This window comes from Humulus lupulus, chromosome X, assembly GCF_963169125.1.
Source record: "Humulus lupulus chromosome X, drHumLupu1.1, whole genome shotgun sequence".
NCBI lineage: Eukaryota > Viridiplantae > Streptophyta > Magnoliopsida > Rosales > Cannabaceae > Humulus > Humulus lupulus.
The window spans coordinates 134,974,107-135,046,195 of record NC_084802.1 but is presented as its reverse complement, the minus strand read 5'-3'; the positions used below and the strand labels follow the sequence as shown (position 1 = coordinate 135,046,195).

At 39.1% G+C, this 72,089-nt stretch overlaps 1 protein-coding gene, 1 long non-coding RNA gene and 1 other non-coding gene across 5 annotated transcripts; 2 read left to right on the top strand and 1 right to left on the bottom strand.

Moving 5' to 3' along the window:
* The first annotated feature begins 26,935 nt into the window (after positions 1–26,935).
* On the top strand, positions 26,936–37,862 carry LOC133803787 (uncharacterized). Of its 3 annotated transcripts, XR_009878150.1 has the most exons (8): positions 26,936–27,092; positions 27,173–27,261; positions 30,503–30,590; positions 31,184–31,266; positions 36,395–37,203; positions 37,293–37,499; positions 37,607–37,688; positions 37,774–37,862. XR_009878150.1 is itself a non-coding variant. In XM_062241905.1 (6 exons), exon 5 carries the CDS (start codon positions 36,412–36,414, stop codon positions 37,201–37,203), a length of 792 nt encoding a protein of 263 aa, XP_062097889.1. In that variant the 5' UTR covers positions 26,936–27,092; positions 27,173–27,261; positions 30,503–30,590; positions 31,184–31,266; positions 36,395–36,411; the 3' UTR covers positions 37,293–37,553. The 3 variants fall into 3 exon arrangements, 1 of the variants encoding a protein (XP_062097889.1); XR_009878149.1 differs by lacking the exon at positions 37,774–37,862 and having other exon boundaries at positions 36,395–37,499; XM_062241905.1 differs by lacking the exons at positions 37,607–37,688; positions 37,774–37,862 and having other exon boundaries at positions 37,293–37,553.
* Positions 37,863–37,977: 115 nt separating this feature from the next.
* Positions 37,978–39,094, top strand: LOC133803788 (uncharacterized). The gene is made up of 4 exons (XR_009878151.1): positions 37,978–38,210; positions 38,284–38,358; positions 38,450–38,729; positions 38,925–39,094. It is a non-coding gene; the product is annotated as an uncharacterized LOC133803788 (long non-coding RNA).
* Positions 39,095–66,354: 27,260 nt separating this feature from the next.
* On the bottom strand, positions 66,355–66,460 carry LOC133807774 (small nucleolar RNA R71). Its single transcript, XR_009879668.1, has one exon. It is a non-coding gene; the product is annotated as a small nucleolar RNA R71 (small nucleolar RNA).
* Positions 66,461–72,089: the final 5,629 nt, after the last annotated feature.

Sequence of the window (72,089 nt, the reverse complement as noted above, 5' to 3'; positions counted from 1 at the left end):
CAAAGTGGCACCTGCCTTAATGTGAAACCGCGACCAGGCGCTGTAGGCTCCACCTGGCAGGTTGGCCCTCTGGTCGATGGAAGGTCTGACCAGGGTCACCTCTATCAGTTTATACTTATTTAAGTAGTTGGCGATCATCTGCATCGTCACTCTACTCTGGGGAACAACATGCCACTCGACATCCGGTTGAGCAGCGTGTCGAGGACGGGCATGCCTTTGTACATTGGCATCAGGAACATTTTCACCTCGACCACTGGTCGAGGGGGCATCAGTAGTAGGCTGGTATTAGGAGTTTGGGATTTTCCTTTTTTGAGCTTTTATTTTTGTTCGAGCCATTCTTTGGGTTGGAACTGGAGAAGGGTTTGGGCCAGGGCGAGAGAAAAGGATATCTGGTATCAGAGTAGAGGGATTTTCTTCACCTTCAAGCAGCTGAGCTAGGAGGTCATCTTCAATGGATCTTTCTCCTCCCCAAGGGTCTTGCATATGAACTGCAAACAAACAAAGGAGGAGATAAGACACATAGCCTGCGGAGTTATGTGGGAGATTGGGATAACGTTGCTCGTGTCTATTGACCAGCAGCATCCTACCCATACACTAATTTTTGTGCTAGCAGTTTGAAAAACGGATCAAAAAGGAAATAAAATGTTTTCTGAAAAGGAACTTTTTCAACTCCTAAAGGGCAGGAAAAAACCCAGTTTTTTCAACTAGCTTAAAGATTGAATTTTTACGTCGATCTTACGCCCTAAACCTATGATCCTTACTATCGAACTAGCTCCTAACTTATATAAAACAGAAATACACTCTCTTACCAAGCATCAGATGGTTTACACAAAAATCCTCATAATTTCTACTCAAGAACGCAGGAAATCGCAGAGCACAGTAACAGCACGCATGGCATAATGAAGAGTTTAAAAGACGAAGTGATTACCTGGGCTAAGATGGAGATTCAGAAAAATAAAAATTTTGAGTCGGAAGGATCTTCGGCAGGACATCTGAATGATTTCGAAATTATGGGCTCTGAAGCAAATTTCTTGAAGTTCTTGATTGGAATGGTGAGTAAAGAATTATAAGAAAGATAAAGAGGTTACTTAAAGAGGTTGAAGTATGGCAAAAAGTGGCAATCATGACTTTCCCATTTTCGAAAATGGGGGAGTGTATAAGCCGTTGAATTGATTTCTTGAAAACCGAAAAGGCTTGATTAGACATAATTATGTTACGGTTTTCAAAAACGCACGAGGATTCTGACAGATTTCGTGGGGCATATGAACGGTTGTTTCCCTAAAGTTTCTTTATTGCTGGTCGCACTAAACAAACTTGGGGGGCAAATGTTATCTAAAAAACAGGCATGGATGACATGGCAAACATTTAATACACGTGGCTGACATCTGGCAGAAGTCTTGTTCGACCATCGACCAGAGAGATGTTTATGGCGCAACACTCAATCTTTATATACGACCAGCCTGGTCGTATACTCGCTATATTTGGAGAAAATCTTATGCAGTTATAATCATATCCGAAATTATCTCCCATGATTTCCTGAGTATCCGATTATTTAGGAAAGAATATCTGTAACAAATTAATGTAATCTTCCTTGAGCCTATAAATAGAGAAAGATAGCTCAAGGAAGGGACTTTTGGCTTTCCAATTATCTGAGATTAGAGTTTTACAAGTGTATTAGAGCTATCACATTCGATATACTGTTTTGTTCTTCAGAGGTTTGTGAAACTCATTGAACCCTAGTTCTTTGATCACTCCTTTGAATCTTATATCAATAATAGCTCAAGTGGACGTAGGTTATTACCAGATTCTGGGGCCGAACCACTATAAATTCCTATGTGTTTTATTGTTTTTGTCATTATTCTCATCTCAACATTTCTGTCGACATCAAGCAATTTTGACTCCGTGTCAGTTGACCAAAATCAGGGTCAACAGAAATTAATTAAGGACTTGGGATATTAAATCAATCTAAATCAGTTTGAGATAAATAAAATATGATTTTTACCATTTTAATAAATTAAGGGTCCAATTGTCCTTCTTTTAAAAAATACTATAAAAAGAGGTTTTAAGCTATCGTTTAAACTTGGTAAAAATAGAAGGTTATGCTAAAAAGAATCTTTATAAAAAAAATGGTAAACTTTTCAAAAAAAATAATAATTAAGAGGCAAAAAGGAGTATTTTTTAATTATAAAAGAAAATGGTGAATTCCTAAAAGATGGAAAAATTATGGTATTTTTCTAAAAAGAGATTTTTGCTAACTCTTTTGATTCTAAACAAGAGTACATAATTATCAAATAAAATAGTGTCTTCATGAAGAAATATTAAATCACACAGTATGGAGAGCATGTTACTTTGAGGCCTATTCCTACGATAATTTAAAGACCAAAACAAAAATCTGACCTTTATACATTATGAAATGTGTAGGAGACTACTGTATAGAGTCTATAAGTATTGATTGAGTGCAACTATTATAGAATATTAGCTATAAGTATATGTCATAGTTTAATCTGAGTACATTGTATTAATTACATTAACTGCCAAGGGGAAAACAAATAGTGACATTAAGGATGGAAGCTAAGGAATCCAGGTAAGTTAGCCTTTCCCTTTCTTGGCTATAACATGAATATACTAGTGTGTGCTTGTAGTAGAAGATTACACTAGTTTTGTTTGGATCATTAAGACCAGGGTATGCTTGATACCCACCGTTGACGCAATTTTTCGCCAATAGTGAATTAAGAAAATAGCAAGGTTGAGTTAGTGCTTGATGATAAACCGAAATAATAAAATAACTCTCAGGAACACTGATATTTTTACGTGGTTCAGTGGTTAAAATTCACCTAGTCCACGAGTCTATATTATTACTGATTTTCTCTCTCTATTATGATAGAGTTTCGGTATTACAGAATCATTCCCCCTTTTTCCTGTCCAATATTCTCAGTATTTATAGAGAAATTCCTTGGACAGGTTTCGGTAACCGCGTGAGTCAATCATGGATTTACATATTTAATACATTTAATATGAAATATGTAACGTCCTACGTTTTTGGGTACCTTTAAACGACTCGGGTCGGAATTTTTCCCCCGGGTTAAGAATATTATTTTAAATAATATTATATTTTTTTTGTAAGTATTCCATGAGTTATTGCTAGCCAAAATATGAATTTTGTGATTTTAAAAGTCAAGATAAGACTTTCGGTCCTGGACCGACACAAAAACCCTGATCGGGTAAAAATCTCGAAAAATAAAACGAAAAATCCTGGCAATTATATTTTGGGCATAAAATATATTCATAAAAGTTAAAGTTTGGTCAAAAATAATAAACCTAAAAGAAAATGGAAATTTTAAGGCATTTTGTGGTAAATGCCTAATTTTGCCGAAATAGGGAATTTTATTCCATGAATGGACCTTAGGTTAAATTTTATTATGTGATTAATTAAATTAAATGTGAGAGACATTAAATTTAATTAATTAATGTTAGGTTTGGTGATTAAAACTTAATAAGAGTGAAAAAAAAAGGTGTCAAAAGCCAATTTGGACTTTTCTTCTTATGAAACCTTTATTAACATTTATAAAAAAAATAAAAAAATTTAATGATCACATATATGGCAAAGGGTGGCCGGCCATGTGCTATTTTAGAGTGGTGTGAACCCAATTTTATAAAGTTTAACTCCCATTTAATTAAAAAGTCAAGTGGGCAAGTGGGTAGAAAAGCACTCAAGTGTTTTGTGATATTTTGAAGAGTTGTGTGAGCCATTCTAACCCCCAAATCCGACCACTCTCCCTCCCTCATTCACTCTCATCTGATTTTTGAAGACTCTCTCAAGTGTTCTCTCCATTTTCAACCCCAAGAACACCAAAGAAACTTGGAAGCTAAGTCTTGGTCTAGGAAGGGTTTTCCCTAAGGTAAAGTGTCATTAATCTAGACTTTTGTCAAGTTTTAATCATAGAGTTTCAAATAGCTAATTACCTATGTTGTTGGGGGAAGTTAGTTAGGGTTTTTGAAAGGTTTTGGAGGAGCCAAAGCTAATAGGAAGGTCCAAACCTTAAGCAAGAACACCAAAGAGGTAAAAAGTTTACTTTTGATGATTTTGTTGTAGGGTTTTTAGTTTTAAGCATTATTTTGTATATTTAATGCTTAAAGTTTCTTGTTGGAGATGTAATAAGGTTATGGTAGTTGTTTAATAATTTTTATGATGCATGTGTATTGATTTTTGAAAATGGGAACCAAAACCCCCAAGGGTTTTGTAGGATACCCTAAAACAAAACATGTTTTGAGCTGTGACTTCCAAGGGGTCAAGCAGCCACTATATATTGTTTTTGTAAAATTTAATTGTACTGTGACGTTGTTGAGATTGAGTACATAAAATTGAGCTTTTGAAACACTAAAAAATGTTTAGAAATGAGTAAGTTATGCTATTTCAAAGTTTAGGTAAAAAACTGTTTTTTCGTATTCTTATTTTCGGAACCAAGTTTGGACAGCCACTGTATAGGGAAAATGAACCCAGTTTTTTCTAAAATTTTGTGGACATATTTCTGGCATAACCTATTATTCCACTGTAAAATTTGGTAAGAAAATATTGAATGGTTTGAAAGTTATTAACTGTCAAAGTTTGAAAAAAATAAGGACTTGAAAATAAGGTCATTTTTACCTCATTGTTGGAAAATGATTTCACCAAATAAATGCTCATTTTGACCTAAGATTTTACAAAGACCTAAATGACATAACAAAAATGGAATTGGGAAATTTTGGTAACAATTGGGTAAGTAAATTTCAAGTTATGAACTAATGAAGTATGTAGTTAAAAATGTGAAAAATAGGCTTTTCACACTTAGTGTAAAAATGAGATTTTGGAACATAAGGTAAAAAGTAAAATTTTGCTTATTTCAAGATATAAATTGGTAAGTCTTGAAATTATATTTTCACTAAAATTACCCATTTGAGTTTAAATGAATTATTTTTATTAAAGAGTTTTTATTCTTTCTAAAAATAAGAGATTTAATTATTAATAGTTAATAAATTAAAAGAGGGTTTAAAACCCTATATTTTGAGAAAATAATTAAATGAATTATTTTTCTAGTAAGTAAAAATTGATTAATTACTTTTGGAAAATTAATTAGTCAAGATGAGAAATTTATAACGGTTTTCCTAATTAAGACAAATTAGGCAATTTTCTTAAATCGGTTTTTAGATATTAAAACCTTAAGAAAACTAAAAGGAAAATTTAAAGAGTTTATTTTCTTTAAAAATAATTAAGGAATTTATTTGTATTTTCTGGATATAATACCGGCTAAAATCTTACATATTTTAACCGACTAGTTGAAAGTGCGGGTTAATAGCGATATCTTGAAAGAATAAGATTTTTAGCGGGTTGTGGGGAAATACCATTGTGATACCCGAGCCTAGGTATCGAGACCTTAGGATAGGTCTCCCCGAGACTTAGGGTTTAGTCTCGAATATTTTGTATGACTTTCCTTAATAGGTTTAAAACCAAATAAGGATTATAAATCATTACAAATTACTTTTATTAAAATGACCAAACTGCCCAAAATAATAATAATGAATTATGAGTGCCATAATTAATCCGAGTATACTGTATGGATAACTACAATATTGGCTAAGCATAACTGGACTGAACGTTGGAGGGTGAAAACCTGCTGAGCGCTAAGGACTCCAAGTAAGTCAACTTATATTGTATGGCTGCAACATGAAATGATTATTGTCTTGTATGCTAGTATAGGGATACATGCATATATATAGGCTATCATAGAAAATTGCTTAGAGACGTTAGTCTAATGAGTGTTGATTTAGAAAATATGAATGGTAGAAGTCCGTCATATCCTAGACGGTTGATCCCCGTCACACTGCTTGATTTTATTTATGTCCGGTTCATTACCGCGACGAGTGGTCATGAGATGAGGATAAGCTGGTTGAACCTAGGGGCGCCAAGATAAATGGGACCTAGGGGCCCTCATGCTTACTTAATCATTGGATGGTTAGAATCCGAGCAAGTGCTCTGATAAGTTATTCCTGGATAGCAGCCGTGAATATTGGCCATTCAGTGAGAGTGCCTAGAGATACTAGGGGTTGCCAAGATTGAGTGAGGCTGAACACCCTAGGGGCAACTGCTCACCAGCACCACTGATTAACTTAGAAGTCTCCGTAAAACCGTGTAAATTGGATTACACTCTTGAATAAGTAGTGATGCCCTAGGTAACACGATAGTTACCCTTGATGAGAATATTTTTTGGCTAGATCTTAGTGTGGAGACTCGGTTCTCTTTTACAGATTAGCAATTATGTTGGAGGGCGCGTTACGCCTGAATTGTTGGAAATTGTCGAGCGTTGGTCTCGAATTATATGGTGATATAATATATCTGCTTGCTCTGGGATTTTCTGAGTGCAGGGATATAATTGTTGATAAGATATAGTTGTGATATAATATATCTGCTTGTTCTGGGATTTTCTGAGTGCAAGATTTTTTATCTAGTTATGAATTAATTTATCAATGGTTATCAGGCATGACCAGAAGTTTGCCAGGATGCTTTAGCATTCTTGAAATTGATTGTGTAGGATCCGGATGGGTCCGGAACCCTAATTCTCTATATGCTTGTTTGAAAGTTGATCTTACTAAGCGTTTTCGCTTACCTAGTTGTTTCATGTTGTAGGTAAGTGCAAGGGCAAGGCAGAGCAGTGAGCGCTGGAGTCTTCCTTGCAAATGTACATGTGGACCGACCTTTTGGGAAGCCGTTTTATTTTTGGAAATGTTGTGTAATTTTCCTAAACTAGGCTCACTCTACTCTTTGTAAAATATGTTGTAACTAAATGTTAAGTATGGCCATACGACTTTTTAAAAAGTTTTTTTTTTATACGGGTTTTTGAGACATTTTGTTAAATGAAAACATTTATATTTCTGCATTATCGAGTTTTGAAAATCCGGGTCGTTACAAAATATTCCCATTTATACTAGGATATGATCAGATCATGAAATAAATAGTCTCCTAATATCTGGGACATTAAATATCACAGGTTGCCCATAAACGATCATATACAATATCAAGGTTTTTGGGGATCCGCGGACACGCCATATCTCCAAATTACCACGAGATGGATATACCGTCGAGCTCGTACTGTGGAGGCCATGCCTTATAAATATTATAAGCTTGCCCTTGTCAACTTATGCATCCCTAGCTCGGACAATCATCATGAAAACCGTGCTGTCTACGTGGAGAATACATGGAATCCCAGGCTATTTCTTCCATGCATTCATTTTCCAACTGTACACGATCCGAGTGAAAGACTCATGCTGAAATTAGGATACACATTTGCCCCCCAAGTCCCTGCTCGTGGTTTATGACGTCGCCTTCTAACCTAAACATAGGGACTTTTAGACTTCTATTGCAATAAACCATGCCTGCCCACTACTCGAGTAGTGGACACGTGGAACACTACAATTGGCGCATGTTCGGGTTTCGAGGACTGCAATAATTGTCTTGTCAACTTGTTGCCGCCGTTTTTTCCTTTGAAACATAGCTCTTGGATCTTGTACTGACCAAATTGGATGGCTCAGATTGATCTATGTCATTTACGTATAAATAGGATAGACAATTTCCACAGTTCACCACCTTTTATTCGAAATCTTTCTTCATCTTCTCTTTTCTGCGTTTTCAAACCCTTTTTCTTTCTTAAAGAAAAACCCAAAAACCATCTGTTACAAAAAATCTCTGAAACCCAGTTACTCAATTACTCAGGAGTCTTCACCGCATAACGAACTCCTCCCTTTCCCATAGGTAAGGATCTTATTAAGTCAATTCCCCATACTACAAATGGCCACGGGGATGAGATCATTGTTAGCTCGACTGGAGTAGCTCAGGCGACTGTGGTGAAGCGCTGGCATTTGTCGCATTTGTGAACATAGGAGATGGAATCTTTTGTTAAAGTGGGCCAAAAATAACCCTGCCTTAATATTTTTAAAGCTAGGTTTTGCCCCCCAGCATGATCTCCACAAAAGCCTTCATGCACCTCTTGCATAATGGTTTTAGCCTCCTTAGGCAGAACACACCATAGAAGAGGTAGTGAATGACCACGTCAGTATAATGTTCCATCCACTATCACATACCTCGGAGCTTGATAGAGTATTTTTCTCGCGTCCTTACTTTCCTCAGGTAACCTTCCTGTTGTAAGATATTCCACTATGGGGGTCATCCAGGTCGGCCTAGTGTCAATCATCTCGACCTCTACCATTTTTTCTGCCACGCTGGGACTCTCCGAGAATTCCACTGGTACTACATTCAAAGTCTCAGCTTCCTTGGTGGTGGCAAGCCTTGCCAAAGGGTTAGCATTAGAGTTCTGCTCACGAGGGATCTGTTCAACAGTATTGTATTCAAATTCTAATAGCCTTCTGTTGATGCCGTTTTTCGTCAACAGATAAAAGAAGAGAGCACGTAAACAATTAAAGACAATAGCTAAAACAAACAAACGAATCAGACACACGGTTTTTACGTGGTTCAGCAGTTAAATCTGCCTAGTCCACGAGTCTCTGTTATTAATCTCAAGATTATCTCTGAACAATTCTTTAGCATGAATTCTCCAGAGTTTTCTCTCAAGGATCAGAATTTCGGCCCTTTACAATGGTGCATGACTTCTCTATTTATAGAGAAGGATCCAGAATACTATCCCACATATTTTGGGTAGTTACTCTTTTGTGAATAAAAATAAATGGCCTTAAATGCCAATAATCAGATATAAAAGGAAACGTTCCCCAAAGATCAGGAAACGCATAACTGACTAAATAATATCCCACGATTCTTGGGGATTTACATCAATAAATGAGGATTACATCCCATATTTACAATACTTGTAGATATTCAAGGTGATCATAGCGTATCTCCAAGGCTTCAGCGTCCCAGGTTTCACGTCATTGTGCGAGCCACTGACATCTCCCGAGCTAACATTTCTTTCGAGATGGCATATCGAGCTCGAGATCCCTGCTCCGAAGTTGTTCCTGAAGATGAGGGGCTCTCAGAGCTATCTTTCGAGATCGAAATCATTTCGAGGTCACTACACTCGAGGTCATGTATCATACTTTGCAGGCTCGACTTACAATCGTAGAACGTTCCCTAACCCTCACGAGACCATTTTAATGCGAACTCAGCTTTCGAGGTCATATTTACTATGGCTCGAAATCTGGGTATAACATTTTGCCCCCTCAAAAGTATTTGTTCGAGTCCTAAGAAAAGGAAACTTTTGAACTACTTTTTCTGGGAACCATACCGTCACACTCTTAAAAACGGACACGTGTCAGATGGGTATTGCTCACTTTAGGTACTTGAGTACCTTGGGAACATGCCCACGATCGTTCGTCTGACAGCTTTTCGGCGCCATCCTATCATTGACTCCCCTCCATTCGATCTGTTGAGGATTTTGATCAACGCTCCTGATTAATTCAGTTTTCCCACCTATTTATACAAGACCCCCTCTTCGTCTCCTTCACATTTGCTCATAACAAACCAGAAAAAAGAAAAACACTCCCTAAACCTCTTACCACAGTTTATGCTCATTGCATGTTTTCTAGGCCGAAGAAACAAAAGAATCCTGGTTTGTACGAGTCAGTGAGTTCTTTCATGCAACCTCTTCTCCACTCGACGATTTCACTGCACTCCCCATCACTGTGTAAGTACGCCATTTTTGTTGTTCCTTTTATACTGTGCTTGCTGTGTGTGTTAGTTTACGTTCTTAGCATGATGCGATAGGAGGGTTTGAACCGATAGGTTTTTAGGCTTTCTGAATTTTCACTCTGGAAGTTCGTCTCTGGTTTATATCCAGATTCGACGTTTGAATGTGGTTTCAACTTTCTGGGTTTTGATTCAACTTTCTGGGTTTTGATTCAACTTTCTGGGTTTTGAAAATTTTAGGCTATGTTTCTTGTACACCAAGTTTTCGGGAAAAAACCCTTATTCTTGACAATTACACGAAACCCGAAAAAGCCCTTTCCTGGCTAACCGCCACCTTTCTTTCCCTTGAACTTCGGGATTTTCAAAAAATCATCCACATTCTTTTTCTTCCCTGTGGAACACGCGCTCTGACGCCTTAGTGAGGGTCTAAATTCTTAGTTTCTTGTCCTTAAATCTCCGAGCTCATTCTGTCGAGCTCGTGATCCTTGCATGCATGGCCCTCACCATTTTTTCTTTCTCGTTAGATGTCACAAAATTCGGAAAGACGGTGGGGGTCACTACGAGCAATTCCTTACGAGCCCAAATCTCCGAGCCCGGAATCGATCTTTGCCCGGAACCAGCGTCGGATTAAAGAATACGAGATCGCACGGGAGCAAGAAGACATTCGAGCCCACTATCGTCGTCAGATAGACGAGGTCATCGAAAAGAAGAGAAGGGTTCTTCGAGAAGCCATCTATCCGGAGCCTAACCCAGGACCTAGGCCAGTTCCCCTCGACCCTGCGTTAAAAGTCACAGTAGCATACCACCCGGGGGAACTCTAGTTTTCCTTAATGGCGGAGCCTTCATCTTCGCAGCCTAGGAGGGAGATGTTTGAAGCCGAATTCTACCAGAGCTCGGTTACCACCTCCGACCAGATAACTGACATCCTGGCCATTCATGGCCTTAGCTCGTTGGACACACTGAAGTGTCGAGCTCCGACAAGGCATGAACGGAGCTGCTTCGCTCCTGGGGGCCGCGATTCCAGTGTGAAATACGCGGCCTGGAGCCAGGAACACCTAAAGGCAGGAGCTTTGCTGCCCCTGAAGTCCTTTTTCAGGGACTTTATCGATTTCGTTGGGTTGGCTCCATTCCAACTCAACACCAATTCATACAGGGTGCTGTCCGCCCTGAGGTCCTTGTTTCACGAGGAGGGGTGGACAGGACCTTCACCCCAAGAGATTTTATATCTCTTTTGCTTGAAGAGTAATCCCTCCCGAGCTCGGGGAGGAGATGGTTTCTACTATCTTTCGAGCTACCCCAAAGAGACAAAAATCTTTGAAGATCTTCCAAACCATCCTCCTGACTTCAAGAGGGCTTTTTTCTGGACAGACGGTCTGTTCCCGTCTCGACATCGTTCGTTTAGGCGAATTCGTAAGTATTCCCGTTACTTTCTATTTTTGAGCTCGAATCTTTAGCCCTTGAATCCATGTTTAGTTGAAGTGTATCTCGCCTTTCAGCTAACTTTCAGCGTCCCACCCCTGACGAGACAATGAAGGAGCACAGAGAGAGCCTGCTCCGACTCCCTTATGGCAGGAGGTCTCTCTCATTTCTGCTACATGAGGACAAGCTTCGAGCTTGTGGCTTGTTGGGACAGGGCCAGTCAACCTCTGACTGGTCTAGTAACAAATATGAACACTGGGAGGAAGTGCCTCTGCCCACAGGCATCCTTCCTCCGAGGAGGGAAAGGAAAGCATCTCTCCCAATTCGCTCGAGAAGTCCGCGGTCGGGGAACGAGGCAAATGATGAAGCCTCGGGTTCGGACTCCGATGGAGGTAAAACCCTTCCTACTTCGCGAATGTGGTCTCCCACTTTATTAAAACACAGGCCCAATAGACTAGTCTCGTGCCCACAGGATAGATACCACTTCTACATATGGAGTTGGGTAGATGACTGTGTCCATAGGTTTGATAGTGGGCTCGGGAAATACGACACTATGTATACCACGGACGAGATGTGGAATGGGATAGCTGTGCAGTATGGGACCAATGATTATAGGGACCTTTCGAGGTTATCACCAACTTATAGGGAAGGCCCTCCCCCCGCCTCTTCTGAAGACGGGGGAATTTCATGGTCCCCAAGCTCAAGCTCGGGGGAAAGTTCCAGTTAGGTTTTTTCTTTCACCACTCTATATATAGTGTTGAAGTAACTTGTATTTCTTTTACAGACTCACTGTGATGACTTGTGCAGGCAATATGGACTCCGACCTCGACGCCCTCATCGACAATGCGGGTGCCAAGAGGAGCAAGCGCCCCAGGGCAAGGGGACTGACAACCAGTCAGCCTGGGAAAAGCTCCAAGAGATCTAGGAAAACGCCTCCTCCTCCCCCGCCGGCTTCGAGCTCTGCTGCGGCGTCGACTGGCCAGACTAACGCCCCCACGACGATACCACCCTCGCAGGCCGTCGTCTCTGTGGTGACGCCGGCCTCGCAGACTGGTATCGCTGCCGTGGTCGAATCCCAACCTCCTGTGGCGGGTCAAATGCCTTCTACCCAGCTCGTCAAAAGACCTTCTGCTTCCCGAGCTCAGAAGCTAACCATTTCCACCCATATGGATACGTATGTGGTGGAAAATGCTGCCGGTCCTCACGGATCTACGCTGATCTCGGATGTAATGTCCCGGATTGGCCAGAGCTACGGCAATTTCGAGGCTCCTCAGTGGCAGTGTCTAACTGGCACTCGGGACCGCACTGTCCTGTACGAGAAGAGTATCGAGCATACTGCCGCGGTAAGTATCCTATATTCCCTTTGCTTACATTCATACTGTCTCGAGGCTAATGATGGTTTCTTCCTTTTTTCAGGCTCTTGCTTTCACTGCCCAGCTCAATTACGAGCTGAACAACGAGGTCCATTCGAGCAGGACCCTTGCCCAAGAGGAGAGGGACCTCCACCTTAGAGCGAATGATGACCTGAAGGCGGCGAACATTAAGCTCGAGGCAGTGGTTAAGGAGCGTGAGGAAATGGCCAAGGAGCTTGGGAAGCTGAAAAATGAACTCGAGGAGCAAAAGAGAGATAACATCCAGCTTCGGGAGACCAATAAGAAGCTCGAGGAAGACAAGGCCATCACCCTCGACCTCATGGAGGATATCAAAACCCGCCTTACTGCCGAGTTCAAAGAAAAGAAGGAAACGGCGGTCGATTCAGCCATGTACCGGATGTGGGCCTATAACGAAGAACTGGACACCAGTTTTTTGGGTCCCCTCGAGGCGTCCTTCCTCGAACGATGGAATGCTCGGATCGAGAAGGAAGAGGCTGAGCAGCTCGAGAAGGATAAAGCTACTCCGAGTACCGTTTCGGAGGGAGCTCAGGAGGATAGTCATGCTATTCGTCTTGAGGGGTCCGGTGCCACTGATGCTGAGAAGGCCAAGGAGACTCCTCTTCTTTGAATCTGACCTCGGGGAGATCAGTTTTCGGGGCTGCGTCCCATTATTTCTGTAATTATTTTAACTTATGCCCACGGGGCTGATACAATTCCCTTTATTATTCTTTTATATGCTTACATTTTTTGGCTCGAAATATTTTGCATATTTTTATAATTGATGGACCGGTTATGTTTATTTATGCATACAAACATAGTTTGGATTTAGGCTCGAAATTCGATGCATTCATGCATAGTTTATTCGAATTATCCGTTTCCAACCTCGTTATTTATCAAGGTCGGACATTACTTTAACCATGAACTGAAAAATACTTATATGGCATGTAATATGAATGATTTGGTTAATCTTTTAGTCACTTTTCCTCATCCTTAGTATCTTAGCTCTGAGGTTATGAGTTCGAAACTATTTTAAGATGTTCCAGCCTCGATCTCGACATATTTTGTGATGGGTTTTGGCTCCCATTTATCATCGATCGATAATTTGGCTGGTTTGTTCCAAACCTGTTATGCTTGCACATCTGGTTAAACTCCAAACGTTTTTTGGTTTTTGGTAGCTCGGTAATATCCGAACTATCTAAGCCCGCGTACTTGGTTATTTCCAAATACTTAATGTTTTTTGATAACTCGGTTAAGTCCGAACTATCTAAGCTCGCTCGGTTAAGTCCGAACTATCTAAGCTCGCGTATTTGGTTATATCCAAATACTTTTTTGTTTTTGATAACTCGGTTAAGTCCGAACTATCTAAGCTCGCGTATTTGGTTGTATCCAAATACTTTTTATATTTTTTATTTTTTAAGCTGGAGGTATGTATACCAATGTTGCCCCCTTAATATCCTATGAGTGTGACCATAGGTTATTAAATTAAGAGAGATTGCAAAAATAAAAATAAATTACATGTGAAACAAAGTAGACATTTTATTTGATGAAATTCAAAAACAAACTAACGTGGATAGAAAATCATGGTTACGGGCGACACTTTCTACACTATTGATAATATGGTCTAAGGTGTTCGCCATTCCATGCTCGAGGTATCAGGCTCCCATCTAATCTCGCAAGTTTGTATACACCAGGGCGGATGACTGATTCTATCTGGTATGGTCCTTCCCAGTTTGGCCCGAGTACTCCTGCTGCTGAATCTCGGGTTGCTAAGAATACGCGTCTCAATACCAGATCTCCTACTCCGAACTTTCGACTTCGAACCCTTTTATTAAAATATCTTGTTGTTCGTTGCTGGTAAGCAGCATTTCTCAGCTGAGCCTCCTCCCTTTTTTCTTCGATCAAGTCTAGGATTTCTTCGAGCTGAGTATGATTGGAACTTTGGTCGTAAATCTGAGTTCGAATCGTTGGAATTTCGACCTCAATGGGCAACATTGCCTCGCAGCCGTATGCTAGAGAAAATGGGGTATGTCCAGTTGATGTCCGAGCTGTAGTTCTATATCCCCAAAGGACTTGGGGTAATTCCTCAGGCCATCGTCCCTTTGCTTCTTCCAACTTTTTCTTCAAGGAACTCTTGAGAGTTTTATTAACGGCTTCGACCTGACCGTTCGCCTGAGGGTGAGCCACTGACGAAAAGCTCTTGATTATGCCGTTCTTGTTACAAAAGTTGGTAAATAAGTCGCAGTCAAACTGGGTTCCGTTGTCAGACACAATCTTTCTTGGCACTCCATATCGGCATACGATGTTCTTTACCACGAAATCTAGGATCTTCTTTGAAGTTATGGTCGCTAGTGGTTCAGCCTCTGTCCATTCTGTGAAGTAATCAACCGCGACCACAGCATACTTTACTCCTCCTTTGCCAGTTGGGAGTGAGCCTATGAGGTCGATGCCCCATACCGCAAAAGGCCATGGGGACATCAACATGGTTAGTTCGGAAGGTGGAGCTCGGGGTATCGTGGCGAATCTCTGGCACTTGTCGCACTTTTTCACGAACTCGAAAGAATCCGTTTTAATGGTTGGCCAGAAATATCCTTGGCGTATAATCTTCTTGGATAGGTTGTGCCCCCCGGTATGATCTCCGCAGAACCCTTCATGAATTTCTTCAATAATCTTCTTTGCCTCGGGGGGAGTCACGCATCTGAGCAATGGCATGGAATACCCTCTTCTGTATAGTCTTCCATCCAGGATGGTGTAACGAGGAAGTTGATACATTAGTTTCCGAGCCTGACTTCGATCTTTTGGAAGAATTCCATTTTCGAGATATTCAACGATCGGGCTCATCCAGGTCGGTTCTGTCTCGATCATGCACACATCTTCCTTGTCTGGCTCAGTAATGCTGGGTGCTGACAAGTGCTCTACGGGCACAACATTCAGCTCCTCATTTTCGGCGGAGGTGGCGAGGCGAGCTAAGGCATCTGCGTTTGAGTTTTGTTCTCGGGGAACCTGTTCGATTGCATAAAACTCAAAAAACTCCAATGCGCACTTTGCCTTCTCCAGATAAGCTGCCATTTTTGTGCCACGAGCCTGGTACTCTCCCAAGATTTGATTAACTACGAGCTGAGAGTCGCTGTAACAATGTATAGCTCTGGCCTTGAGTTCCTTTGCTATTCGTAGCACCGCCAGTAAAGCCTCGTACTCAGCTTCATTATTAGATGCTTTAAAGCTGAACCTTAATGCAGAGTGAAATTTGCTCCCTGCAGGAGTGATCAAAATAACTCCTGCCCCCGCTCCATTTTCATTTGACGACCCGTCGACGTAAAGTTTCCACAGCTCGTGGGCCGTGGTTATTACCTCGTCATCAGCGATGCCGGTGCACTCCACTATGAAATCCGCCAACGCTTGTGCCTTGATGGTCGTCCTCGGATGGTAGGTGATCTCGAATTGTCCGAGTTCAACTGCCCACTTTAGGAGACAACCAGACGCCTCTGGTTTAGACAAGACTTGCCTTAGTGGTTGATCTGTTAATACGTGGATAGGATGTGCCTGAAAGTAAGGGCGGAGCTTTCGAGATGAGTGGATCAGACTGAGGGCGAGCTTCTCCATCAGTGGATACCTTGACTCTGCCCCCAGTAATCTTTTACTGATATAGTAGACGGGTTTCTGTATTCTCTCTTCCTCTCGGACGAGCACCGCGCTTATCGCGTGTTCGGTAGTTGAGAGGTATAGGAACAGTACTTCTCCCGTCTCAGGCTTTGATAGGATGGGCGGTTCGGCTAGGTGCTTTTTGAGCTCCTGAAAGGCTAGCTCGCACTCATCTGTCCATTCGAACTTCTTACTTCCTTTCAATAAGTTGAAGAATGGGAGACCGCGGTCTGTTGACTTCGAGATGAACCTGCTCAGAGCTGCCATCCTGCCAGTCAGGCTTTGAACATCTTTATGCTTCCGAGGCGAAGGCATATCGATGAGGGCCTTTATCTTGTCGGGATTAGCCTCGATTCCGCGAGAATTGACAATGAAACCCAGAAATTTTCCTGAAGACACCCCAAAAGTGCACTTCTGAGGATTCAACTTCATGTTGTACTTTCTGAGCACGCCAAAGCACTCTTCGAGGTCATCAACATGGTTCTTGTTAAGTTGAGACTTTACAAGCATGTCGTCAACATAAACTTCCATGTTGTTCCCTATTTGCTCTGAGAACATCATGTTTACGAGCCGCTGGTACGTGGCTCCGGCATTCTTGAGTCCGAATGGCATGACATTGTAGCAGTAGAGCCCTTTATCTGTAATGAAGCTCGTATGCTCTTGGTCGGGGGCATGCATGGGAATATGGTTATATCCAGAATAGGCATCCATGAACGACATCAGACCATGCCCCGCCGTGGCATCCACGAGCTGATCAATTCTCGGCAGGGGAAAACAGTCTTTCGGGCAGGCCTTGTTGAGGTCCGAGTAGTCAATGCACGTTCTCCATGTCCCATTGGGTTTCGGGACCAACACTGGATTGGCCACCCAATCAGGGTAAAAAGCGTCCCTTATAAAATTATTTGCTTTCAATGTTCTGACCCCGCTTGGAGTTGGGAACTTAAGGGCTAGATGCCTTACAGATGAAACTGCCCCCAGCCCGACCAGGGCGGGTCTCCCGAGCAATACATTGTAGGCAGATGGTAACTCTACTACCACGAACTCCATCATCTTGGTCACCGAGACTGGATAGTCTCCCAAGGTCACAGGGAGTTCAATGGACCCCATACAGGCGGTTCCTTCTCCAGAAAAGCCGTACAAAGTGGTTGCACAAGCCTTCAGGTCGCGAAGGGAGAGTCCCATTTTTTCTAGGGTTGCTTTATAAAGAATGTTAACTGAGCTCCCATTGTCTATGAGAACTCGGCGCACTCTTTTGTTGGCAAGCTGTAGGGTGATGACGAGTGGATCATGATGAGGGAACTGGACGTGGGAGGCATCCTCCTCGGTGAAGGTTATAGGCTGAGTGTCAACCCTTTGGCTTTTTGGTGCCCTTGGTTCGGGTTCATATGGAGACCCGTCCCCTGTCTTCAGCTCATTCACATATCGTTTTTGAGCATTTCTGCCCCCTCCTGCGAGATGAGGACCTCCCGAGATGGTTATTACGTCCTCTCCATCTATCGGCGGAGGCCTGTCCTCATCCCGAGATCGGGAGTTATTATTCTGTGCTGCCGGAAGCGTGGCTACTCTCTGGCTAGCAGTAGCCTGTCCAGTATTCTGGTTTTTGACGTACTGCCGGAAATAACCTCTCGAGATTAACCCTTCGATCTCGTCCTTCAGCTGTCGGCACTCATCAGTTGTGTGGCCGGTGTCCCTATGAAATCGACAGTATTTGCTGGAATCCCTCTTGGATTTTTGATTCCTCATAGGGTCCGGACGCCTGAAGGGGACCTGGTTTTCATTAGCCAGGTATATGTTTTCCCGAGACTCGTTGAGCTCGGTGTGCACTTTATATACGGAGAAATACCTTTCTCCTTTTTTCTTCTTTCCTCCATCAACCTCGGGATTATTTCCCTCGCTCTTTTTCCTCTTGGAGGGATTCTCCGAGGTAGGCTGTGTAGCTGCTGGGTCAACCGAGGTTGAGGCGGAGTTAATGTTTATCGTTGTAGTTTCGGTCTGCGAGGTCGCCTTGAGTGTTGACCTCGCCTCCTCTACATTGACAAATCTCTGCGCCCGTCTGTTAAATTCGGTTATCGACCTCACCGGTTTCCCTTGCATGTCATCCCAAAGGGCACTCCCAGGCAAAACACCAGCTCGAATGGCCATCAAATGCCCACTGTCATCCACGTCTCGAGCTCGGGCGACCTCTAGGTTAAATCTTGTCAGGTAGCTCTTTAGTGTTTCGCCCGGTTGTTGTCGGACGTTAGTCAAAGTGGATGCTTCGGGTCTGACTCCCACCATATCCCGGAACTGCTTCTTGAAGTCCCTAGACAATTGATCCCACGAAGTTATAGAATGTCTCTTGTACTTCTCGGACCAACTCTTGGCAGGCCCGGCCAATGATGTCGGAAACAACATACATCTGAGCTCGTAACCCACGTTACTAGCTCTCGTGATAGTGTTGAATGTACTCAGATGGCTGCATGGGTCGGCTTTTCCTTCAAACGCTGGGACGTGAGGAATCCGGAACCCTTGGGGGAACTGAGTGTTAGAAATATTGGGAGCAAATGGCTCGAGCTCCTCATCAGAGTCCTCATATCGACCGTTCCCTCGTTCATTCTTCAAAAGCCTAAAGGCTTTTTCGAGCTGATCGATCCTTTCTTGTACTGGGTCCTTAGGCGGTGTTTGGAATTGATAGTCATTAATCGCGATCCCAGGCTCGCGTCTCCGTGAGGGATCTCTACGCCCATTCAGATGATTCCTAAGATCCGGGTTTGTCTGATCTCCCTTTCCCCTGCTCTGATTCAGGTGATTACGCAGGTCGGGATGGCTCTTATGATTTCCAGTATTTTTACGACCCCGGTCGTGTTTACTGACAGACCTAGTTTCTCCGGACTCATCACTAGTGAAACTCATCGATCGGTCATTTCGTGGTGGATCCTTTCTACGTCGCCTTGTCCCTGCAGTGCGAGATCGGGACGTCTGACTTCTCTCGGATGGCGCGCCTTTCCGCCCCTGGAACGTCTCCCTGTTTTCTTGTCTTTCCCCTGTACGCCCTTGATCCTGATCTCGATCAGGTTGAGCGTTCCTGCGGGGAGGTGAAGGATATCTTATGGGAGACGGAGGAAACCGTATAGGTGATGGTGGTTTCCGTCCTTGCCTCGGCCTGGAGGGTCCAGAATTTGCCCGAGATGGGCCAGTTGCGTTTGGTGCACTACCAGGAACCTGAGTCCGAGCCTCGGCAGGAGCTCGGTTGTTCTCAGTTCCTGCAGGCACTTCCACAGGTGGATTAGGCGGGACCCGAGCTCGGGTACTCCTCTGAGGCCTAGAAGGAGCAGATGGCTCTGTTGGTGCTGGAGGTTGCGCTGGCCTCCTTGTGGTAGCATTTTTTCGTGGACGCCCACGGGGCCTCCGGGGAGGAACGTGCACGTTCCTTGGAGGAGGGACTTGGTCTTCGCGCGGAAGCGGGGGCTGAGCCACCTGCGCTTCCGCGGCTATCCTAGTCAACTCCTCGTTACGTTTGTTGGCATCTGCCAGCAGTTGTTTCAGCTGCCGATTCTCCAATTCTACAATAGGGACATAACGCTCAGGGTTATAATACATGTCCTCATCCCTTGGTTGTGGAGGTGGTCCCCGGGAATCGGAGGACCCACTCCTTTCTTCAGCGTCCGGGTTCTCCATCGGTTGTTTTCCAGGACGCCTTGGGTAATTTTCTTCAGGAGTGTTCTGATTGTTTGCAGCCATGAATCTCTCTGGGATGGATGCTTGAGTTCAGCTCTCAATGAAAGCACCAAACTGTTGACGCCGTTTTTCGTCAACAGATAAAAGAAGAGAGCACGTAAACAATTAAAGACAATAGCTAAAACAAACAAACGAATCAGACACACGGTTTTTACGTGGTTCAGCAGTTAAATCTGCCTAGTCCACGAGTCTCTGTTATTAATCTCAAGATTATCTCTGAACAATTCTTTAGCATGAATTCTCCAGAGTTTTCTCTCAAGGATCAGAATTTCGGCCCTTTACAATGGTGCATGACTTCTCTATTTATAGAGAAGGATCCAGAATACTATCCCACATATTTTGGGTAGTTACTCTTTTGTGAATAAAAATAAATGGCCTTAAATGCCAATAATCAGATATAAAAGGAAACGTTCCCCAAAGATCAGGAAACGCATATCTGACTAAATAATATCCCACGATTCTTGGGGATTTACATCAATAAATGAGGATTACATCCCATATTTACAATACTTGTAGATATTCAAGGTGATCATAGCGTATCTCCAAGGCTTCAGCGTCCCAGGTTTCACGTCATTGTGCGAGCCACTGACATCTCCCGAGCTAACATTTCTTTCGAGATGACATATCGAGCTCGAGATCCCTGCTCCGAAGTTGTTCCTGAAGATGAGGGGCTCTCAGAGCTATCTTTCGAGATCGAAATCATTTCGAGGTCACTACACTCGAGGTCATGTATCATACTTTGCAGGCTCGACTTACAATCGTAGAACGTTCCCTAACCCTCACGAGACCATTTTAATGCGAACTCAGCTTTCGAGGTCATATTTACTATGGTTCGAAATCTAGGTATAACACCTTCCCTTCACCTTAGCTAGATAAGCCGCCATCTTGGTACCACGCGCTTGATATTCCCCCAACACCTGATTGACCAGGAGCTAGGAATTGTTGTAACACTGGATGACCTTTGCTTTCAATTCCTTTGCCACTCTAAGTTCGGCTAACAAAGCTTCATATTCAGCTTCATTGTTGGATGCTTCAAATCTGAATCTCAGAGCTGTATGGAATTGATGCCCCTCTAGAGAGATCAATATGATCCCAGCTCCGGACCCATTCTTGTTAGATGAGCCGTCAACGAATATTCACCACAACTCCTGCACCAGTTCCTTAAAAAACTCCTCTTGAAATCCAGTACATTCAGCCACAAAATCAACAAGGGCCTGACTTTTGATCGAGGTCTGTGGTACGTACAGTATCTCAAACTGGCTGAGTTCAACCGCCCATTTTAAAAGACGTCCTGACTTTTTAGGTTTTTGCAATACCTGCCTTAGAGGTTGGTCGGTCATGACATGGATTGAATAGGACTGGAAGTATGGTCTAAGCTTCCTGGAAGCTAATATCAAGCATAATGCTATCTTTTCTATCAATGGATACCGTGGTACAGCCCCAAGAAGTCTTTTGCTTATATAGTACACCAGTTTTTGAGCACGGTCTTCTTCCCGAACTAACACGGCACTAGCTGCATTTTATGCACGACCAAATAAATGAACAACGGCTCTCCAGATACAAGCTTAGACAATACTATGGGCTCGGCCAAATGCGTCTTTAGGTCGAGGAATGCCTGCTCACATTCCTCAATCCATTCAAATTTCTTGTTTCCTCTAAGCAAGTTGTAGAATGGAAAACACTTGTCTGTGGACTTTGAAATAAATTCGTTTAGCACTGCCACCTTTCCAGTCAGACTCTGAACTTCTTTACGTGAGCTAGGAGAAGGCATGTCCAATAATGACCTGATTTTATTTGGGTTCGCCTCTATCCCCCTTGTATTGACTATGAATCCCAGAAACTTTCTTAATGCCACTCCAAAAGTACATTTCTGGGGATTCAGCCTCATATTATATTTCCTCAAGATTTCAAAACATTCATTTAGATCGGAAACATGGTTATCAGTAGTCTTGGATTTGACTAGCATATCGTCGACATACACTTCCATATTTTTCCCGATCTAACCAATGAGCATTCTATTGACTAACCGTTGGTAGGTAGCCTCGGCGTTCTTCAGCCCGAATGGCATAACTTTATAACAGTATACATTTGTTGGAGTCATAAAGCTAGTATGCTCCTGGTCCGAAAGATTCATCGCGATCTAGTTATATCCAGAGTACGCATCCATAAAGGGTATGAGCTCGTGTCCCGCGGTGTCATCTACCAACTGATCAATTCTCGTCAATGGGAAGCAATCCTTAGGACAAGTTTTATTCAGGTTGGAGAAATCAATGCAGGTCCTTCACTTTCCATTTGGCTTCAGGACCAGGACAGAATTTGCGACCCAAGTCAGATATTTTGCTTCACGAATGAACCCGCACTTTAATAACTGAGCTACATCTTCTAATGCCTCAACTCGGACTGTTCCCAAATGTCTCTGTTTTTGGAATTTCGCAGGCACGCTTTTATCCAAGTTTAAGGTGTGCATGATCACACTTGGACTTATTCCTACCATGTCTTCATGAGACCAGGTGAACACATCTAGATTCCCTTGTAAAAATTTAACCAGCTCCTTTTTCGTATCATTGCCAAGATTTTTCCCAATCTTAACGACTCTTGAAGCATCTTTGGGATCTATATTTATCTCCTCAAGCTCCTCAATAGCTTGGAGCTCTGACCTATCCTTGCCCATTCATGGGTCGATATCATCACTTGGGGCGACATCTCTATCCTTTGTTTCTTGAGGTTCTTCCATCCCGGAGGTAACTTCCACTTCTTGGGACTCCTCACCTCCGTCACTTATGGCCATTGCTTGCTGCCCGAGTTGTGATTTTCCCTTCATGGAAATGTTATAGCATTCCCTGGCAGCGAGCTGATCGCCTCTGACAGTGCATATTCCTGCAGATGAGGGGAATTTGATTGCTAGGTGGCGGATAGAGGTTATGGCTTCAAAAGCCATCAACACAGGTCGGGCCAAAATCGCATTGTATGCGGCTAGACAATCGATGATCACAAACTCAAGAAGCTTGGAGATAGATCATGGACCTTCACCCAATGTTACCACTAATTCGATCATTCTGATAGCTGCCAACCCTTCACCAGATAACCCATATAGAATCATGGAAGTTGCCTTCAGCTCGGTTACAGACAATCTCATTTTTTTCTAGGGTGGACCTAAAGAGTAGATTCATAGAACTTCCATTATCTACTAGTGTCCTCCTAACTCTCCGATTGGCGAGCTGAACTGTTATGACCAGAGGATTGTTATGTGGGAACTGGACATGGCTGGTATCTTCCTCCGTAAAAATGATTGGTTGTTTTTCCAATCACTGTTGCTTTGATAATCGTTGTTCCGGGACGAACTCTACTCCGTTATGGGATTTCAGTTCGTTGATATATCTCTTATGGGCACTTCTACTCGTGCCTACCAGATGAGGTCCTTCCGAAATGGTGGCTATATCTCCTCCTGTTATCAGAGGAGGATTGTCTTGATTCACCTGAGCTCCGGCTTGATTCACTGGAGCTTCCGGAGTCGACAGAGTGTTTTGTCCAGTGGGCTGACTAGGAGTTACTCGATTTCGGGCGTATTGAGCCAAAGGTCATGCCTTGATGAGAGTCTCAATCTCATCCTTCAGGTGTCTGCAGTCATTAGTATTATGACCGATATCATTGTGGAATCGACAGAACTTTGAAGGATCTCTCTTCGCCCTGTGATTCTTTAACGGTTCTGGCTTCTTCCATGGAAGGCGAGTAGAATTTTCCAAGAAGATGCGTTCTCTAGTATCCGTGAGATCAGTATATGTTGTGTAGACTGGTTTAAATTTCTCCACGAACTTGTTTTTCTTTGTTCCATTCTGTTCGCCCTCGCCTGAGCCATTTCCCTTTCTCTTATTATTTCCCCCTTGGTTATTCTGGGCAACTGTTTGAGTCGTAGCTGCTATATCCGTTACCACTCCAACAGGCTGGACATGGACTTGGCTGGTTCCTGCGATAGAAGCTCGTGCATCTTCTAGATTAACCCACCCTTAAGCTCGGTTTAAGAACTCATCCACAGTATTAACTCCTTTCCTCTATGGCTCTTGCCACAGGCCACCTCCCACAAGGATTCCAGTCCTCATTGCCATGAGCTTAGAACTCTCATCGGCGTCTCTAGCTTGCGCAGCAACATTTATAAACCTACTTAGATATGCTTTCAAAGATTCACTGGGTTGCTGCTTTACATTTGCCAGAGAGTCAACCTTAATCTGAGCTACTTGAGAAGCCCTGAATGCTCTCTTGAAATCGGTGGAAAAACTCTTCCACGAGCTGATTGAATGCCTCTTGTACTGTTTGAACCACTGCCTAGCTGGCCCAATCAGAGTCGAGGGGAATATTAGGCATCTTAGCTCGGGCCCGATGTTGTGGGCCATCATCATGGTGTTGAACATCCCTAAGTGATTAGATGCATCTCCATCTCCGTCGAACTTTGACAAATGTGGCATTTTGAAACCTTGTGGTTATTCAGTCACCGAAAGCTCGAGCTCATCCTCTGAATTACACTCATCTTTCTCTTTTTTCCGATAGGAGCCTCTTCATTAGCTCCTCCATCTGGGCTAGCCTTTCAAGGGTTTGGTCCTTGGTTCCTTGGTTATTCTGGGGCTGTTCAACAACTCCCGTCCTATCGTACGCGTTCAGTGGGTTGTTGTCCCTCCAAGTTTGGGCTTGATTTTGTGGGACATTCTCGTTATCACGTACTTTAGAAGGACGTCCTCCTTGACAAGTGTAACTAACTCTTTCATTTCGGGCTGAATTTCTTCTCTCTGAGTTTAGGCAATCTTGCAGATCCGGCTGTGGATCGAATCGAGGTCTCTGAGCTGAACTTAGGTGATTTCTCAGATCGCCTTTGGACCTGCCACTTTGATGGCTTTAAGTCTAATAACTTCCATTAGCGAAGCTCACTGCTCACGGCTCACGGTTGAGGCTGAGGATCTGGATTATTGACACGTGTCTGCGGGACATAAGTAGGGGCAGACGGAGGAGGATTTCTCCTGCTGTCTCCATAAGCATGAATGTTCCGTGCAGAACGAGGCAGTGTTGGATGTCTTATGGGTGATGGGGGATGCCTGACTGGCGAGGCAATTCTTGTTCCATCAATGCGAACTAAATTAGCCCGCAGTCGCTCCGCCCCACCATTTCTAGCTCTTTACATCTGGCGATCCGACCGTGACGCAGGAAGGTTGGCTGGAATATGTTGTCTAAATGAACCTGCTCCGCCCCTTCCTCGTGGGTTGCCATGGGAATTCCCAGGAGCGTGCGATGGTGGTACCGAACTTGGGGTCACGGTTCTAACCGATCGACTGACCAACCGATGACCCCTGGGAGGACCACTAGGTTGAGCATTTTGGTGATCTCGCGTTGTGGGCACAGAACTTGGGGTGGCAGTTCTGACTGACTGACTTGGTTTGGATCAGTTATTCCTATGGGATTTATGAGACCCACTTTGCCTCTATCCGACATTAACGTCAGTTGCAAGAGGGGGTAACTGAACCAAAACCTCCTCGATTTTCCTGTTTGCCTTAGCAAGATGGCTTCTTAACTGCATGTTTTCCAGTTCTACCGCAATTAAGTAGTCTGGGTTTGGATTCGGCGACAATGACGCCGAACTCCTAGTACCGCCATGGCCCACCAGTTGCTTTTCCAGTCGTTGCTGAACTTCAGGGGCATGCTCATTTGAAATAACGGTATGGTGGGGCCCCTGCCCACCAGGCTGTTCCATCTCATTGTCGTGCATCGAGCGAGTGACCACCATGATGAGATTTGATTGGGATTTTGATGAAAGCACTAATCTCGACTCTCAATGAAAGCACTAAACTGTTGACGTGGTTTTTCGCCAACAGTGAATTAAGAAAATAACAAGGTTGAATTAATGCTTGATGACAAATCGAAATAAGAAAATAACTCTCAAGAACACCGATATTTTGACGTGGTTCAATGGTTAAAATCCACCTAGTCCATGAGTCTGTATTATTATTGCTTTTCTCTCTCTATTGTGACAGAGTTTTGGTATTACAGAATCATTCCCTCTTTTCCTATCCAATATTCTCAGTATTTATAGAGAAATTCCTTGGACAGGTTTAGGTAACCGCGTGAGTCAATCACAGATTTACATATTTATTACATTTAATATGAAATATTCTCATTTATACTAGGATATGATCTGATCATGAAATAAATAGTCTCCTAATATCTTGGACATTAAATATCACAGGCTGGCCATAAACGATCATATACAATATCCGGGTCTTCGGGGATCCGCGGACACACCATATCTCCAAATTACCACGAGTTGGATATACCGTCGAGCTCGTACTGTGGAGGTCGTGCCTTATAAATATTATAAGCTTGCCCTTATCAATTTATGCATCCCTAGCTCGGAAAACCATCATGAAAATCGTGCTGTCTACGTGGAGAATACATGGAATCCCAAGCTATTTCTTCCATGCATTTATTTGCCAGCTGTACACGATCTGAGCGAAAGACTCGTGCTGAAATTAGGATACACACCCACCTTTGCAATGCTTATGAAATTTGTGGCTTAATGGTAAGTGGGTTCAGTTGGAGCCAGAACCTTAGTGTAATATCGTTCGGGTTAGAGCCAAGACATGGTAAAATATAGTTCAGGTTGGAGCTAGGACATGGTAAAATAAAGTCTGGGTTGGAGTCATGACGAAGGTAAGATATAGTCCAGGTTATGAATTTCGTATGCAGATTGAGATAGAGTTTGGACCATGAATTTGTCTATCTCCTTGGTTGAGGGCATATCTTGAGGTGAGGCAATTGATCCCGATGAGGATCCCAAGCATATTGATGAGGATACCGATATTGAACTAGATATGATAATGGATAAACTAGATTAGGTTTTGCTGTGAAAGTCTTCACTACACCAATGACCCTTTTCCACAACACATCATTATAACTCCACTAAAAAAGTAATATAATAAATAATTTAATGAGCCGAAAATTTAAAAAAATGTAAAGGAAATGGAAATGTATTATAATATGTTTTGGATACTAAAAAAGGCGCCAATTTTTTTTGGAGAGTCCGCTTAAGCTAAAAAGGCACTTTGTTTTTGGTCTTTAGACAATCACCTTTCCCTTCACCACATACTCATGGTTTTGCAGAAAAAAAAAAAGAATAATCCTCTACGTTCCCCTTCCATTATTAGAAATTTTGTTCCCTTCCCACTTCCATTCTCATAGACTCTCTTTTTTTTTTTTCGATTTGGTCGGCGAGCACATTCTCTACTGGAACATCTTGGGTAAATCACATTTCTCATTATTAGGTATTTTTGAATGTTTGAGTTTGTCTAATTTATTTAAATCATTCTCTATTTTTTAGGTTTAAACTGCTCTCTTACGTCCTCTCATCATCTCTTATTATATCTCTTGGGTCTGCTATAGTGTACTATTTGCTGACTCTCTATCACGGTAAGACTTTGTTTAGGGTTTTCCCTCTTGTTTTTGTTCTTTTGTTTTCTCATTTGCATGTTATTTTTTCTACTGTTTTAATCTAGGTTCTTGTATTTCTCCTATACTGGTTGAATGAACACGTTATATATTATGGACATTTGATTTTCTTAGCAGCTTTACTCAATGTCTAGATCTACTAATTCAAGTATATATATATAACTTAATATATACTTGGAATATTATAATATATATTTACACCAATGAATGGTGATATTGTGTTTGCCTTTGCTGTGAATCCAAAAAACGATGGTATCCCCTGTTTTCTTTCCATCATTATCTTTTTAGTTAAATTCTCACTTTTTTTGCCCAATTTTTTTCTTGAATGTGACCAGTTATAACAAACTTTATATAATCCCTGTTGGACCAACTATTTGGACCACCCCAGTAATGATGTTATGTACCCTCGTCTGAATATGGTATAATACATATGCTCTTTCCTCATATGTTTCTTCTTTAGTTTTATATTCCAAGTTTTGAAATTTAAGCATAAAGAACTGATTTTATTATATTTACTAGTGAAAGATATTTAATGTTATATATACATATTAATAGTTTTGCATGAAATGTGTTGATGATATTCGACTTCCTCTATTTTGGATTTATTATATTTTTCTTTAGATATGAGAATTTATTAGCTGCGGTTGGTTATGACATATACATATACATATGCAGTTTTTTTTTCCTTCTTTGCACCAAGAGAAAAAGGCATTCTCATAATGGAGACTAGTTTTAAAGGATAAAGGAATTATGCACCTGTTTGTTAATTTTCATTTTTTTTGGGTCAAAAATAACATAAAAGGTAGACAGTTGTATGGTTGGTAGTGAATTTTTATTGTTTGAGCGTAGGCATCTTTGTAAGCATTAATTGAGATATGGGTCCTACCATAGTTTGGAAGGTCTCACTTATACTATAGTGGACCATTTGTTAAGTTTGTTTTCATGGGATAATTTAATAAGTGAGACATTAAATAGTGAAAGATAAATGGAAGAAAGGTCATTTACTTCAAACCAAATTTACTTGTGCAATAACAATAATAGTGATTAATTATATTCAGTATCAATAAGTAAAAAGTGTATTTTATTTCAAAATTTGAAATAAATTCTTTCTCACAGAAATCCAACTAGTAGTAGTGTGGTGTGGTTTAGATGATCTTGTATATGCAATCACTTTAAATATAATATTATCTATATATGTGTGTGTAATCCACATAGGGAATGATAAACTGCTTAGCAAAGCTATTGTTAGTCTCTTTTCAAGAATAGAAACAGGCAAGTTACTAGGATTTGTTTGTTATACTATGATATGGTTTAGATCTTGTTTCATGATCACTATATAAATACCAACACTAACAAAATTAATATATATATATTGCTTGCATTGAAATTGTTTCCTAGCTATGAACTCAATTGTATTTTTATTTGTTTAGTTTTTATTTTAATGAATAAGTAATATTTTGAAGAGAGTGTACACCAATAATTGTGAGTTATTTTTAAATGGCGCTTTTAGTTTTGATTATCTTTCTGAAATTTAATGGAAGAAAAAAACATGTCATTGTGATGGTTTAATAATGTTATGTTTGATAAACTTTTCTTTATATACATATTGATATATATATATAAATATATATATATATGCAAAGTTTAATTATGCTCATTTATATATGCATATATGTATATTGGGCTGTTTGGAGGTGTTTGTAGCACATGATATATACAAGTATATTGATATTCTACCTAGTTTCTCATCTTTTGTAGTTTTATTAGAAAAACTAAAATTGTTATTCCATGATATCTTGTGTTGATGATCATTTAAAATATATATTTATTAGCATGCTTCCCTGTAGATAGTAATTTCTCTAAAATTATGTAACATTTATGTATGTAACTATAGTTCGTTTCAATATATAGTTGAGATTTCATTTAATAATATATGATCATTTTATTATGTATATAGTTTAATAGTGATTTATATAAATATATGTGTTATATCTATTTGCAATTGGTTTCCTTTTTTCTTTTAATGAGTGTTCTGTTTTGGGCTGTGTTGATGAGATAAATTTTAGTGAATTGCCAACATATCTACATTTGATGTAAATATTTTACGTAAACATTGTCCTTCACATATAAACATTTATTTAATATTCACCTTCCTAGAAACCCTCTTAGGTTTGAAAAGACACAAGTGAAAAGGATAATATATACAAAATTCACTACACTAATAACCCCTTTTTATAATACATGAATATAACACTAATGAAAAAGTATTATAATAGTGTTAAAAATAAGGGTGGCAAACTCATCACACACTAAAAAAAGGGCGCTAATTTATTTCTGGGAAATAGACTTTTATTTTGCCTTTTTTTTTCGTAGGTCTCACTTTACAAGAACTCAACCTCTCTCTCACCTCATCACGTTAACTCATCTGGGCTCATATTTTCTTCAATTAATATCGATCCCCTACCGATCCTAATTTCCTTCCCTAAGCCTTGCACCGATCCCCTCCCAGGGAAGACCTATAAAAACCCAGCTTGGCTTCTGTACCATCGAGTTTCTCCATCGCCATTGCTCAGCTCAAGCCATCTCTGCTTCTTGGTCCAGTGAGGTACTGTTAGTATTATTTTAGTTGCTCTTGTAGCATGTATTTTATAATACGGATGGATATAGCAATATTTGTGTTTGATCCCTCAAATATCCTACCTTGCTTTCATATCTTTTTCCCCCAATAACCCAAAAAAAAAAAATTCTAAAATGGTTTTTGTTCAGTGGCTGGTTTTTGTTCGAAGAGCTTAGTTGCCTATTCTTTAAAACCTATTCTTGCTTCTTTTAGCATAAAACCCCACCACATTATGCTCTTCAGTCTTCATTTGAACTATTAATTTAGTTTCTTGTACTCGATCATATAATTTTGAATTTCGGGTTCTGGGTATACTTCTCCTTCTAGATGCGACACAAACATCTCTTGGGGGTGCTTCTAGAAAATACCCTCAGTACTACAAGGCTTATTATGAGTTAGTGGTATGTAGAACATGCAACTTCTTTCGTGTGGTGTTGAATTATAATCTCTTAATGTTCGTAGCAAGACAGCAAGGGGAATAGTCGGTGAGGAATTAAGTATAATACGTGGGCATGATGGAATTGCGAGGATAAAATATAAGTGTTGTTTCTTCTGACTCAAATTTCTTATATTTTAACAATACAGTGATATTGAACCCAAGGCACCCGAACGACTGTTGAAGCTGCACGCCGCTGCTAATCTGCCATCGGTCTCCTCTGCTCTGGTTCCAGAGGTAGGTTTTCTTGCCTTATATCTATTGTCTTTTGCTTCTTTGAAAAAGTTCTGGGTTAGTTTTTGGAATGTTTGTTTGTATTGAGGTTCAAGGTAGTGTAAGGTAACTGTGGTCTATGTTACTCTTGAACTAATGGTCAATGCCCCACAAGTGTATGATAAAATGATGCAAAGAAACTGTATATACATTATGAGCTTGGACAGATGGAATATGTTGTATGAGCCCTTTGGTTTAATGAAGTTTTCAAGATAGTTTTAGAGGGTGAGCTATATATTTCTAGGCTAATAATCCAGAGGACAACAATTTCTTGCATGAGATGAGATATAATGAGCTATATATTTATTAGTATTAAGTTTCTGAAATAATGTTTATTTTAGTATTTTAGTAGCTGAATTTAAGATAGAATGAGCGAAAATGATGGTGATTATGAAAATGATGATTTTTTTGGACATTTGAGTTGGAATATGTTTCTTTATGTTAAGTTTGAACCATTAATGAATATAGTTTATGATTTTAAGACTCGTAACAAGTAATTTCATGAATTTTATGGTTTTGTTGTATCATTTAATTTTAATTTTGTATTAATCTTTTAGGTATTGATTATATTCTTTTGGTTGTGGATCGAATTGGCAAGGAGCATTGCAAAGTTAATAAACTTGACTATTAATAGCAAGAGGTATGGAAGTATGTTCTCTTAACTCTTTTATTAATATCATACAAATGTTAGAGGAGTTTGAATATCTTAAATATTCATTCATAGAGAAGTAGGTTCTGAGATTAAAATTGTGTGCTACGATGATAACGGAAGGTTGAAAACTTGTGTGTCTTAGAGAAGTACGTTCTGGAAAATTTGTTTGTGTGTTGCGGTGATATAAGGATGAAAACTTATTGTGTGTTGTTTGAATTTTTTTACTTGGTATTGATAGATGGTTAGGTAAGCTTTTATATGGGAAATAATGTCAGATTTTATCTAGAATTATAATCTAACATCTTCTTACAAATAAATTGTGTTTGCTTGAATTAGTTTGATTATATTGATAGATATCTTGCCTGGGGTGTGAATAAGGGTAGTTTTCACATCCCCAACCTTAGGGTTTGAATAATAAACCATTATACATATGAGTTGTGATTGGAAAAGCATATAATCTGATAATGCCTCCTTGAGTTCTAAGTCAAATATAATTACCCAAAACATCATAAATATAATTACCCAAAACAATAGCTTGGTTTCCCTCCCCTGACATTTGAGTAAGCATTTAAATAAATAATTGTTTCAAGGACTATGTTTAAGGGCCCTAATACATAGGAAATGTGTACTTTGATCATTTTGACTTATAGATATGGCACAAGAATCAGGTTGTATTTAGTTGAACACACATAATAATCCCATACTAAAGCATACAAGAGCTCCAAGTTTCCAAAACATGCCTTCTCATCAAGAGTGACTTCACAAAGAGTTGAGCATGAGATCTATTTTATCTATTCTTTTGAAAAAATTATCACACATATTCAAAGGTATCCCTGATATGATTGATATTTGAAAAAATGTATCATTAATATCTAGTACAGTAACTTTCAAATGATTGTAAAATTGCAAGCAAAGATGAAGAACACACATACATAAATTCAGAGAAGTCAAAAAAGAAAATTTATAACAAGTCCTGATCTTGATCCTCATTTTAGTAGTTCATAATTTAGTGATTCATTCATATTAATTCGATTGAATCCCTCCATTTGTTCTCTTCATTCCCATTTAGATAAAGACTTAAATACACTGCATAAAAATGAAAGAGTTCCAAGCGAGCAGTGGAGACCTGAGATTCCCTTTAAAAACTTGTGTGTTAATGACCTTGTCATGATCCTGAAATTACAACTGCAAATAATGTGATTGTCTTGTCTAACAGTTGTTAAACTCATACAAAAACAAGATTTTATTAAGAGAACAACATCAAATTCAAAACTTTTGCTGATCCAAATATATGCATATATATATGAATGAAAATATGTATTGCACCTATAGTAGATACATAAAAATAACATGAAGACATAAAAATCATTGCATCCAAAGCATAAGCTGCAAATTCCATAGTTGCAAAATAAAGAATTACTGAAGTCCACATTGAGTATACCGAATTTCGACAGAACAGTGAATCAATTACAATAAAATGTTAACCAAAAATAATCAAAAGAACAACTTACCATGGAGAATTATCTCATCATTAATAGTAGTATTAGTATAACAATACATAGATATGTTTTAAATATATAGCACACAATTACTTGCCTTTTTTAATGAAATTATTGACTGTTTTTCATTTATATTAAGTCAAATCATTAAATCTAATTACAATCTACTTCTAAATTTCGTAGTAAATGAAAAGGTAGTTAGGTGACATTTATAATAATGGAGATGGATAAAAGTTGGATCCATCTTAACAAGTTAGTATACAAAATCATATAGTTTATTTTGGGTATAAGTTTAAGTTTCAGTGCTTGATTATTGAAGTATGCTCTAAAATTGTAGAGCAACGGTGGAATATGAGGAAAAAGCTAGGGAGTTTGTTAAGACAGCCATGACGAATCTCGGATTTCCAGCCAAAATTCTTTGTCCATGCAACAAATGTCACAATCTAAGACATCAACTTTCAGACGAAGTTGTCGAACACTTAGTTTTGTGGGGCATGGAACAATCTTACAAAACATGGTTTCATCATGAGGAAGATCCAGTTCAAAGCAGCACGACAAACACAAGTTTTGAATATGATTTATTTCAGGCAGCGGGAGTATTTTCAACTAACGCCAATGAATTTGGTGATGATAACAATGATGCTGATTTTCATAGTCTATTAGCAGATGCTGAATCTCCATTGTATGAAGGTTGTTCAAAGTATACAAAAATTCTGTCTATCGTTGGGCTGTATAATCTAAAAACAAAGCATGGAATCTCAGATGTTGGCTTTAGTGAGATGTTGGAGATGATCAAAGAAATGTTGCCAAAAGATAATCTCCTACTGACATCAATGTATGCAGTTAAAAAGTTTCTAAAGATGTTTGATCTGAGCTATAAGCATATCCATGCTTGTGTCAACGATTGTTGTTTGTATACAAAAGAGAATGTTGATGCCCAAGTATGTCCCACTTGTCAATATCCAAGATGGAAGCAAAATGAACAGACAAAAGAGATTCTACAAGGGCAGCCTGCAAAATTGTTGAGATATTTTCCTATTATACCAAGGTTTCAAAGGGTGTTTAGAAAAGAAGAGATGACTTTTAACTTAAAATGGCATTCAACTAATAAAAGAACAGGCGGGAAAATGCAGCACCCGGTAGATTCAGAGGCTTGGGATGCAGTTTATGAGAGATGGCCAGATTTTCAACTTGAACCTAACAACCTTCGATTAGGAGTTGCTGCTGATGGGATCAATCCTTACAAAAATATGAGTTCTACGTATAGTTGGCCTATAATGTTCGTTGTATATAATCTGCCACCTGCGTTGTGCATGAAGGATGAATTTACCTTTCTATCTATGTTGATTCTTGGACCTAAACAACCCGGGAATGACATAGATGTTTACTTAGAGCCCTTAATAGATGAGTTACTAGAATTATGGAATGGTGTTTATACATATGATATTTCTACAAAGAAGTTTTTTAATTTAAGGGCCATGTTGCTATGGACCATAAATGATTTTCCAGCTTATGGAAACTTAGTTGGATATGCGACTAAAGGGAAGTATGGTTGTCCTGTTTGTGGCGAGAACTAAAATGTTGTTTGGTTGAAGCATATAAAAAAGATGTCCTTTTGCAATCATATTTGATTTCTACCACAAGAACACCGTTATAGAAAGAAGAAATATACAGCAGCTAGGGCAAGGGAAAGAGCACCACAATGTCCAATTATATTGATAGGTGTTGAAGTAGTTGAGAAGTTAAGCAAAGTGACTAATGACTTTGGAAAGGGAAAAAAGAGGAGTCGTGATATAGACATAGAAAAAATCTGGAAGAAGCAGTCTATTTTTTTTAGGCTACCTTTTTGGGAAATAGTAGTTGTTCGTCATAACCTTGATGTTATGCATGTTGAAAAGAATGTTTGTGAAAGCATACTTAACACATTGCTCGATTGCAAAGGAAAATATAAAGATCACTACAACTCGAGATTAGATTTGACAAAGATGGGCATTATGCCTCATCTCCATCCATATGAAGAAAATGGTGTTAATCGTCTTCCTACTACAGCTTACACTCTATCAAAATCTGATAAGAAGTTGCTTTGTGAGAGGCTATTTGACTTGAAATTGCCTTATGGATATAGCTCTAACATTAGAAACTGTGTAGATGTGAAGAAACAGAAGCTGACAGGACTTAAGTCTCATGATTGTCATGTGATTATGCAACAACTATTGGCTATTGCTATAAGGGGTTTCATGGAAGAAGGTTGTAGAGAGACAATTCTTCGGCTCTCTATGTTTTTCCATGGATTGTGTCAGCGTGTGGTTGATAAGGAGAAAATTATGAAATTGGAAGTAGAAGCCTTTGAAATTCTTTATAAACTAGAAGAATATTTCCCTCCTTCTTTCTTTGATCCAATGATTCACTTGGTTGATCATTTAACACGAGAAGTTAGACTTTGTGGTCCGGTGCAATTTCGATGGATGTACCATTTTGAGAGATATATGAAAGTATTGAAAGGATTTGTAGCAAATTATGCACGGCCAGAAGGATGTATTGCAAATCGCTTTCTTGTTGTTGAATGTGTACGCTTTTGTGAAACCTTTTTAATCCAAAATGATAATCAAGATAGTACATTACTAGAAGAAAATCCACTATCAGCAGCAGAGTGCTTTGAGCTTGACCGATTGAACTTGGCAGTAGCGCATCGGTATGTGTTGTTTAACTCAGATATTGTAGAACCATTTCTCAATGTCCATATGTATGAGCTGAAAGAAAGGCACTCAAATCTGAATAACAATCAAACTTTGTTGTGGAATTGACATTCTGAAGGGTTCCCGTTATGGTTTTATGAAAAGGTTGTATTCTATTGCCAAGATAAAAGTTTACGTTTAGTTTTAGTGTACAAATTTCTTACAAAAATATTTTTATTTTTAGATTTCTAACTTGAACAAAGTAGATGACATGTTAGCTCAATTGGCTGAAGGTCCAAGTCGCAGTGTCACTTCCTATAAAGGGTACATGATTAATGGAATTCGATTCCATAAAAAAGGAGCTGAAAAAACAACTCAAAATAGCAGTGTATACTTGGAAGCACATGATAGTGGGCAATTGAATGATAAAGAAGAGTATTTTGGTGTTATCAAGGATATAATTGTGCTTGATTATTGTACTTTTAAGGTGCCATTGTTTTGGTGCGATTGGGCGAATATTCGAATGGGTATTAAGAAGTCGGAGTTCTATACACTTGTAAATTTTAATATAGGACAAGCTCAATCCACTAGGGATCCATTTGTATTAGCTTCAAAAGTGAAAAAAGCTTTTTATGGAAGGGAGAATGAGTCAAGTAATTGGTATATAGCTTTAAAGGATTCAAATAGAGGGTGTTTTGGACTTGAATCCAATGAAGAAAATTGAGTTTTCTGTTGTTTCTTATGTACTTTGAATGAAACAAATCTTCTTACACTTTTTGTATGTAATTTTGGTGTATTATTACTCTCTATGGTGTACTTTATGATTTATTTTACTTTGAATGAAACAATTATGGTTTTATGGTTTTGGTGTATGTTTATTACTCTTTGGTGATCTGCATTTCTGATTTATATTCTTATGTTATCTTTCTTTTTATATTGCAGCAATTTCAACTTGAAAAATGAGTACATTACAAAGATCTCCAAAAAAACAACTTCGTCCAGGTACTTTATGCAATTTTGTGGCCAAAAAGCGAAAAGCATCATTGAAGACTCAAGCTGATTGGGACGATACGTTGCTTGGAAGCCCTGTTTTAAAGAAAAAGAGTGCTCTTCATAGGTTTTCTACACCTGTTAGAGTTGTAATTGACTCACCACCTGCTCTTAGTAATAGAGCAGCAACTCGTCGTATGGTCTATAATACAGAGCCAGATCCAAATGATGATGCGGAAGACATGGAGATGTCACTTGGAAGTTCAAAAACTAGAAGATCTCTTCATTATGAAGTAGATAAGGTAGTTGATAGTGTTTGTGAAAAAGGGGTAAGGGAGGAACATGAAGAGATAGCTGATGAGGAAAAAGTTGGTGCAGAATTTGAAGAAGGGGTTGCTGCAGAATTTGAAGAAGTGGTTGAGGTAGAACTTGAACAACCTCTTAGAAAATCTGTTAGATTACAAAAAACAACTGATGAGGCAAATCAAACTGAGATTGAAGAAATATCACAAGATGTAGATGCGAATGTAATGAACTTATCCAAGAAGACAAGGGGAAAAACTCTATTGGAAAATCTTACCAAGAGGAACAATGACTTAAGGATAATAAATTGGAATGAAAAAGGACAACCAGTTGGTACTAACTCAGTGCAATTTTCTTCTTTTGTGGGCGCTCTTGTGCGAGAGGTTGTTCCTTACACTATTTCAGATTGGAGGAAAGTTTCACCACTCATGAGAGATGTTCTTTGGGCATCTATTTAGGTAGAATTACAAGTATTATGACTGTATTTTTTTTATATATTCAGCTCTACACTTAAATATATAATATATTATTCTATATTCTATTGTAGGCACAATATGACTTACATGATGATTGGCAAAAAAAGATGTGCTTTGAAATGATGGTAGAACTATGGAGATTTGGGAAATCTAGAATTGTAAAGGATATTATCAATGCAAAAAATGAGAGTGAACGACTAGCCTTAAAGCCGGATTGCATAAAAAGTGATGTAGAATGGAGAGCATTTGTTTCCCAAAAAATTAGTAAAGAACATTTGGTAAGAAATATGATGTAAGAAGTGATGTTGCTGCCTCTTTTATCTCTGTTGGTGTTAAATTAAATATTGTTATGCCTCTTTTACTTATTTATTAAATATGATATAAGGGCCAAATACCAAGAGAGAAGAAAGAAAGTTGTTCCACACACCTTAAGTCGAAGAGGATATGCTCGAACAATCGATGATATGGTAATAATTAAGTTTTTTACTGTTTGTATTTTTGCTTCCATTATTGTAGTCTCTATTTTATAATCTCTATTGTTGTATTGTGTAGAAAAAAGAAAATGAGGATGTTAAAATATCTATAATCGATGTTTTTCGGAGAGCCCATACCAAGAAGAATGGTGAACCTGTAAACCCAACGGCATCTGATATTTTGTGAGTATTAGTCATTTAATTTTTGTGATTTTATATTTATTTTCCATAATGCATACATTAGTTATACTAATTTATATGTAGGATTCATTGAATGAGATTCTCCTTGAAGATCCAAAATCTGGAACTACAGACAACACTGATGAGGATGCCTTGACAAAATTGTTTGGTAACCCAAAATCTGGTCATTTAATCGGACACGGAAGAGGCGTAACAAGGTCGAAGCTAACTATTGTTAATATGTGTAATAGCAAGATCTCCAAGTTAGAAGAAGAGCAACAGAATATGAAGCTCAAAATGACTGAAATGATGAATCTACTTAAAGAACACTTGGTGGTAATTATATCTTGCACTTATAAACCTTAGTTTTCTTTTCTTCCAATGAAACTTATCTTGGTTTTATATTTAGGTTGGTGGTAAAGCGACACCAAGCGAAGGATAGTCTCGCAATGTACCGCAGTCAAACAATATTCATTCCCCTAAGGTAAATTATCAAAGTTGTTATTGTTTTAATGATTCATTTTAGAAGAACAAATACAAAAACTAATATATTATTTGTAAAATCTAGTTGGTAGAGTATTGCACTAGAAAAAAGACATAACTTTACAGAAGCGAAGAATGCTTGCTACTTTCTTGACTGGGCAGATGTAATTGTTGCTGAAGGTCGTTGGGATTCTAGTGATCCAAAGTTAACTGTACATGGAAAGCCTCTTGGACTAGACTTTATGCGAGTATGGGTTGATGCTGATATTGTACCAGAATCTTACTTATTTCGTCCTAATAATGTGATGCTTACAATACAAGAAGCAGTTTGTTCCACAGTTGCATGACCTTCTAAAAATTTTATTCCAAGAGGTACATTTTCATACTCAAAAAAGAACCAATGTCTTATAATTTAGTGTTTGGTTTCTTTGTTTGCTTTGGTATAGTTGTGAATTCATTATTTTGTATGTGGTGTCCTCTCTTGGAAATAATTTCCATAGCATTTTTCTTGAAGTAATTTTTGATGCTAGATAATAACAATAAAATATTTCTTTGTTTATTTTGTAGATGTGACAAGAGAAATAGAAAATGATACTTAATTTTGAAGGCTTTGTGTTGGGCAGCCGTAGAATATTTTGTGCTGAAAGTAGTAACTTTTCAATATGTTGAATATTTAAGACTACTTGAATACTTAAAGAACATTTTGTTGTTGATGACAGTGTTGACTGTTTTAAACTAATTTGTGGATTGTTAATACAATGTTGAATGTTTTTACTTTTTGTTATTTGAAAATCAAGTTCATTTGATGATGTTAGTATATATTAGAAAGCTAATTTTAATTATATAAATAAAAAATAAAAATATAATAGAATAAATTAGTGTTATATAAATGAATATATAATGAGAATTTAAGCTTATCTAAATATTAAAATAATACGAAAAATGTGTTATAATATCTATTACAATAACACTTTTTATAAGTAAAGAATTTTGCTATGCAAACTTCATTATATAACACAAAAAATGTGTTATACTAAAGTGTAGTATAACACAAAAAAATATGTTACACTAAAGTGTAGTATAACACAAATTTATAAGTATTGAAATGTGTTATATAATCGACTATAAATAATATAATGAAACACTTATCTATTTATTAAAATAACACAGAAAGTGTGTTATCGTTGACAGTATAATAACACATCTGTATAACAATGATAAAGTGTTATGTAAAGTACCCTGACCTACGATAACATAGTCGGTCTTAACACATCAAAAAGTGTTATGGTATGTTTTGATAACACATTTTTGGTCTTATTAAAAGCATTTTTTCTTGTAGTGCTTGTTGATACTTTTGTAAAGACTTTGCAAACCTACTAAGTTGTAAAAATTTTGTATAGATGTAGCAAGCGTATGTAGAAACCCAATGTGTAGTTAGGGCTCTCTTTTGTATTTATAGTTCTGCTAACTAAAACTTTGTGGCATGATCTGTCATGATCATTTTGTATTTCTAGGTTGTACCCCTGAATGTTATGACTAACTGTTTTGAGTTGTAAATTGTTTGTTGTTTTTTTTTATGTGAGAAAAACTTGTATGCTTAGTTATTTTTATGTTAGTAATCTTCCCTACTATACATGTTTGTATAGGGGATTGAGATGGCTCCTAACACTAGAGCCATGAGAGGCTGAGCTGTTAATCCATAAGCCCCAACTAATATGGCAGCTGAGCATCAAGGTCTAGACAGAGGCACAGACCCACAAGACCCAGCCTGTAATGCCCCGGATTCCCTATTATGGTTAATGGCTGGATTAGTAGGCCGGGAGGGCCATAACTGTTTAATTATGCCATTAAATGTGTTTATGCACGTTTATGAGAATTATATTATAATATAATGTTAAATGCATGCATGTGAGTCCACATTTGCTTACAGGGGTATTATGGTAATTTGGCCCGTTGAGGGTATAATTGTATATTTGTATGTGCGATAATGATATATTGTGAGACCACATTATAATGTGGATTGGTTCGAGTATTTCGACATGAGACGATCTTTAAACATGATTTATCGGTTTGGTCATAACAGGTTTGAGCTCGGGGCTCGGGGTGAGTCTCGGGGTGATATTAATGGTTATAGCGCTACCGGGGATTTTAGGGTAACGAGTTATGAAATATTGGAGTTTGAGGATATTGAGATTAGCGGGAAATGGGAAGCGTTAATTATAATTAACGGGTTTAGCGTAAAGTACCAATTTTGCCTATGGGGTGGCTTTGGAGGCTTAGGATGACATAAGGGGTATTTTGGTCTTTTTAGGGGTGGATATATATAATGTTTGATAGCTGAAGGTTGTAGAACAAAACAGAACAAAACAGAGGCTCTATCTTCTCTTCCCGTACACACCACTTCCTCCATTGCTTTCCTTGGGTTTTGAGTTCTTGGAGGAGATTCAAGCTAGGGAAAACTTAAGGGCTGGATTGGAGACTTGTGTTAGCTTGTGTGGAAGGTTCAAGACAAGTTTCAAGGTGAGTTTTGGCCATTAACACAGCTGGTACTCTGTTTTTGTTTATAGTTTTCAATTCATGTTCTTGATGTGGGAAGTATGAATCAAAGGAGGTTTTTGGTGTTAGTTGATTGGGGTTTGGTGTGAGTGAGATAAGGATGTTGTAAGGGGGTTTAATTACATGTTTGAGGGAGGTTTTAGGAGGGTTTAAAGGTCTGGTTTGAGAAGGAATTGCACAGGGAGAAAAACTGGTTCGTGTGGCCGACTTAGCCATTCTGGGCTGAGCGCCGCGGCCCTTGGCGTTTGGCAGGCAGGGAGCCTCTCTGTCTGGAGGCGCGCCGCGGCGCAGCAGAGGGGGGGGGGGGGGGGGCGCGGCCCTTAAGGCTAATTTTGCTAAAATGAGGTTTTTAGCTTGGAGATTCAAACCATAGGCCTCGGGGTTGGACCTAGTACCCGGTTGGGTAGTATTTAATGTCTCGGGGGCTGGGATTTGGTTTGGGAACCCTCGGTTATCATTTTTATTGATAAATTCTATAATTTGGTTATGACCAGGTGACCGTCAAGGATTTTAAAGGTTGATCGTTCTCAGGGGTCGTTCATATTATAATCCTCACTCGAACCAGAGGTAAGAAAACAGTGTATGAATATAGTTGCACCCTGTACAGGTATATGGCATGTATGATTTGATATTTGAGGCATGCTGGTTGAAATATGTGGACATGGATTGCATATTAAGTGCTAGTGAATGCTGATTACCTGCTTGAGACACTGACTAGTCAGGGACCGACTCTAAAGTCGAGAATCATGCATTGAATGGCTCTATAGCATTAATGCCAGACCGACCCTAGGGTCGAGAAACTTACAAGCACTTGCCTGGTCTACGACCAGATGATTATAGCCAAGGTATATGACCCCGGTGACTGTTTGTCACAAGGCTAAGGGACGTTGTCCATAGTTTCGACTCTAGAGTCGTGAGGAGGGTTATGTTGGTGACCAATCGCCATGCCCCTGTCCTGATCAAGCTTATGAAAGAAATCACCTATCAGTTAAGCCCTGGTGACCCTATCGTCACATGGCTAGAGGGAGCGATGCTCATTATTGTGACTTTTGGCTATTGTCACCTACTTGTTGGACTGATAGTCCTGAATGGTTATTATGAACGTTGTTGATATTATATCATGTCTTGTTATGTTTTCTTGCTGGGCCTTGGCTCATGGGTGCTATGTGGTGCAGGTAAAGGAAAGGAAAATCTTGGCCAGCCTTGAGTGGAGAGCTTGGGCGATGTAATGTACATACAGGGCCGCTTGACTGCCACGGTCAAGGAGTTCTCAGTGGGACTAGGGGTTTACCCTATTTTTGCCGCTTAGGCCGGCGGGGATTGTAAATTTGAAACTGTAGCAACTCCTTTTGTATTACGAACTACTTGTAAACATTTTAAAAGGCTCATGAGTAGTTTATTTACTTAATGAAATGTACCATTTCCTTTTTATTGGTTTTTCACCTTAACCTGTTAATGGTACCTAGATCACGTTTTTAACCAAAGGACTCGGGTAGCGAGTCAAATTTCTGGTTCACCGTTCACCGTAACTGTTCTGGGGTAACCAGGGCGTTACACAGCCGAGAGAGCGGCAGCTGATCAAGATGTAGGTCACAACTGAGGCAGGGGAAGGGGTCGAGGCCGAGGAAGAGATTGAGGACAAGGAATACATCCAAAACTAGATTTGGTAGCTTAGATGGAGGACCTGAGAAGAAATATATGTGAGCAGAATGCGGTGAATGCTCAAATATTTAAGACATTGTTGCGAAGACTTCCGGAGGTGCAAAACAACCCCGCACCCCAGGAAGACATTCCAGAACAACAGGAAGCACCAACATAAGAAGACCCACTGGTAGGAACAAATCTGCCAGCGGATGCACCCAGAGTAGAACCACCAAAACTGATATCTCTTTGGTTTGGTAGATAAAACCCACCCGTGTTCGAAGGGACTTCGGACCCCCTGATGGCAGAAGAATGGGTCAGTGTGCTGGAAAGGATCTTTGACTTTGTTGAGGACTGAAAGAGAGATGGTGATCTGTGCGGAGTACATGTTGAGAAAGGATGTCCACATCTGATGGGACATCACTAAGAAGGGGTGTAATGCTGTACAGATGGGATGGACAAGATTTTTAAACTTGTTCAATGCTAAATACTATAACTAGACAGTGATAGAATGGAAAGTGGTTGAGTTCTCCAACTTGGTACAAGGGTCATCTAGCATACAGGAGTACGTTTGCAAGTTTGACCAACTCTCAAGATTTGCTCCGGATCTAGTACACACTAAAGCCAACTGGGTTCGCAAATTCATGAAGAAGGTAAAAAAAGAAATAGCTCAATTCGTGGATACCGGGAAGACCAGCCTGGATACTTATGATGAAGCCATAGAGCGAGCAATCCGCCAAGAATCATGGTTAGTACAAGAGAAGAAGGAGCCCTAGCAAGTTGAAGAAGGAGCATATGTTTGAAATAACTGAGGAAGATACTATAATAACCAAAGCGGGCCTTCTGGGAGGTTTGCATCTAGAGGCAATCAAAGTATGGGGAAGACCAATGCTCGAGGGAGCTCTAGGTTTTCCAATGGTGGGAATAACAAATGAAGAATGGATTCGCCAAACCGAAGTTCAAACTTCAATAAACAACCAAGGTGAGAGAATAATTATTTTTCATAATGTAACAAATGCAACCGACGCTACTCAGGCATGTGATGCAACAATAATTGCTTCACCTGTGGAAAACCTAGATATTTCTCCAGGTATTTCCCGAATCTTGGTAAGAAGGAAGGGAACGACCAACCAAAGCCAATTGGAGCTACACCGTGAGCTTACGCACTCAGCCAGGGTGATAAAGGTGCTGGGACTTCCGACATGGTGTTAGGTCAGCTTCCTGTGGCTAATAACTCAGCATATGCAGTAATGGACACTAGTGCATCTCATTCTTTTATTGATGCATCCATTGTTGAAAAGATAGATAGAAAACTTGAGCCTATGAAAACTATATGTTGTGTATCCTTAGCTTCGGGAGAGGACATGTTGGTATGGTCTTGGGTTAGGGTCGTACCAGTCTTGGTAGAAGGCCGAGAGTTGACAGTGGATTTGTTAGTATTAGATCTACATGAATACGATATTATCTTTGGTATGGAATGGCTAACCAAATACGGAGCAATGGTGAATTGCAATTGAAGGAGGGTGACTTTTAATCCACCTGGGGAAGAACCATTTGTGTTTCAAGGCATTGCTCGAGAGAAGAATTTCGCTATGATCTCTACTTTGAAGGTGAGGAAACTATTGGACGATGGATGTATCGAGTACTTGGCAAACGTAATAGACAATGATGGAGAGACTAAGCTACAACCAACTGAGGTAGCAGTGGTGTGCAAATTTTTGGAAGTGTTTCCTGAGGATCTTTCAGGGATACCCCTGGACCAAGAAGTCGAGTTCGAGATGATTCCAAGTATCACACCTATTTCAAAGGCACCATATCGGATGGTACCAGTGGGGCTCAAAGAACTGCAAGCGCAATCACAAGACTACCTAGATAAAAGATTTATACAACTAAGTCATTATCCATTGGGAGTCCCGATATTATTCGTGAAAAAGAAAGACGACTCCATGAGGATGCGTATAGACTACTGCAAACTTAACAAGGTAACAATCAAGAACCGATACCCATTGCCCATAATCGATGATCTATTCGACCAACTTTAGGGAGCATCGATATCCTTGATGATCAATTTAAGATCAAGCTACCAGAAATTGAAGGTAAAAGAATAAGATATTCCCAAGACTGCATTCTGAACTTGGTATGGCTACTACGAGTTCGTGGTAATGTCTTTTGGACTCACCAATGCACCAACGACATTCATGGATCTTATGCATAGGGTATTGGGTGGGTATCTAGACAAATTCATGATCGTATTTATAGATGATATACTCGTATACTCGCGAAACCAGGAAGAACACACCAAGCACCTGGAACTGATCTTACAATGATTACGTGAGAAGAAGTTGTACGCCAAATTCTCCAAGTGAGAATTTTGGTTGACTCAAGTAAGTTTCCTAGGGAACGTGGTGTCAGGAGATGGAATTGCAGTCGACTCGGAAACAATCAAAGCGGTAAGACAATGGAAGGCCTTGAAGAATGCACAGGAAGTTCGCAGTTTCTTGGGTTTGGCGGGGTATTATAGGCGCTTTGTGGAGGGTTTCTCCAAAATAGCAACGCCTATGACCACACTAACCCGGAAGAACATCAAGTTTGAGTGGACAGACAAGTGCGAATAAAGTTTTCAAGAGTTAAAAACCAGATTAATGACTGCTCCAGTGCTCACTATCCCAAAAGGTACAGAGGGTTATGCCATTTACAGTGATGCATCAGCTCAGGGACTCGGAGTTGTATTAATGCAACATGGGAAGGTGATTGCATATGCCTCCCGACAACTAAAAAATTATGAGAAAAACTATCCAACACACGACTTGGAGTTAGCAGTGGTAGTGTTCGCATTAAAAATCTTGAGACACTATTTGTATGGGATCCACTACAACATATACACGGACCACAAGAGTCTGGAATATTTCTTCACCTAGAAAGAGTTAAACTTGCAACAACGGAGATGGTTGGAATTGTTTAACGATTACGATTGCGATATACTGTACCAGTTAGACAAGGCTAACAAAGTAGTTGATGCGTTGAGTCGGCAGCCAATGGCGTATGTAATGACAGTGAATGAAATACCCCAAGAACTACAAACCGATATCTCCAAATTGGATTTGGAAAAATTAGTGGGTAGATTAGCAAATTTATCCGTGCAATCCACGATCATGGAAGCGATCCAAGGGGGACAACTCGCAAATTCGTGGATCCAACGACTGGTGCATGATACTAAGAAAGACATGCGACTAGGGTTTCACATCTCAGAAGATGGAGTGTTGGGTTACAAGGTTAGAATATGCGTGCCTAATGATAAGGAGATCAAGAGACAAATCTTTTATGAGGCTCATGATACTCCTTACGCTATGCATCCGAGAACCACTAAGATGTATCAGGATCTAAAAAGATACTTTTGGTGGATGGGAATGAAGAAAGACGTATTGGAATATGTGGCACATTGTTTGACGTGTCAGCAAACCAAGGCGGACCATCAGTGACCAGCAAGGTTACTACAGCCGCAAGAGATCCCTGAGTGGAAATGGGAGATGGTCACCATGGACTTTGTCACCAGGCTACCACACACTCCAAAAGGGCACGATGCGATCTAGGTTATTGTTGACAAATCGACAAAATCTGCTCATTTCTTACCCATTAAGAAACAGACAGTGCAGATAAGTTGGCAGACTTATACATTGCTGAGATAGTGCGACTACATGGAGTTCCCATCTCTATAGTGTTTGATCATGACAGATGATTTACATCCACGTTCTGTAAGAAAATGCAAGTGGGATTGGGAACTAAACTCAAGTTCAGTACTGCTTTCCATCCATAGACAGATGGCCAGAGCGAACGAAAGATCCAAACCTTGGAAGACATGCTGAGAGCTTTCATGTTGGATATTCAGGGTTTGTGGAGTGTAAAACTTCCATTAATTGAGTTCTCCTACAACAATAGCTACCACAGCTCAATAAAGATGGCTCTGTATGAGGCACTATATAGGAGAAAGTGTTGATCTCCAATCCATTGGCATGAGGCCGGTGAGAGAAAATTCTTGGGATTAGAAGAAGTAGACCAAGCTACAGAGGATATTAGGTCGATCCGCCAGAGGTTACATACCTTTATAGATCGACAACATAAATATGTCGATCGTCGACACCTTTAGAATTTGAAGTAGGGGACAAAGTGCTATTAAAAATAGCTTCACTACGAGGGGCCATGAGGTTCGGGAGAAAGGGAAAGTTGAGTCCTAGGTACATCGAACCATTTAAAATTTTGGAACGCAATGGGGAGGTGGCATATCGACTAGCCCATCCGCCCGTGGCCATCCGCCTGTGTTATCTAGAGTTCACGATGTGTTCCATGTGTCAACTTTGAGGAAGTACGTGAACGACCCCACCCATGTGCTTAGTTACGAGGAACTTAGTTTGAAACCTCAGCTGAGTTATGAGGAGAAACCTATAGCAATTCTGGATCGAAAAGACAAGGTGTTAAGGAACAAAACGAAACCTTTGGTGCATGCGCAGTGGTATAACCACGACATTGAAGAGGAGACCTGGGAGACGGAAGTCGAGATGTGGGAGTTGTATCCCCACCTATTTAGAGTTTCGAGGATGAAAATTCTATAAATTGTAGGTATTGTGATGTCCTGTGTTTTGAACACATGTTAGTAGACGGTTCGAGCCGGTGAAAGATTTTGTGAAATATTATTTTTTTTATAATATTATATGAATTTGAGACAATTCATGATTTGTTATAACCATTGTGAGGATCTTGTGAATGATCTGGTCTTTTTGCAAAGAAAAACTTGGTCTTGGACCAAGGGGTAAACCCTAATGGGAGAAAATTATCAGATTAAATAAAATAGGAAAAATACTATGGCATAATAATATTTTTAGGCAATTGGGGAATTTATTGTTAAGCCAATAAATTTTACAAAATTGGTTGAGGTTTGAATTCTAATAAATGATGCTTAAGGGTGAAAAAAAAATTCTTGCTGTGCCCTTGAAGGGCATTTTGGTCAATATGAGATAAATTGACAATTATTTTTAATAGTGTGACAAATATTATTTTTGGTTACAAAATATTTAAATTAATTCTTGTAAGAAAATTTAAAATCTATAGGTTAAAAATAAGGAAAATAAAGGGTATGAAAGTACCATAGGGTCCTTGAGCTCTTTTATTTAGGAGACAACTAGGGAAGGACAAAATGGTAAAATCAAGAGGGCAAAGAGAGATAGGGGGGACGACATAGACTAGGGAAAAGAGCCCCTAGGGCTTGCTTGTTCTAGCTTACAAATTCCTTTATTCAAAGTCCAAGTATAGGAAAGGCTTTTTGCTTTCCATACAAGCAACTCTCTTCTAATTATCACTCTCTCTCTCTCTCTCTCTCTCTCTCTCTCTCTCTCTTACTCACTCAACCGAACACCCCCTCTCTATTCACTTCATTTATGCATTTTTTTTTTCATATTCTAAGAAACTAGAAACACTCTCTATAGCTACTCTCATTTCTTTGAGAAGAAGAACTTCAAGAGGAAAGTACCAAGCTTCAAAGGTTCAAAGGAGTACATACAAGCTAGATCTCAAAGCTTGAACATCTTTTGTGATCAAAGCAAGACAAGGTAAGGAACTTTGTAAAGTTTGCATATTCTTGTCCATCACCTATTTTTTCTACTCTATCCTCTTTTTAAAATATGTATTATGGTATTGGGGCTCGGTTTTGGGGGTTTAGAACACCAAGGGAAAAGTTTGAAGTGCTAAGGAACTCATCTCCAAGCTAGGGCTTCAAGAGGTAAAACCTTATGTTTGCTTTCCTTAAGTTCTTTAGCTATTCTTCTAGATATGGTCGTATAGGGTATGTTAATATTTTTTGAGCTTATTGTTATGTTTAGATTTGAAGTTGTGTGGTATGATGATTTACATGCATGCTTGTGGCCTAGGTTTATGCGAGAGAGCATGGTAGTATTGTTGTGATAAAAAATTCATGCTGCCAAAATTCGTGGTCTGACTTCCAACGGGTTAGATCGCATTTTTTTCTGCTGTTTGTAAAAATAAATTATATAGTTGTGTGGTACTTTGAGAGTACTTAATTTTAGGCTTTGGAAAATCACAAAAAGGTATTTTTTTTAAGCTCAATTTATGCACCTTTCGGCATTGTGATGCAAATCTGGAAAAAAATACTAGGCAGCATGCACTGCCCAAATTTCATTAAATATTTGAGTCGGTTATACTATCCTAAAAATTATAAAATTTTATAGGATGATGTTTTATATATTTATAAAGGTCCCTTTAACTTTGAGAGAAAAATATGTTACGGTTTAAGAGAATAAATTTTTAAAGTTTGCCCTAAAATTTAGAAAATATAAAATACTGACCATAATGAAATGAAGTTCTTGGGAGGTTGGTTTTCCCAATCTAAAACGAGTTTTGATGCGAGGATTTCGCCTACTTCCTGTCCATATGGAAAGGAATAAGTGGAAAATTTTCCGGGGCTTTAACTAAACTCGAGATATGGCAAAGGTTCGAAAATGAACTTTTATCACTTAATTAAAAGTTAAAAGTTAAAAATGTGAAAAATAGAAATTTGTTTTTTTTATGAAATTAATTAAGGACTTGGGATATTAAATCATTCTAAATCATTTTGAGATAATAAATATGATTTTTACCATTTTAATAAATTAAGGGTCCAATTGTCATTCTTTTCAAACATATCATAAAAGAAGTTTTAGGCTATCTTTTAAACATGGTAAAAATAGAAGGTTATGCCAAAAAGAATCTTTATAAACAAATGGTAACTTTTTCAAAAAAAAATTAATAATTAAAAGGAAAAAAGGAGTATTTTTATATTATAAAATAAAATGGTGAATTTCTTAAAAGAGGGAAAAATTGTGGTATTTTTCTAAAAAGAAATTTTTGTTAACTCTTTTGATTCTAAACAAGAGTACATAATGATCAAATAAAATAGTTTCTTCACGAAGAAATGTTACATCACAAGGTATGGAGAGTGTGTTACTTTGAGACTGATTCCTACAATAATTTAAAGACCGAAACGAAAATCCAACCTTTATAGATTATGAAGTGTGTGGAAGACTACTGTATAGAGTCTATGAGTATTGATTGAGTGCAACTATTATAGAATATTAGCTATAAGTATATACCATAGTTTAATCCGAGTACACTATATTAATTATAGTAACTACCAATGGGAAAACGATTAGCCGTATTAAGGATTCAGCTGGAAGCTAAGGAATCCATGTAAGTTAGTCTTTCCCTTTCTTGGCTATAACATGAATATACTAGTGTGTGCTTGTAGTAGTAGATTACACTTGTTTTGTTTGGGTCTTATGCTTGATACCAACCTTTGTAATGCTTATGTATTATGCGGCTTAATGGTAAGTGGGTTCGGGTTGGAGCCAGAACCTTAGTGTAATACCGTTCGAGTTGGAGCAAGGACATGGTAAAATATAGTATGGGTTAGAGCCAGAACATGGTAAGATAAAATCCTAGTTGGAGCCAGGATGAGGATAAGACATAGTCTATGTTGGAGCCAGGATGAGGGTAAGACATAGTCCGGGTTGGATCCAGGGAAAAAAAAATGAAATGGTCTGGGTTGGAGCCTGGGCAGCGGTAATATAATCCGAGTTAGAGCCAGGACGTTAAGATCGAATCTGAGTTGGAGCCAGGATCCTTTGTGTTTATTTGAATTGATTAAATTGTGTAATTATATATCTTGAATGTTCTGGGATTTTCTGAGTGTAGGTTTTATGATATGTGTGAAATTGGTTGTTAGGTACAACCAAAGTGTTAGTTTCTAATGTGGCTATTATTTGATAAAATTGTGTGATAGGGTTGGAACTTATCCAATACCCTAGTGACCGGTAGTGGTAACTACCTTAGGTCAACTCGTTATCGGGGTTTAGTATACTTGTGTTGTAAGGCTATTCATACTAAGATTTGTTGCTAACCTAGTTATTCATGTTGTAGGTAAGAGCAAGATGGAATGGTGAGCGCCGGAGTATGCTTGCGAATATGTACATGTGGTCTGACCTATGGATTGTTTTGATGGATCATGTAATGCCCCGAAATACCTAATGCGGTTTAATGGCTGGATTAGTAGGCCGGGAGGGCCATAACTGTTTAATTATGCCATTAACTAATAATATGCATGTTTATGTGAATTATATTATAATATGACGTTATATGCATGCATGTGGGTCCAAATTTTTTTATTAGGGTGTTTTGGTAATTTGGCCCGTTGAGGGCATATTTGTGTATTCTGGTGTATATTGTGAGTTGTGAATGGGATCTCATTATTATGGAGATATATTCGAGCTATTCGGCATGAGACGGTCTTATATTATAAATTAGCAGTTTTGTCATAACGGGGGTCTTTTATTGGGATATTGAGTTATGAGAATGTTATTTGATGATAAATTGGGAGTTGTTGAGATCAGGAGGAAATTCTGGGAATTTTGACTATAATGTCCCCGGGGGTGATTTCGGGACCCCGAGCACTAGGTTTTATTTGAGGTTACTTAAGCTTGAAGTAGCTTGTCAGATAGAACCGTACGTTAGAAAATCCTTTCTCTCTTCCCGTTAGTTCATTTTACCGTTCGAGGCATTTTTGAAGAAATCTCGAGTTCGAGGAGTCGGAATCAAGCGAGGATCGAGGCATAGATATTCTAGGAAAGATTAGAAGCTTCTTGACCGAAGGATTTGACGAGAAACAACCCAATCAAAGGTAATCTAAGTTTTAAGTTTTGAGTTTTTAGAGTTTCTAAGCTTAGAATTGGTTTTTGTGAATCATTGAGTTTTTGGTTCGTTTGAGCCTCGGGATTTAATGGTTTTGGATCATTGGGAAGCTTGGGAACTTTGATTTGTGGATTTGGAAGTGTTTAGGTATGTTTTTGGAGGGTTTGGGATGATGGAAACCGAGTTTGTGGATGGTTCTGGGTTGGGGGCCGCGGCCCTAACTTGAAGAAGCAGGAGGAGGGTTTTGGCCTTGCTGGGCATCGCGGCCCTATGTATAGGGCGCCACAGCCCTTGCTCCTGGAGTGGCTGGGGGCCACGGCTCAAGGTGCTAGGGCCGCATCCCTTCGTTGGTTTTGAGCCCGTTTGAGTGTTTTGACTTCAGGAACTTGGTTTTAGGCCTCGGGATTGTTCCTACTACCCGAATTAGTGGGGATTGATGTCCCGGAGGCTAGATCTTGGTTTGGGAACCTTTGTTGTTCATTTTATTGATGGTTTCCCATATTTGTTTATGACTAGGTGACCGCTAAAGGACTAAAAGTCAGATCATTCTCAGGGGTCGTTCTTTTATTCATTCTCGCTCAAATCAGAGGTAAGAAAACTGCACCCTGTGTATATGACATGCATGATTGTTTGTGAGGCATGTTGGTTGATAAATGTGGACATTGATTGCATATTAAATGCTAGTGAATGTTGTTTACTTGTGTATGGCATTGACTAGTCAGGGATGGCACTGGTCGCGTATCACTGACCTAAGAGTCAGAAATGGCATAAGCGTCCTGAACGCGGGGCCGAATGAAGATTAGATCTAATCGATATCAGCGTTGAATGAATCTAATTGATATCGGTGTTGAATCACTCTAAGGTCGATGAAACTTATAAGTGCTTGGCTAGTCTAGGACTAGTTACTCAGAGCCAGGGCCTAAGGCCTAGGTGACTGCTTGTCACATGGCTAGGGAATAGTGTTCCATGGTTATGACTCTATGGTCATGAGGTAGGTTATGTTGGTGACTAGTCATCATGCACCTATCCTGTTTAAGCTAGTGAAAGGTTCACTTATCTATTAAGCCCCAGTGACCCTATCGTCATATGGCTAAAGGGAGTTGTACCCACCTTAGTGACTTTTCAATTGTCACTCCTCTATTTTGGACTGAAAGTCCTGAATGATTATTATGATCATTGTTGATATTATATTCATGCTATATTGTGTTTTCTTGCTTGGCCTTGGCTCATGGGTGTTATGTGGTGCAGGTAAAGGGAAAGAAAAACTCACCCAGCCTTGAGTGGAGAGCTTAGGTTGTGTTGTGTACATATGCGGCCGCTTGACCACCACGGCCAAGGAGTTCTCAGAGGAACTAGGGGGTTTACCCTATTTTTGCCGCTTAGGTTGGCGGGGTTTGTAAATTTGAAACAGTAATTACCATTTTGAGTTGTAAATAACTTGTAAATGTTTTTTATGGGCCCATGAACAGTTTTATGTTCTAAATAAATATATCCTTTCCTTTTTATTGGTTTTCCACCTTAGCCTGTTAATAACACTAGAAGCACGTTTTTAACCAAAGGACTCGGGTAGCGAGTTAAATTTCCGGCTCACCATTCACAGTAATTTTCCTGGGGTAACCAGGGCATTACAGATCACCATTTTGAAAAGATAAAGTTGAAAACTCGATATGACTTTTGGGATAACTACTATATTATAATTCTTTGGATAATTACTTGTATTTCAGTTTGCTAAACTAAAAGCGTGCAAATCTTTTAAAAGATTTTTTGTATGGGTTTTCGATAAGATGAACTAAAGTAAAAAAATTTAATTTTCTGCATAATTTTGGTCTTTTATATTTCGGGTTGTTACTGAACAGATCTTGCGGAATGTTCAACCTACCAACCCTTGCACGAACGATCACTCAACTCATACTCCCAGGAACCAGCCTGGCCAAATAGGGAGGGCTGGGACCGATTCAAGGAGACGAGACATCCCAGCAATTCCATTTTTTCCGTGGCCAGAACCTCCAACTCAAAGAAATGAATCAGCACTGGCTCCAACCCGGGAAATTACAATAGACTAAGGGCGAGCAAATCTAGTCCATCCCGATGGAACAAGGATAGCTTCACCAATAAGGCATCCTCCATCGTCGATTCGGCATCCAACACTACCTCACTCAAGAGAGATGTTACAGATCGAGGGGATAGCTGGAGAAATCCTCCCCCCCAGAAGACATTTATATCCCACGGTCTCATGCTAATAATCCAGGTCCTCTATCCCAGCCACAAGTTGTAAGATTTGTGAATGGTAGCTACTGGACAGAGAGCCAACGCGGGGGCAGGCATGAGAGTGACCTGAAGAATCACTTAAGCTCTGCACAAAGCCTTCGCTCCAACTCACATTCTAACTTACGTGATCATCTGAACTCACAAAGAGGATGTCCAGCTTGCCACGATGATTTGAGTTACACTCAGGCCAGGGGAGATTCATCTATTGTACGTGACAATGGGAACGTTCCGCCTAACCGAGCTCAAGCTTGGAGGGATAATAACCCATCTAACGTGTACAACGGGATGGGAGCTGATAATCAGCTTCCAAATAACCCAGACCCCAAGGATCCAACCCTTGAGTGGCTAGCCCTAGTGGAAGAATATATGAAGAAACTCCTGTCTAGAAAAGGAGTCGATGATTGTGATTTTGATGAGGAGCTCAAGCCTTTTGCTCCTAACATTGTTGTAGCTCCGTGTCCTATTGGCTTCAGGATGCTGACCATGCCCATATATGATGGAAACATCAACCTGTCCAATCACCTCGGGACCTTCAACACGTTAATGATGGCCCACAATGTCAGATTTGACCTAAAATGTATCTTGTTCCCAGCAACACTGATTTCATCAGCCAAGTTATGGTTCAATAAGCACAAGAAACACTCAATCACCTCGTGGAAAAAATCGTCTTTCGGGTTTAAGAAATAGTTCTGAGCTATGAAGGAAGCTCGTGTTGAAGCCGATTCATTGGCCAACATCAAACAACAACCAAGTGAGTCCCTGAAGGCATATTTGAACCAGTTTACCAATCCAGCAGCACGAGCTCGAGATGATGATGACAGTTCCAAGCTCATGGATATGAGGACAGGGATCACAGTAGGAGGTGATTTATGGAAAGAACTGCAGCGAAAATGAGTTAAGAGTGTAGATGGATTGTTGGCTCGAGCTCAGGAATGGATAAATTTAGAGGAAGCACAATCTGCAATCGCATGAACAATCCAGACCCTTGTTTAGCCTGCTGGAGCGATAACGGATGTTGCAGCTATGGCTCAGCCCGCTACCAAAAATAACCAGACATGGGGTAATAAGTGGAAGGGGACTAATGAAGGCGTCCAGAATGGCACTAAAAGGAATAAGCTCGATGAAAAGAACTAGTCCATCTACACCGCTTATACCGACTTCATAGATACACGAGAATGTATCTTCTTGGCAAGCTTTGATCGCCCTCTGTGGAAGAAACCAGAGCCCCTGAGGCACCAGAGGTCGAAGAGAGACCCAACCAAATTTTTTTGATATCACAATGACATCAGCCACAATACTGATGATTGCCATCAGCTAAAAGATGAGATCGAGACTCTCATCTGAGCCGACCCGTTAGCCCAATATGCCTGAAACAGAGTAGTTCCCAATCAGCCAGCGAGGCAAAACATTCAACCAGCTCAGGAAAATCTGGTTAGTCAACCCCATGCTTAACCAAATCATGGAAATTAGATTTCCCCTCCTCCAATAGAAGGGAGGGACATAGCCACTATTTCCAGAGAACATCATCTGGCGGGCACGAGTAATGGGGCCCAGAAGAGGTACATACAAGAGGTGAAAACCCACAATGGTACTGAGTTCGTTATGGAGCAAAGGTTCTCAAAACAACAGTGGTTGGAGAATCAACCAATTATTTTCACAGAAGAGGACAATATCCATATCCAGCTCCCGCATAATGATCCGCTGGTGATAACCGTTCAGATCGCTAATCGACGAGTATGGAGAATACTAAATGATAATGGGAGCTTTGTAAATGTGCTATTCAGGTCCAACCAAGAAAATATGGGGCTATCTGTAGCCGATCTCAAGGCGACTTCGATGACCCAATATAGATTCTCGGGAGAGGGAACAACAACCATATGGATGATTGGGCTTGTAGTGACACTAGGAGATGATATGTGAGTTGTTAAAATGCTTGAGTTTGTTGTAATCGACTGCCTGATTGCCTACAAAAAAATCTTGGGACAGCCCGCGTTGATGACTTTTGAAGCTATCACCTCAATCCGACATTTAGCAATGAAGTTCCCCTCGACCTCAAGTATATGTATTGTAAGAGGAGATCACCTCGCTGCAAGAAAATGCTACAACATTGCTATGAAGGTAAAATCGCAACCCGTGCCGAAAGCAATGGTCATCATTGAGGGGAATGAGAAGCCTCGAGTAATGGAAATTGCCCATGGGGCAGAAGAACCTCGGGAAGGAGATAACGAGGTTTCCCAATAGGATGACATTGATCCGAGATTAGGCGAGGACAAGTCTGAGCTCCAAACGTTGGAGGACCTCAAGGAAATCAATATCGACCCAGAGGTACCTTCATGGGTTGTAAAGGTTGGAAAGAATCTTGGAACTGAAAGGAAAAAGGAGTTGGTCAAGTTTTTGATAAATAACTTGGACATCTTCGCTTGGTCACATGAAGACATGGTGGGAATTAATCCAAATGTTATGGTTCATACTTTTAATCTAGATAGGAATAATGTGCTTGCAAAGGAACATAAGCGAAAGCTTTTGGGGAATTAAGGGTCAGAAGCTTTAGAAGAAGTAGCTCGCTTACTTAAGTGTGGGGTCATAAGGGAAGTAGAATATCTAGCCTGGGTTACTAACCCTGTTTTGGTCCCAAGCCCAATGGAAAGTGGAGAACTTGCATTGATTTCTCAAACCTCTATAAGGCATATCCTAAGGATTGTTTTCCACTACCTTGAATTGATTAGTTCGTGGACGCAATAGCCGTTCACGAGCTCATGTCTTTCACTGACGCATATTCTGGGCATAACCAGATCGCAATGAACCCTGCAGATTAAAAGCACACGAACTTCATGACTGAGCATAAGTATACCGCTACAAGTTTATGCCATTCAGATTAAAGAATGAACGGTTGGTCAACAAAACGTTAGTTAACTAGATCAGGAAACACATGGAAGTGTACGTCGATGATATGCTCATTAAATAAAAGACTGCCAATAACCATGTATCCAACCCGGAAGAATGTTCTGGCATGCTAAGGACGTATGACATGAAGCTAAATCCCCAAAAGTGCACCTTTGGGGTCTCATTGGGAAAAAAAAATTGGGCTTCATAGTCAACACAAGGGGGATATAGGCAAACCTAGAAAAGATCAGGAAAGGTAGAAACCCTAAACCGCCTTGTTTCAAAATCCGCTGACAAGTGTCTCCCATTCTACAACTTTCTCAGGGGAAACAAAAAGTTTGAGTGGACTGAAGAATGTAAGCAGGCGTTTCAGCATCAGAAAACTCACCTGGTTAACCCCCTATATTATCAAAACTAGCTGCTGGAGAATGTTTGTTCTTATACCTAGCTGTGACAGAAAATGCAATCAGCGTCGTATTAGTTTGAGAAGAAAACTGAGCGCAAAAACCAATGTGCTACATGAGTAAAAGGATTATGGGAGCTGAATCCAAATATCCTTTAATAGAAAAACTCGCATTCTGCTTGATCTTGGCCTCGAGAAAACCCAGGTCGTATTTCCAGTCCATGTCTTAACCGATCAACCATTAAGGCAGGTCTTGCAAAATCCTGAAGCATCAGGACGTTTGCTTAAATGGTCCATCAAACTCAGTCAGTTCGAGATAGTATATAAGTCATGAACAACAATCAAGAGTCAAGCGCTCGCTGATTTTGTGGCAGAATGCATAGGTTTCCATGACGAGCCAATGAGAGAACCAGTGCAAGAATTGTGGAAATTATTCCTTGATGGATCATCTAACAAGAACGGATCCAAAGTTGGGATAATTCTAATCTCACCTGAGGGACATTGATTTCATACAACCCTGATGTTCAGTTTTGAAGCATCCAACAATGAAGCAGAGTACAAAGCTCTATTGGTGGGAATACGAGTGGCAAAAGAACTGAAAACAAAGGTGATTCAATGTTACAGTGATTCGCAGCTCGTGGTTAATCAAATATTGGGGGAGTATCAAGATTGAGGCATCATAAAGGCGGCTTATCTAGCTAAGGTTAAAAATGAGTTGTCTGAGTTTAAGTTATGCTCCATTAAGCAGGTACCTCGATAGCAAAATTCGAATATTGATGCTTTAGCCGAACTTTCCACCACCAAAGAGGCTAAACGTAGTCCAAGTGGATTTCTTAGAACAACCAATCATAATAGAATATCCGGTTGAGGTTGGGGTGTTTGACACAAAACCAACATGGGTAACCCCCCATAGTGGAATACCTCACAACTGGTAAGCAACTGAATGACCGAAAGGATGGAAGAAAATTGTTATATCAAGTTCCGTTGTATGTTATGGTTGAGGGGATTCTCTATCGATGAGGGCATTCGATGCCCCTTCTGCAGTGTGTTCTGCTCGAGGAAGCACAGACTATCCTACATGAGATGTATGAAGGATTCTGTGGAGACCACGCTGGGGGGTAAAATCTGGATCTAAAGATATTGAGGCATGGCTATTTTTGGCCTACGCTAAAAAAGGACTCAGTCTCGTACGTCCAAAAGTGTGATAAGTACCAACACTTTGCCATAATTGCTAAAGCAATACTCGTGGAGCTAACCATGATTTCATCACCCTGGCCATTCGCAATATGGGGGATCGACCTGATTGGTTCATTTCCAACTGGAAAAGGAGGAGTTTGTTATAAAGTTTTCGCCATCGACTACTTTACAAAGTGGGTCGAGGCTGGGCTTCTAGCGACCATAACCTGGGATTTCGTTGTGAAGAACATTGTATGTCTTTTTGGGCTGCCAAAGAAGATCGTGTCTGACAACATAACACAATTCGATAGTGATCTTTTCACGAACTTTTGTGAGAAGTACAACATAGCCAAGAGTTTTTCTTTAGTGGCGTATTCGCAAGCTAATGGACAAGTCGATGCTGTAAACAAAACCCTAAAGGATAGTTTACAGAAATGATTAGACAAAGCTAAGGAATTATGGCCTGAGCACCTCCAGCAAGTACTTTGGGCCTATAAGACCTCCATCGCACCTTCACAGGGCACACTCCCTTCTCTTTAACCTTTGGGAATGAGGCTATACTCCCAATTGAGGCGCTAGTGACGTCACATAGATAGAAAAACTTCGATCAGGATCGAAACCACGACTTGCTTAAAGCATCTTTGGACTTGATCGAGGAAAAACCGAAGGATTCACAGTTACAGCTCTCCCACTATCAACAGAGGAAAACTCGCTATTTTTACTTGAAAGTCAAAGGATAAAGTCTCAAACTAGTTGATTTAGTGCTCCGAAGGGTATTTTTGGCAAACAAAGATCCTAAGGACGGTGTATTGGGACCAAAATGGGAAGGACCCTACCAGATTGTGGAAATCTTGCGTTAAGGAACCTTCAAACTAGCTCGATTAAATAAAGAGTTGGTCCCACGAACCTGGAATGCTCTACATCTCAAAAAATACTACAAATAATAGGACGACTTTGTTAGTTTTTTAACAGTACTTCTTTCTTTTAAAGCTTATTTATAAAATCCCTTGTTAGTTTTCAAGAATTTGAATAATATAAGGTTACCATGTAATTTAAACGAGGTAGCAAAGTTATCATTTTTTTGTAATGCATCTTGAGCTTATTTTGTAAAAGAGACTTAGAATACTTATAAATTCTGATCGCTTGGTGGCATATAACCCTGCATAGTCCATTTGATAAAAAAAAATCAACTTAGAATTCAGAAAATTGATTATTCTACGAATTTTAAAGCTTGAATTTTCAAAGAAATTCTGAATATGAACTAAGAAATTTCAAAGAAATAAAACCTAGAGTTCGACTAGAAAAACTCCTGGATATAACCAGGTCCGAGGCTTGATTCCTGACAGGTAAAATGCTATTAGGCAAGAAAACTCAATGATATAACCAGGTTAAAGACTTGATTCCTAACAGGTATAACACTATTAGGTGAGCAAAATCCTAGATATAACCAGGTTAAAGGCCTGATTCCTAACAGGTATAACGCTATTAGGCAAGCAAATTCCTGGATATAACCCCTATGATTGGAAATGTACAAGAGCTTAAAGTTCATAAGCATAGCAAGATAATAGGTTAAGGGGAACAAAAATAAATCAGAAATTAATGAACATGTACTAACACAAGTATATGAATAAATCGAGGAGAAATAACCTCGAACTGAAAGCTTAATTACAATGGGTTCAAAGAACCTGAAATAAAGCATAAAAATAAAAAGTACAAAAGAGGATGAGGGCACCCTAAACATCACTGAGCTCTGATAACTTACCCATGTGATGTCACCTCATCATCGCCCCCTTCAGCTGCTTTGGAAGCCACCACGGTCTCGGAGGGCTCTTGCAAAAGTCGGCTCTGGAACTTGGCGAGGTAACGCCTCCAAAGCTCTGCATCCAAAAATGAGAAATCTCCTTCGTGGTTGTATGCGCATCACCGGTATAACATCTCCTCTAGGGTGTTCGTGTAGGTTTTACGGTACTAAATCAGGTATGCAACGGAAGCATTTAGGTTGATTATCATTATACCGACCCCAAGGATCCCCCATATGTGACATATATTAAAACATAAAGCAATAATGGTAACAGAAAAATACCTCTTGATGCATATCAAGTATCCTTGCTTTCTTTTTGTATTAAAAACAATCTTCCTATCCAAGCTAGTAGAAAATGATGATGATGAAAAACTCACACTGTAGGCTTCCAAGCCTATCTCAACACTCAAGGATTAATGTGGGCTAATAGGATTCAAAAAATTATGTGTTCTTGTTTTTGTCTCAACTCATGAGCAAGAACAATAATAGGAGAGGGGAGAAAATAATTCGATTAGCCTTTTTTAGGTTTCCTAAATGTATCGATATATAGATTTAGGATTATACCGGTATAATTAAATTAACCCTATAAAATATTATTTAGGTTAAGATAATAATATTTAATAAATATATTTATTTATTTAAACATTAAATAATCATATTATAAATATTTAAATAAATATCTTTAACCGATTATGTTATAGATATTATTTTAAATTTAATATTTAAATATCCAATAACCGAATGAGAGAATCTCTCAACCACTTGAGGGAATATCTCAACCGCGAGGAGAGAATCTCTCAACTACCTTTGAGAGAATATCTCAACCACATTAAAATATCTATAACTAACTTTTAAATTTAAATTTAAATAAATATTTAATTTTTTATTTAAAATAATAATCCAAAATTAAACCTAGTGGACTCCACCCTATGATGTAGGCACCCACCACTGTTCTTACACATTGGTTGGCGTCAATGTTGTTGTCCAAACAGCATAGGTGGTGCACCACCTTGTCCAGACAGACATAGGTGGCGCCAACATCTCTCTTGTCCAGACAATGGTGTTTTCCCAATTTATTTAATATTAATCATTTATTATAAAATAAATAATTACTATTTTTCCCTTGCAAAATAAACTATCCTTTCTCTTTTATTTTGTGACATCCATACCCTTGACAGTGTGGTATAGAGGAGACTCAGGGACCATGGACCTATAACACTTAGCTCTAATAAACCAGATTATTTACTGAACTCATCGATACAATAATATTATTTATTAATTCTACTATTACTCCACTATAAATATGGAATTGCACTCTTAGTTATTATAGAATTATATTTACTGAGTTTATTAGCAGTAGTCCATTGATATAATCAATAACAATAGTTTGTCCTCCTGTTATCGATTCATAATTGGAATTGGTCAAAAATATTGTTTTACCCTTGTAATTATCTCTTTATCCTTTAGTACCATTAATTCACCAGTGAGAGTTAATTTAGATCAAATTTAAATTTGTGTTCAACTTTTCAGTTTGAGAATTAACACTGAAAGGGAACCAATATTCGATTCGTTAGGAAAGTCAGGATTCTATCTTGTAAATCCTGTTCCCAGCCATCCATGTTACTAAATTCCCAAAACAAGCTTCATTAATAAAGAAACTTTAACGAGTGAATCAAAGAACTTAGTAAACATGACCAGGAGTTCATGAATACTCAAGATTTAGACTGATCTACTAATTGATATGAATTAAGTCTTTATAATAAACGACAAGTTCTATAAAGAAATTAATTCATATCGGTTCAGTCATATATAATCATAATTATATACAACACCTTTACTAAGATGTCTATCTACATCAACAATCTGAATCTAAATTGCTTGCACTGAATAACGTGCTTAGTAAATCGTACTAGCAACCATTGATTAAAGATTCCATACTTTAATATGTTGCTGACAATTTTATTCATTGTGTAGATCTTAATTCTCTCATACTCATACAAGATCATGCCCTTATAAATGAATATGGAATTTTCATATATTCATATACTATAAATTATTTAAATAATAGTTTAATAATCAAACATATTTAAAATTTTCACTTTATTTAATATTGAAATTGTCTAATACAACATTTTAGGACATAACCCCTAACAATCTCCCACTTGCCCAAAAAGCAAGTTGGGCATTTCCCTGAACCCCGTGGTTGTTACATGACCCATAAAAGACTTAGAAGGTGTGAATGGACTGCCATGTTTTGTTTTGACGATATCTTCATGACCGTCAAATCACCTCTTTCAACAATATCTCTGAGCAGATGATATTTCCTCTCGATATGCTTGCCTCTCTTGTGGCTTCTTGGTTCTTTTGAGTTAGCTACCGCTCCATTGTTGTCACAGTATAGGATGAGTGGCTTCTCCACTTCTGGAACCACTTCTAGGTCAGTGTAGAACTTCTTTAACCAAACTGTTTCCTTAGATGCTTCACAAGCTACTATATATTCGGCTTCCATGGTTGAATCTACAATACTGGATTGCTTAATGCTTCTCCAGACTACAGCTCCGCCACCAAGAGTGAATACTGATCCAGACGTTGACTTTCGACTATCTCTATTTGATTGAAAATCAGAATCAGTATATCCAGTAGGGTTTAATTTACCTCTTGAATAACACAAGCATAAGATCTCTCGTTCTCTGAAGATACTTGAGAATGTGCTTTACTGCTATCCAGTGTTCCAAACCTGGATTTGATTGATAACGACTGACCATCCCCACCTCATAGCATATGTCAAGCCTAGTACATAACATTTCATACATAAGACTGCCAACAACTGATGCATAAGGATACTTTCTCATATCCTCTTACTCTTGAGGTTTCTTTGGATAGTACTCTTTGTATAGAGTAATTCCATGATGGGACAACAACTGCCCTTTCTTGGAATTCTCCATAGAGAATCTTTCCAGCACCTTATCTATGTAAGTTTCTTGAGAAAGTGTTAATGTTCTGTTCCTCCTATCCCTTAGGATACGGATTCCCAGAACATAACTAGCTTCTCCCAAATCCTTCATTTTGAATTTGTTAGCTAACCACTTCTTTATGTTTGACAACATTTCTACATCATTGTCATTGAGTAGAATGTCATCAACGTAAATAACTAAGAAAATGACTACTTTATCTTTGATGTATTTGTATACACAGGCTTCATCCACATTCTGCTCGAAGTTGTATGTTTTAATTGTCTCATCAAAAGTAATGTTCCATGATCTAAAGGCTTGCTTTAATCCATAAATGGATTTAAGCAATTTACATACCTTTTGATCTTCCCTATTTTTCACAAACCCTTCTGGTTGTACCATATAGATACTTTCGTCAAGTGAGCCATTTAGAAAAGTTGCCTTGACGACCATTTGCCAAATCTCATAATCATATGTAGCGGTAATGGATAACATAATGTGAATGAATTTAAGCATGGCCACAAGAGAGAAGGTTTCTTCATAGTCGATTCTCTCTCTTTATGTATAGCCTTTCTTTGTAAGTCTCTACTTTCCCTTCAGCATATATCTTCTTCTTGTAAATCTATTTGCACCCAATGGTTTTTACCCCTTCAGGTGGATCTACAAGCTCCTAGACTGAATTGGAATACATTGATTCCATTTCTTGATCCATGGCATGTTGTCATTTCTCTTTTTTAGGGTCTTCCATTGCCTCTTTAAAAGTCAATGGATTGTCTTTGTCCATATCAGAAACAAGGACATGTTCTTCGTGTTCGTAGCAAACAGGTTGTCTCACAATCCTCCCACTACGACGTTGCACTGTGGTTTCCCTTACGAGAATAGTTATTTCCATGGTTTGTCGTTTATCAGATGATGATGATGGTACAGAATTTTGATTACCGCTGATTTCCTCGAGAACTACTTTACTACGTGGTTTGTAGTTATTCATATAGTCATGTTCGAGGAAGGTTGTGTTTGTCAATACAAACACATTTTGGTCCTCGTGACTATAGAAGTAACCACCACATGTCTCTTCAATATAACCCACAAATATACACACTTCTAACCTTGAATCAAGTTTCCTTGATTTAGGTCTAAGAACATGAGCAGGACAACCCTATATGCGAAAATGGCACAAACTGGGTTTTGTGCCATTCCACAGTTCTAATAGAGTTTTGCTTATGCTCTTTGATGATACTACATTCAAAATACATTCAAAATGTAAGTCGTTGTTTGAAGTGCGTAACCCCAGAAGTTAAGTGGTAATGATGAGTAGCTTAACATAAACCTGACCATGTCCAACAGGGTCCTGTTTCTCCTTTATGAAAACACAGTTCTGCTGAGGTGTTCCGGATGCTCTGAGTTGGGATAAGATACCATGGTCCAGCAAGAAATCTTTGAATTCATAGTCCAAATATTCACCACCTCGATCAGATCGAAGCATTTTTAATGATTGACCTAATTGTTTTTCATCTAGCACTTTGAAGTCTTTAAACACACCAAAATTTTTTGACTTCTTGGCCATTAGGTAGGTATGACCATATCTTGAATAATCCTCAATGAAAGTTGATAGAGTAGTTTATATAGTGTTTTAAAGGGTTATTTAATTTAATTTTTTAGGATTATTTAGTAATATTTTGTGTAATATGACGTTTTGTTGCCTTTTTTTGATAATATTTCATATTTATGGGATGTAATTGATAAATGGTTGCATTTGGTGTAAAAAAGATGGAATTTGATGAAAAATACATTTCAGCCGCGACACTTGGAGTTAGAGCTACGGCGTTTCGATTAGACAGAAAGGTCAATTTCTTGATAGAAAAAAGGGCAGCGTTGCTTCCTTTGAAAGTTGTGGCACTATTGTTTGATGAATTTGAGCTGCGGCATAGGTGTATTAGAGCTGCAGTGCTTGAAAAAGTTAGAGACACGAGAATTCCAGATTTCAGACACGCTGCAGCGCTTCATTATGGACCCGCGACGCTTGAGTGGCGTATTTCGCAGAAAATGACACTTTATGGAGGGGCAAAAGTGGGATTTCACATCCAAAGCACATATTACTATTTAAGCATCATTATGACGATTTTTTAAAAGAAAAAAAACCCTAAGGAGACTACTTGTTTTCTCTGTTTATTGGTCTCTAGATTTCTTCTTCATCTTAGTTCTTTAGGGTATTTTCTATGAGCAATTATTTGAATGTTATGGTTATTATGTTTGATATGAACTAAATTTTTTCTCTAGGATTTAATGTAGTCACTTGGATTTCTATTTAATTTTATTATGATGTTCTATTGATTCTTCTTTATTCTAATCTATATAATGTTTGCTTAATGCTAGTAAATATTTGGACAATAATTGCTTGATTTATGATTTTGATTCAAAATTCGAAAGATGAGATTGAACATGCTATCGTTATATAGACATATGTTACATATTGGACGAAAGTACCTGTATGGCGTGTGTAGCAATTAGGTTTCTATGCTTAATGCCTGCTATATGTTTAAGTTTATCACAGAGATGTAGAAAACCTGCATATAGGATGAGATCTTATATCTTGAAAAAGAATAGGAATTGATTTATGTTAACCTGCTATTAGAATAAGAAGAAAGAAATTTATAATTGATTGATAAAGTTAATAGAATGAAAAGTTGATGAAGTTAATACCCTAGGTCTTTTTATTATTTATTTTTATCCTTTAATTAATTGTTTTGTTTTCAGTTATTGAAATTGTGTTTATAGTTAGATCTATTCATCTTAATTTTACTTGCCAAATAGAAAGTAAAGAGAAATTATTGGTAATTGGTTAATAATCTTTGTGGGACGATATCCGTTCTTCCGGAATTTATTACTTGACACGACCACGTACACTTGCGTGCATATTTTACAGATCAAGTTTTTAGCACCGTTGCCGGGGACTTAATATCCATTATCAAACTTAATTGTTTTTTGTTCTAATTTTGTTTTTATATTTTATACTCATTCAGATTGTGTCTGTATAGTGTTTTAGGAATTATTGGTATATGCGAGGAAGTAGACAAAAGGAACTCATACCGATAGATCTTGAAATTGAGAGAACATGCAGACAAAACCGAAAGATAAAGAAAAAGTTTGATTTTAGCATTGCTGAGAACACGAATAATGGTGTCAACAACAATGCAAATCTAGGTAATGCAGTTGAGGCTGATCCGCCATTGAGAAATTATGTACTCCCTACTGTTATGGGGATACATTCAAGTATTCGTCCTCCTACTGTAGAGGCGAATAATTTTGAGATAAAACCCTTGATCATTCAGATGGTACATAATTGTGTACAATTCGGGGGATTACCAAATGAGGATCCAAATATCCATATTACCAATTTTTTAGAGTTATGTGCGACATTCAAAATGAATGGGGTAAGTAACGATGGTCTCAGATTAAGATTATTCCTATTTTCGTTAAGAGACAGAGCTAAGAGTTGGTTGAATTCATTACAAGCCAACTCTATAGTCACTTGGGAAGAATTGACTCATAAATTCCTTGGTAAATATTTTCCTCCTGCGAAGTCAGCCCGATATAGAGGAGAGATTAATAACTTCCATCAGCTGGATGAGGAGTCTTTATATGATGCATGGGAACGTTTTAAAGAGTTGCAAAGGAAGTGCCCACGTCATGGAATAGAGAAATGGCTGCTGGTGCATACATTTTACAATGTTTTTTTTTTGTGGGGGGGGGGGGGGGGGGAATACAATGACAATTATTGATGCAGCATCGGGAGGAGCGTTTATGAGAAAAAGCGCTAATGAAGCTTATGGATTATTGGAAGAGATGGCCATGAATAACTACAATTGGCCTATTGAGCGTGAGAATAAGAGGGTGGCAAGAGTCTTAGAGGTTGATCCTATTGCTTTATTAATTGCCCAAGTGGCCTCTCTAACCAAGCAATTGTAGCAGAATAACCTCACTGCCCAAGCAATGCAAGTACAGAATGTAATGAGTTGTGAGATTTGTGGGGGTCCTCTTTCTTATGAACAATACCCAAGCACTGCTAGTTGTTCGACAGACGTGAACAGTATGCCTTTGGAACAGGCACAGGCTATTGGTAACTTTCCAAGACCTGCACCCAACACTTACTTAAATTCATATACTCCTGCATGGAAGAATCACCCCAACATGTCTTGGAAAACCACAGTATCCACCTCAACAACCGATTTATGGACTACATTCTAGGCCTTATTATGATCCAAACCCACGCCCATCTCATCAACCACCACATCCTCCAATGAACTCACCAACAACTTAGCCAGAACAATTAAATCAATTCTTGACAGAGACAGGGTCTTCAATCAGGAATTTGGAGACACAAATGAGTTAGTTGGCTAAACTACTTTCTAGTAGACAGCAAGGGAATTTGCCTAGTTCCACAAAGGTAAATCCCAAAGAGAAATGTCAAGATGTCACTTTGAGGAGTGGGACTAAGTATGATGGACCCACAGTGGATGCCAAGAAAAAAAAAGACAAAGGATCAACATGTCCCTAGTCCAGCACAAGAGGAGGTTACTGAAGACCTTCCAAAGAAAGAGAAGTTGAAATACACCGATCCTACACCAATGATTCCTTATCCTCAACGGTTCTGAAAGGCCAATCTTGACCAACAATTCTCCAAATTTCTTGAGGTATTTAAGAAATTTCATATTAACGTTCTTTTTGCAGAGGCTCTTGAACAAATGCCTAGCTATGTGAAGTTTATGAAAGAGATATTGTCTAATCAGAAAAATTGGAGGATTATGAAATCGTTGAATTAACAGAAGAGTGTAGTGCAATAATTCAAAAGAAACTTCCTCAAAAGTTAAGAGATCCTAGTAGCTTTACTATACCTTGCATCATTGGGAACTTTCATTGTGAGGGGGCCTTATGTGATTTGGGTGCAAGCATCAATTTAATGTCGCTATCCGTATTGGGAAGACTTGGTTTGGGGGAAGCTAGACCAACTACCGTTACTCTTCAATTGGCTGACTGTTCATTAACACACCCCCGAGGTATTATAGAGTACGTTCTAGTCAAGGTAGATAAATTCATCTTTCAAATGGATTTCATTGTTTTAGATATGGAGGAAGATGAGGGCATGCCTATTATATTGGGAAAACCATTTTGATAGATGTCCAAAAGGGTGAGTTAAGGTTCAAAGTACAAGGTGATGAGGAAGTTTTTAATGTCTTTAAAGCCTTGAAATATCCTTCTGCTAGTGACCGTTGTTTTAGTGTTAGTGTATTTGAGGAACAAGGTGAATGGGTCATGTCTATTGAGGATTCACTTGAGTTGAGTTTGGTTGCAAGTCCTGAAGAGTGTGATGGTACTGAAGCCAGTGAATATGTTAAATGGTTGAATTCATTGGGGTAAATTTATAAAAAGAAATATGAGGAATTAGGGCAAGTGCATGAGAGACATCTCCCATCTATTGAGAAGCCACTAATTCTTGAGTTGAAGACATTTCCTGACCACCTTAGGTATGCATATTTGGGTGAGAATAGCACATTACCAGTTATTATTTCAGCTTCATTGTCTCTGGTTAAAGAAGAGAAGCTACTTAGAGTGTTGAGGGCTCATAAGCTAGAAATTGGGTTGACTTTGATAGATATAAAGGGTATAAGCCCTTCAACAGCGATGCACCGTATATTAATGGAGGAGAATAGTAAGCCTAGTATTGATGCTCAGAGGAGGTTTAATCCTTCAATGAAAGAGGTGGTAAGTAAGGAAATCCTTAAATGGTTAGATGCGGGAGTAATTTACCCAATATCTGACAGTGCATGGGTTAGTCCTGTTCAGGTGGTCCCGAAGAAGGGTGGCATGACGGTGGTTAAGAACGATAATAATGAATTGATTCCAACTCGTACGGTGACGAGGTGGAGAATTTGAATAGACTACCGTAAACTGAATAAGGCAACTAGGAAAGATCATTTCCCCTTGCCTTTTGTAGATCAAATGTTGGACAGATTAGCAGGCCATCTTTATTATTTTTTCTTGGATGGGTATTCGGGATACCATCAAATTCCCATAGCACCGGAGGATCAAGAAAAGACTACCTTCACATGCCCTTATGGAACATGTTCATTTCGGAGAATGCCATTTGGGTATGTAATGCTCCAACAACCTTTCAAAGATGTATGATGTCTATCTTCTCAGACATGGTGGAAAAAGGTATAGAGATCTTTATGGGTGACATTTCAGACTTTGGGGCCTCTTTTGATGGATGTTTAGCTAATTTGGGGAGGGTTTTGAAAAGATGTGAGGAGTCAAATTTAATATTAAATTGGGAGAAATGTCACTTTATGGTGACAGAAGGAATAGTTTGGGCCATAAAATTTCATGTCATGGTATTGAGGTAAACAGGGCCAAGATATCCACAATAGATTACCTACCCTCCACCAGTCTTTGTTAAGGGGGTTCGTAGTTTTTTGTGCCATGCTGGATTTCATAGGAGGTTTATAAAGGACTTTTCAAAAATTTCAAAACCATTTTCTACTCTACTAATGAACGGTGTGGTATTTAACTTTGATATTGAATGTGTAAGGGCATTTAACACGCTGAAGGAAAAATTAGTGTCTGCTCCGATTGTTGTATCGCCAAATTGGGAACATCATTTTGAATTGATGTGCGATGCGAGTGATTATGCAGTAGGAGCGGTTCTGGGGAAGCGAGTTTACAAGGTATTTCGAACGATTTATTATGCTAGTCAAACCTTGAATGATGCTCAATTAAATTATGCAACTACTGAGAATGAATTACTTGCAATTGTCTTTGCGTTCGATAAGTTTAGGCCATATTTAATTGGTAATAAGGTGATTGTTTACACAGATCATTCCGCTATTAAGTACCTTATGACCAAGAAGGATGCCAAACCTCGCTTGATTCGATGGGTTCTATTATTGCAAGAGTTTGATATGGAAATTCGTGACAAAAAGGGGACAGAAAATCTAGTTGCAGATCATTTGTCTAGATTGGAAAAAGGAGAAGAGCCTAATGAGAAAGAGGAACAAATTGATGAAAACTTTCCAGATGAATAGTTATTTTCCATTGAAAGTGAAGAAAAGCTACCTTGGTTTGCAAATTATGTCAATTATTTGGTAGCTAAATTTGTGCCTCCGGACATGTCAAGGCAGCAACTCAAAAATTACTATTCAGAAATCAAGCATTATTATTGGGATGAGCCCATTCTCTTTCATCATTGTGCTAATCAAGTAATTAGAAGATGTGTCCCGGAAGAGGAGATGATTTCCATTCTTACTCATTGCCATACTTTACATTGTGGCGGTCACTTTGGAGGAACAAGGATAGCAGCAAAAGTTTTGCAATGTGGGTTTTATTGGACTACATTATTTAAAGATGCTAGTGCCTTTGTCAAGAGTTGTGATCGTTTCCAAGGATATATAACATGTCAAGAAGAGATCAAATGTCGATGACTGGAATTTTGGAAGTTTAGTTGTTTGATGTGTGGGGAATAGATTTTATGGGACCTTTCCCGTCATCTTATAATAGCAATTACATTTTGCTAGAAGTAGATTATGTTTCTATATGGGTGGAAGTTGCAGCAACTCCTACTTGTGAGGGTAAGGAGGTACTTAAATTCCTTCATAAAAATATTTTTACCCAGTTCGGTACTCCAAGAGCAATTATTAGTGATAGAGGAAGTCATTTCTGCAACAAGTCATTCACAACTCTATGCGCTTGTTATGGAGTTCATCATTGAAAGGCCTTGTTCTATCATCAACTTTCCAATGGTCGAGCAGAAGTGTCAAATTGGGAGATTAAAAGTATTTTGGAGAAGACTGTAAACACATCAAGGAAGAATTGGTCGAAAAATCTTGATGATTCATTGTGGGCATATCGCATAGCTTTCAAGACTCGGATTGGTATGTCACCATATCGACTGGTGTTTGGAAAGGCATGCCATTTACCGGTGTAACTTGAGCACCGAGCTTATTGGGCAGTAAAAAAGTTGAATGTTGATCTCTTTATGGCGAGACATAATAGGCTTCTAGAGTTGAATGAGCTTGATGAACTTCAAAATGAAGCATATGAGAATGCAAAGATTTATAAACAAAATTCTAAGGCATTTCATGATAAAAGGATACTTAGGAAGGATTTCCAACCGGAAGACAAGGTGTTATTATTTAATTCTCCATTGAAGCTTGTTCTGGGAAAATTAAAGTCGACATGGTCGGGACCATACACCATTGTTGTCTCATTGCCTTACGGAGTGGTGCAAATTCATAGCGAGAAAACGAGACACTTTAAGGTGAATGGTCAGAGATTGAAGCACTATTTGGAAGGACCAATGGAAAAATTCAAGTCTATGATGGTCTTGGAACCCCTTTGAATTGGGTGTTCAGCGTCTGGCTAAATGACGTTAACGACATCGCTTTTTGGGAGGCATCCGAAGTTCTTTTTAAAATTTTTGTTCTTTTATGTTAGTTGGACAATGATTTTTATGCTTGATGTTAATTTTTTTTTTTATGTTGGTTTAGTTTTTCTTTAGAATTTTGGACATTAAATTGTAAATATGAGTAGTGGAATTCTTGAAAACTATAAAACTGTAAACAAAATGAAGATTTTCTATAGGAGTCAATTTGAGTCGCGGGGCCCTTACATTTGAGCCGCGGCGCAACACAGACAGAGAGCCAAGGGATTTTAGTAAGTGCCCATGCACCACAGCACCCTAACATTGAGTCGTGGCGCGCCTTCCCAGAAATTAACCCCAAAATTTCACACGGGTCGCAGCGCTATATCTCATGCGTCGCGGTGCTTAGTCGCGAATTTGTTATAAACTGTAAGTTTTTTCTAGTTTTTCTTCACTTTCTCCTATTTTCTATACACAATCTGAAATTCCCACCTCCATTACACCATTGTTTCCGGCCAACCCATCAACTTTTTCCACACTTTCATTCATAATCTTTATATAACCTTGATTCAATCATTTTTCCATCATCACTTTGGCTTAAATCCCTTTTCAATTATATTCTCACCATTCAAAACCCTAATTTTGAATTCTTGGGAGAGCTTGATATCTTTCATCCAATCTTCATTATGGGTAATTATTTTTCTCTTATTCTCTGAATATTTTGGTGTTTTTGACAATATATTATTGTGATTTGGGTGGTAAAGAGTTGTATTATTTAGATTGGGTGTTGAGTGTTGGTTTGAAAAGTTTGTTTGTGTGATTTATGGTATTTTGTTGAATTGTGAAGTGAAAAAGACAAGGGGAGGTGCTGTCAAAATTTCTATAGAATTTAAGTGTTAAGAATTGTAAT

Excerpts from the sequence above, each read along its gene's own strand:
- LOC133803787 (XM_062241905.1), top strand. The coding sequence starts at position 36,412 with ATGAGTACATTACAAAGATCTCCAAAAAAACAACTTCGTCCAGGTACT.